Source organism: Hyla sarda, chromosome 9 (genome assembly GCF_029499605.1).
Source record: "Hyla sarda isolate aHylSar1 chromosome 9, aHylSar1.hap1, whole genome shotgun sequence".
In the NCBI taxonomy this organism is placed as follows: domain Eukaryota; kingdom Metazoa; phylum Chordata; class Amphibia; order Anura; family Hylidae; genus Hyla; species Hyla sarda.
Window position 1 is genome coordinate 158,432,296 of NC_079197.1, and position 72,089 is coordinate 158,504,384.

The 72,089-nt window shown below is 45.3% G+C and overlaps 1 long non-coding RNA gene across 1 annotated transcript; it reads right to left on the reverse strand.

Moving 5' to 3' along the window:
• Nucleotides 1–10,968: 10,968 nt before the first annotated feature.
• LOC130291468 (uncharacterized) lies at nt 10,969–36,049 on the reverse strand. Its single transcript, XR_008847943.1, has 3 exons — nt 35,973–36,049; nt 32,075–32,149; nt 10,969–11,444 (listed from the first exon to the last, which is right to left on the reverse strand). It is a non-coding gene; the product is annotated as an uncharacterized LOC130291468 (long non-coding RNA).
• Between the last annotated feature and the right edge of the window lie 36,040 nt (nt 36,050–72,089).

Here is a 72,089-nt window from a genome sequence, read left to right on the forward strand (position 1 = left end):
ACACTTCGAATTTCCGAGAAGAAGGAGTGTACAGAGGCAGTGACGGGGTCATTGCGGTCCCAGAGCGGTGTGGCCCATGACAGAGCTTTCCCAGACAGAAGGCTGACTACGAAAGCCACCTTAGACCTTTCAGTAGGAAACTGGTCCGACATCATCTCCAAGTGCAGGGAACATTGCGAAAGAAAGCCACGGCAAAACTTAGAGTCCCCATCAAATTTGTCCGGCAGGGACAAGCGGAGGCTAGGAGTGGCCACTCGCTGCGGAAGAGGTGCAGGAGCCGGCGGAGGAGATGGTTGTTGCTGCTGTAGCTGTGACTGAAATTGCTGTAGCTGTGACTGAAGCTGCTGTAGCTGCGACTGAAGTTGCTGTGTCATGGTGGTCAAGTACGACAGCTGGTGATCTTGTTGGGCGATCTGTCGGGCTTGCTGGGCGACCAGCGTAGTGAGGTCAGAGACAACTGGCAGGGGGACCTCAGCGGGATCCATGGCCGGATCTACTGTCACGATTCGGCAGGCTGGAGGTGGATCCTCTGTGCCAGAGAGGGATTGGCGTGGACCGTGCTAGTGGACCGGTTCTAAGCTGCTACTGGTTTTCACCAGAGCCCGCCGCAAAGCGGGATGGTCTTGCAGCGGCGGTAGCAACCAGGTCGTATCCACTAGCAACGGCTCAACCTCTCTGACTGCTGAAGATAGGCGCGGTACAAGGGAGTAGACAAGAGCAAGGTCGGACGTAGCAGAAGGTCGGGGCAGGCAGCAAGAATCGTAGTCAATATGGCAATAGCAGGAGGTCAAGTACACAGTATGGACAAACACAGTAAACGCTTTCTCTAGGCACTAAGGCAACAAGATCCGGCCGGGGAGTGCAGGGGCAGAGATCAGATATAGTCTGGGAGCAGGTGGAAGCCAATTAAGCTAATTGGGCCAGGCACCAATCATTGGTGCACTGGCCCTTTAAGTCTCAGAGAGCTGGCGCGCACGTGCCCTAGAGAGCGGAGCCGCGCGCGCCAGCACATGACAGCAGGGGGCCGGGACGGGTAAGTGACTTGGGATGCGATTCGCGAACGGGCGCGTCCCGCTGTGCGAATCGCATCTGACCGGGACTGACCGGGGCGCTGCGGAGAGAGAGACGCCGTGAGTGCTCCGGGGAGGAGCGGGGACCCGGAGCGCTAGGCGTAACAACAGCCACTGTTTTCTGCGCTGCGGGGGTCGGCCAAGCCCCCTTGTGACATCACGGCCACACCCCATCAATGCAAGTCTATGGGAGGGGGCGTGACGCCCCCTCCCATAGACTTGCATTGATGGGACGTGGCCATGACGTCACAAGGGGGCGTGAACGACCCTCGCAGCGTGAAAAACAGCATTCAGAACATTTAGTTCCACGGTGGCCAGTGGAGTACTCCTTTAATATTTTAAGGAGCAACATAACAAAATGTGAAAAAGTAAAAAGGTTCGGAAACTCTCCAAAGGCATTGTGTACTGTACTTCTCAATAAGTTTGTGTTCGTGCAGGCCAGACAGCTAAGACTAAGACACTATGGTATAGAAATCAGATGAGTCAAGGCTGCTGAATCAAACACAAACAGAACACAAAACCCAGACACAAAGAGACAAAGAGACTGAACAACATTCCGTGGCAGATGGATAGCACACTAGGATATAAGTATCTGGTATTATATAACATGGTTACTGATGTTCTCGCTTCATCAATATAAAAATAGCATATAAAAAAAATGTACACAGTAACAAAAGAAAGTGTCCATGTCTTCACAGACACAGAACCGTACACAGTGCATAGGAAATAAAGGGATATTTGAAGAAATTTTTTTACCCACCGTGGCTTTGGTGACTGTAAACATCCAGGATAAGAGGGGCTAATACAGTATGATTGATGACCTATTTTGTGGATAAGCCAACAATTGATAATTGGAGCCAACGCCACAGTAAATAGGGTTGGACAGGGCCAGCTGTCACGATGCCGGCTGGCAGGTAGTGGATCCTCTGTGCCAGAGAGGGATTGGCGTGGACCGTGCTAGTGGATCGGTTCTAAGCCACTACTGGTTTTCACCAGAGCCCGCCGCAAAGCGGGATGGTCTTGCTGCGGCGGTAGTGACCAGGTCGTATCCACTAGCAACGGCTCAACCTCTCTGGCTGCTGAAGATAGGCGCGGTACAAGGGAGTAGACAGAAGCAAGGTCGGACGTAGCAGAAGGTCGGGGCAGGCAGCAAGGATCGTAGTCAGGGGCAACGGCAGGAGGTCTGGAACACAGGCTAGGAACACACAAGGAACGCTTTCACTGGCACAATGGCAACAAGATCCGGCAAGGAAGTGCAGGGGAAGTGAGGTGATATAGGGAAGTGCACAGGTGAAGACACTAATTGGAATCACTGCGCCAATCAGCGGCGCAGTGGCCCTTTAAATCGCAAAGACCCGGCGCGCGCGCGCCCTAGGGAGCGGGGCCGCGCGCGCCGGGACAGGACCGAGGGAGAGCGAGTCAGGTACGGGAGCCGGGGTGCGCATCGCGAGCGGGCGCTACCCGCATCGCGAATCGCATCCCGGCTGGCAGCGGAATCGCAGCGCCCCGGGTCAGTGGATCTGACCGGAGCGCTGCAGCGGGGAGAGTGAAGCGAGCGCTCCGGGGAGGAGCGGGGACCCGGAGCGCTCGGCGTAACAGTACCCCCCCCCTTGGGTCTCCCCCTCTTCTTAGAGCCTGAGAACCTGAGGAGCAGACTTTTGTCTAGGATGTTGTCCTCAGGTTCCCAGGATCTCTCTTCAGGACCACAACCCTCCCAGTCCACTAAAAAAAAAGTTTTCCCTCTGACCTTTTTGGAAGCTAAGATCTCTTTGACAGAGAAGATGTCCGAGGAGCCGGAAACAGGAGTGGGAGGAACAGATTTGGGAGAAAAACGGTTGAGGATGAGTGGTTTGAGAAGAGAGACGTGAAAGGCATTAGGGATACGAAGAGAAGGAGGAAGAAGAAGTTTATAAGAGACAGGATTAATTTGACACAAAATTTTGAAAGGACCAAGATAGCGTGGTCCCAACTTGTAGCTAGGGACACGGAAGCGGACATATTTAGCGGAGAGCCATACCTTGTCTCCAGGGGAAAAAACGGGAGGAGCTCTTCTTTTCTTATCCGCGAACTTCTTCATGCGTGATGAAGCCTGTAAGAGAGAATTTTGGGTCTCTCTCCATATGATGGAAAGGTCACGAGAAATTTCATCCACAGCGGGCAGACCAGAGGGCAAGGGGGTAGGGAGGGGGGGAAGAGGGTGACGGCCGTACACCACGAAAAATGGTGATTTGGAGGAAGATTCAGAGACCCTGAAGTTATACGAGAATTCGGCCCATGGAAGGAGATCTGCCCAGTCATCCTGGCGGGAGGAAACAAAATGTCGCAAATAATCACCCAAGATCTGGTTAATTCTTTCTACTTGTCCATTGGACTGGGGATGATATGCAGAAGAAAAATTTAATTTAATCTTGAGTTGTTTACAGAGAGCCCTCCAGAATTTAGACACGAATTGGACGCCTCTATCCGAGACAATCTGCGTAGGCAACCCGTGAAGACGAAAAATGTGTACAAAAAATTGTTTAGCCAACTGAGGCGCAGAAGGAAGACCAGGAAGAGGGATGAAATGTGCCATTTTGGAGAATCGATCAACGACCACCCAAATAACAGTGTTGCCACGGGAAGGGGGTAAATCAGTAATAAAATCCATACCAATCAGAGACCAAGGCTGTTCGGGGACAGGCAGGGGATGAAGAAAACCAGCGGGCTTCTGGCGAGGAGTCTTATCCCGGGCACAGATAGTGCAGGCTCGCACAAAGTCCACAACATCCGTCTCCAGAGTCGGCCACCAATAGAAGCGGGAGATGAGTTGCACAGATTTCTTGATGCCCGCATGACCTGCGAGATGGGAGGAGTGACCCCATTTGAGGATTCCGAGGCGTCGGCGTGGAGAAACAAAGGTCTTTCCTGGAGGAGTTTGCCTGATGGAGGCAGGAGAAGTGGAGATCAGGCAGTCAGGTGGAATGATGTGTTGCGGAGAGAGTTCAACTTCTGAGGCATCCGAGGAACGAGAGAGAGCATCGGCCCTAATGTTCTTATCGGCAGGACGAAAGTGAATCTCAAAATTAAATCGGGCAAAGAACAGAGACCACCGGGCCTGGCGAGGATTCAGCCGTTGGGCAGACTGGAGGTAGGAGAGGTTCTTGTGGTCGGTGTAGATAATAACAGGAAAACTTGATCCCTCCAGCAGATGCCTCCATTCCTCAAGTGCTAATTTAATGGCTAGAAGCTCTCGATCCCCGATGGAGTAGTTCCTCTCCGCTGGAGAGAAGGTCCTAGAGAAAAAACCACAAGTGACAGCATGCCCGGAAGAATTTTTTTGTAGAAGAACAGCTCCAGCTCCCACTGAGGAGGCATCAACCTCCAATAGGAAGGGTTTGGAAGGGTCAGGTCTGGAGAGCACGGGAGCCGAAGAAAAGGCAGACTTGAGTCGTTTAAAGGCGTCTTCTGCTTGAGGAGGCCAAGACTTGGGATCAGCATTTTTTTTGGTTAAAGCCACGATAGGAGCCACAACGGTAGAAAAATGTGGAATAAATTGCCTGTAATAATTGGCGAACCCCAAAAAGCGTTGGATAGCACGGAGTCCGGAGGGGCGTGGCCAATCTAAGACGGCAGAGAGTTTGTCTGGATCCATCTGTAGTCCCTGGCCAGAGACCAAATATCCTAGAAAAGGAAGAGATTGGCATTCAAACAGACATTTCTCAATTTTGGCATAGAGTTGATTGTCACGAAGTCTCTGAAGAACCATACGGACATGCTGGCGGTGTTCTTCTAGATTGGCAGAAAAAATTAGGATATCGTCCAGATATACAACAACACAGGAGTATAACAGATCACGAAAAATTTCATTAACAAAGTCTTGGAAGACGGCAGGGGCGTTGCACAGGCCAAAGGGCATGACCAGATACTCAAAGTGTCCATCTCTGGTGTTAAATGCCGTTTTCCACTCATCCCCCTCTCTGATGCGGATGAGGTTATAGGCGCCTCTTAAGTCCAATTTAGTAAAGATGTGGGCACCTTGGAGGCGATCAAAGAGTTCAGAGATGAGGGGTAAGGGGTAGCGGTTCTTAACCGTGATTTTATTAAGACCGCGGTAGTCAATGCAAGGACGTAGGGAGCCATCTTTTTTGGACACAAAGAAAAATCCGGCTCCGGCAGGAGAGGAGGATTTACGGATAAAGCCCTTTTTTAGATTCTCCTGGACGTATTCAGACATGGCAAGAGTCTCTGGGGCAGAGAGAGGATAAATTCTGCCCCGGGGTGGAGTAGTGCCCGGGAGGAGGTCGATAGGACAATCATAAGGCCTGTGAGGAGGTAGAGTCTCAGCTTGTTTTTTGCAGAAAACATCCGCGAAGTCCATATAGGCCTTAGGGAGACCGGTTACTGGAGGAACCACAGAGTTACGGCAAGGGTTACTGGGAACCGGTTTTAGACAGTTCTTGGAACAAGAGGACCCCCAACTCTTGATCTCCCCAGTGGACCAATCCAGGGTTGGGGAATGAAGTTGAAGCCAGGGAAGTCCAAGGAGAATTTCCGAGGTGCAATTGGGGAGGACCAAAAGTTCAATCCTCTCGTGATGAGATCCGATGCTCATAAGAAGGGGCTCCGTGCGGAAACGTATGGTACAGTCCAATCTTTCATTGTTTACACAATTGATGTAAAGGGGTCTGGCGAGACTGGTCACTGGGATGTTGAACTTGTTGACGAGAGAGGCCAAAATAAAATTTCCTGCAGATCCAGAGTCCAAGAAGGCCACAGTAGAGAAGGAGAAGGCAGAGGCAGACATCCGCACAGGCACAGTAAGACGTGGAGAAGCAGAGTAGACATCAAGGACTGTTTCACCTTTGTGCGGAGTCAGCGTACGTCTTTCCAGGCGGGGAGGACGGATAGGACAATCCCTCAGGAAGTGTTCGGTACTAGCACAGTACAGGCAGAGGTTCTCCATACGGCGTCGTGTCCTCTCTTGAGGTGTCAGGCGAGACCGGTCGACCTGCATAGCCTCCACGGCGGGAGGCACAGGAACAGATTGCAGGGGACCAGAGGAGAGAGGAGCCGAGGAGAAGAAACGCCTCGTGCGAACAGAGTCCATATCTTGGCGGAGTTCCTGACGCCTTTCGGAAAAACGCATGTCAATGCGAGTGGCTAGGTGAATAAGTTCATGTAGATTAGCAGGAATTTCTCGTGCGGCCAGAACATCTTTAATGTTGCTGGATAGGCCTTTTTTAAAGGTCGCGCAGAGGGCCTCATTATTCCAGAATAATTCTGAAGCAAGAGTACGGAATTGTACGGCATACTCGCCAACGGAAGAATTACCCTGGACCAGGTTCAACAGGGCAGTCTCAGCAGAAGAGGCTCGGGCAGGTTCCTCAAAGACACTTCGGATTTCCGAGAAGAAGGAGTGTACAGAGGCAGTGACGGGGTCATTGCGGTCCCAGAGCGGTGTGGCCCAAGACAGGGCTTTTCCAGACAGAAGGCTGACTACGAAAGCCACCTTAGACCTTTCAGTGGGAAACAGGTCCGACATCATCTCCAGATGCAGGGAACATTGGGAAAGAAAGCCACGGCAAAACTTAGAGTCCCCATCAAATTTATCCGGCAAGGATAGGCGTAGACCAGGAGCGGCCACTCGCTGCGGAGGAGGTGCAGGAGCCGGTGGAGGAGATGACTGCTGAAGCTGTGGTAGTAACTGCTGTAGCATAACGGTCAGTTGAGACAGCTGTTGGCCTTGTTGCGCTATCTGTTGTGACTGCTGGGCGACCACCGTGGTAAGGTCAGCGACAACTGGCAGAGGAACTTCAGCGGGATCCATGGCCGGATCTACTGTCACGATGCCGGCTGGCAGGTAGTGGATCCTCTGTGCCAGAGAGGGATTGGCGTGGACCGTGCTAGTGGATCGGTTCTAAGCCACTACTGGTTTTCACCAGAGCCCGCCGCAAAGCGGGATGGTCTTGCTGCGGCGGTAGTGACCAGGTCGTATCCACTAGCAACGGCTCAACCTCTCTGGCTGCTGAAGATAGGCGCGGTACAAGGGAGTAGACAGAAGCAAGGTCGGACGTAGCAGAAGGTCGGGGCAGGCAGCAAGGATCGTAGTCAGGGGCAACGGCAGGAGGTCTGGAACACAGGCTAGGAACACACAAGGAACGCTTTCACTGGCACAATGGCAACAAGATCCGGCAAGGAAGTGCAGGGGAAGTGAGGTGATATAGGGAAGTGCACAGGTGAAGACACTAATTGGAATCACTGCGCCAATCAGCAGCGCAGTGGCCCTTTAAATCGCAAAGACCCGGCGCGCGCGCGCCCTAGGGAGCGGGGCCGCGCGCGCCGGGACAGGACCGAGGGAGAGCGAGTCAGGTACGGGAGCCGGGGTGCGCATCGCGAGCGGGCGCTACCCGCATCGCGAATCGCATCCCGGCTGGCAGCGGAATCGCAGCGCCCCGGGTCAGTGGATCTGACCGGAGCGCTGCAGCGGGGAGAGTGAAGCGAGCGCTCCGGGGAGGAGCGGGGACCCGGAGCGCTCGGCGTAACACCAGCGTTGGGGGGGGGGGGGGGGGGGAGCAACTCAGGCAATTGCCCAGGGCCTTCATATCTAAGGGGGCCCCCTAGAACAGCTAAAGGACCACTGGCACAATACTGAATTTTACCCCAGTATAGGGAACAGGACACGTTGATCTCCAACTGCTTGATTGATGGGCCCCAAGGGCCACACAGTCTAAAACTATCTCTGGAGCTGGAAGCAGTTGGCTCCAATCATTCGGTAGTGTTGGTGCCATGTAACTAAAGCTCATCTCCAGTTCAAATGAACTGGAGCTGAGCTGCAGTATCCAATGTTGGCCACAGTGCGGTGAATGGAGCCAACTGCTTGCGTCCCCATTCACTTTGTAGTGCAGGAGCGCTGAACAGCTGATCAGACCTAGAAAACCCCTTTAAAGGGGTACTCCAGTGGAAAAAAAAATTTTTTCCAAATCAACTGGTGCCAGAAAGTTAAACAGATTTGTAAATTATGTAAAAAAAAATGGTCAACAAAATGGAGGCTCTTAGCACACTTTTTGATCAAAACGTGTCCCCCCCCATCCACCACCCGGAGGTGGCCTCATATCGGATGGGACCCTAACACTAGTTGATTTTTTTTAAATCAACTGGGGCCAAAAAGTTAAACAGATTTGTAAATTACTTCTATTAAAAAATCTTAATCCTTCCATTGCCATCAGCTGCTGTATGCTCCACCGGAAGTTGTGTAGTTCTTTAGAGTCTGTCTACAGTGCACTCTGCTGACACCTCTGTCCATATCAGGAACTGTCCAGAGCAGGAGAGGTTTGCTATGTGGATTTGCTCCTGCTCTGGACAGTTCCTGACATGGACAGAGGTGTCAGCAGAGAGAGCACTGTGGTCAGACTGGAAAGAACTACACCATTTCCTGTGGAGCTTATAGCAGCTGATAAGTACTGGAAGGATTAAGATTATTTTATAGAAGTAATTTACAAATCTGTTTAACTTTTTGGCACCAGTTGATAAAAAAATAAAAAAATAGTTTTCCACTGAAGTACCCATTTAAGCCAAATGATCCTCTGCTTTGTTAAAAAGGTTGGACCACACATGCCATGTTAATTATATAGCATATCATTGCCCACACAAGTCAGCTGTAATCTGTGTGGGAACCTGGCAGGGAGTGCTATAGTGCCACTACTGGTGAAAGAAGGAATCTATTTTGTGTTGAAATTGATGGATTTTGTATGCAATGCATAGGCATGCTAAATCTACAAAGTCAGAGATGTTCCTTGTACCTACTCTATTGGCTACTGTGAGGGTCCTTAAAATGAACTCCCATGACCTATAAGCAATGTCTCACCAGAGACACCTGTTTCCAAATGGGTCCCGCTCCCAAAATCACCAAGCTGATGTAGTATTACATGGCAGGCAATCAGATAAATGACCAACCAAAACTGCAGCTCAAACCCACCAAAAGTGGATCCTCTATTACAAGTTGGTACTGAATTCTAGCCAAAAGAATGTGGTCCCAAGAAGAGGATCCTTCCCTAGTAAATTACATGGCTACGTAGTGGATCTTCAGCTCCAATTGAAATTTATATATTATTAAATATATTGGCTTAGGATGTTAGACTGATATAACATATACCAACATATTCTGGTGGTACACCCAGACCTTTATGTGGATACTATTTACGTGCATGTCAATAAAAACACTACACTACATGTTTCAATATGATAAAAAAAAACAGATGAGACTGATGTGAGGGACAAAAGGCCTTTGTTGGTTTGGCTAGCGATTGAAGTAAAGTATCTCTGTGATAATGGAATTGTAACACATGGGTGGCATTTCCAGGATCCATCATTATTATGATCCTGATTAAGGACAGAGATGAAAAGGATGGAAAAGTGGAGACTGGAATGAGGAATAGGAGAGAAGAAACCATAATGGAAGGTGAGGGAAGATAACACAACTAAGGCAGACAGAAAGAAAGAGAAGAGGATAGAACAGATAGTAGAGAAGTGGAGAGAAGAGGAACAGATAATATACTGATAGAGAGAAGAGGAACAGATAATATACTGATAGCGAGGAAAGGAACAGATAATATACTGATAGAGAGGAGAGGAACAGATAATATACTGATAGAGAGGAGAGGAACAGATAATATACTGATAGAGAGGAGAGGAACAGATAATATACTGATAGAGAGGAGAGGAACAGATAATATACTGATAGAGAGGAGAGGGACAGATAATATACTGATAGAGAGGAGAGGAACAGATAATATACTGATAGAGAGGAGAGGAACAGATAATATACTGATAGAGAGGAGAGGAACAGATAATATACTGATAGAGAGGAAAGGAAGAGATAATATACTGATAGAGAGGAAAGGAAGAGATAATATACTGATAGAGAGGAAAGGAAGACATAATATACTGATAGAGAGGAGAGGAACAGATAATATACTGATAGAGAGGAGAGGAACAGATAATATACTGATAGAGAGGAGAGGAACAGATAATATAATGATAGAGAGGAGAGGAACAGATAATATACTGATAGAGAGGAGAGGAACAGATAATATACTGATAGAGAGGAGAGGAACAGATAATATAATGATAGAGAGGAGAGGAACAGATTATATACTGATACTGAGGAGAGGAACAGATAATATACTGATACTGAGGAGAGGAACAGATAATATATTGATAGAGAGGAGAGGAACAGATAATATACTGATAGAGAGGAGAGGAACAGATAATATATTGATAGAGAGGAGAGGAACAGATAATATACTGATAGAGAGGAGAGGAACAGATAATATAATGATAGAGAGGAGAGGAACAGATAATATACTGATACTGAGGAGAGGAACAGATAATATACTGATACTGAGGAGAGGAACAGATAATATATTGATAGAGAGGAGAGGAACAGATAATATACTGATAGAGAGGAGAGGGACTGATACTAGAGACATGGAGTGGAGAGCAAAGGAAAGAAAATGATACTGGAGAGGTGGGGAGGAAAATAAAATAAAAGGGAGAGAGAGAAAAGGGAAAATAAAAAAGGGGAAGAGAGAAAATGATAGGAAAGGAGAGGAATGGAGGAGAATACAGAAGAGAAAATGTAGTAGGAGAATGGCAGAGAGGAGAAGGGAGAGAAGTGGAAGAAAGAGAAGAAAAGAACAGGAAAGAATTAAAAGGAAATGAGGACAGAAAAAGAAATAAAAGTAGGACTCTATTCTGGCTCATAAAGTGTGGTCCCAAGTGGGAGACATCCATCTGCTTAACTCTATGACTATGCAGGGGATTTGCAGCTCAGTATCAGAAAAGTGGGGCTCCAGTCACAATACAGATATAAAGAAAGAAATCAGCACAACAAAAATGTAGTGTTGTATATAGGAATTTACATAAATCACCACATTCTGGCGTTACAACTGGATTCTTACACTATTCATGTATCAATGGTCAGTGAACATTCTATACATGTAATTTTGGCCTATAATCTAAATCCGGATCAGTTCAGATGGATTAGTTGGTTTCCTCCTAGGATAACCCATGTTTTCTGTAACCACAGCTCTGCGTCTTTCTCTATCTCCAAAGTAACCAGCTAAGTAGCGACTAGCGGGTAATTGGAACATACAATGTCCGCGGAATAATAACAGCGAGTAGGTGTAGAATACAGAGAGGTGTTATAGGAAGAGGGATGTTAACCACAGATGAAGTGTCAGGCCAGAGGCAAAATGCCAGCTGTGAGTCTTCCCCGGCGTCCCGTACTACTCCTTGGATCCATTATTTATTACCTGAGAAGCTTTTTCAAACACCATCTCTCTCCAGCAGCTTCTTCTTTTCACAAACTTTGCTTTTGAATGTGGATTGTACAGTCTGTGAAGTAAAGGCAAATGTTTTTATCAAGAGATCTAGCCTAAAGAAGATGAAGGGCTCCAGATACATGGCTGACAACATGTCCACAAGTTGTAGATAAACCATAAATATGTATAATGGGCTCTTACAGAGTACAAATAGTCATAACATGAAGGTGCTTGTTACTTAATTCCACTCTTTATGAAGTCATCTTGAAAGTTTGGGTTTTAGATGTGTTCCCTCTTTTATGGGAGTTTCATAAAAACTCTATGGGCCTCAGTTATTAAAAGTGTCTGAAAAGAAAAACTGTCTTTGTTGCCCATTGTAACCAGAGCTCAGCTTTCATTGCTTAAAATATTCCGGTTGAAAATGAAAGCTGAGATGTGACTGGTTGCTATGGGCAACAAAGACAGAAATCTGCCCCGATATCTTCTTATGTCTGTTGATGGCTACCCCATACAAGTATTACAATGATGTATATGTACTTTGTACTTTTATAAGACACAAATGACACAAAGGAAGTAAAATATCTATGTGATGCTGGAAACATAATCCGCATTCCCATGTTTCATCATTATCACATATTTAAAGGGGTACTCCCATGGAAAACTTTTTTTTTTTAAACTCACCCAACTGGTGCCAGAAAGTTCAACAGATTTGTAAATCACCTCTATTAAAAAATCTTAATCTTTTCAGTACTTTTTAGGGGCTGTATACTAAAGAGAAATCCAAAAAAGGAAATGCATTTCCTCTGATGTCATGACCACAGTGCACTCTGCTGACCTCTGCTGTCCATTTTAGGAACTGTCCAGAGCAGCATATGTTTGCTATGGGGATTTTCTCCTGCTCTGGACAGTTCCTAAAATGGACAGCAGAGGTCAGAAGAGAGCACTGTGGTCATGACATCAGAGGAAATGCATTTCTTTTTTGGATTTCTCTTTAGTATACAGCCCCTAGAAAGTACTGGAAGGATTAAGATTTTTTAATAGAAGTGATTTACAAATCTGTTTAACTTTCTGGCACCAGTTGATTTAAAAAAAAAAAGTTTTCCACGGGAGTACCCCTTTAAGAACAAAGATAAAAAGGGTGGAGAATAAGAGACTAGAGAAGAGAAGAGGAGACGAAAAGAGAGAAAATGAGAGAAGCAATGAGTAAAAAGGGGAGAATAGATGAGTATAGGAGATAAGAAAGGAGAAGAGAAGAGGAGTCTATAAGAAAGAAGAGAAAAATGTGTGAACAGGAGAGAAGAGGAGAGACAAGTAGAGTGAAAGAAAGAAGTGGGATGAAAAGAAGAATGGAGACTAATTGACAGACAAGGGGAGAGGTTAAGAGAAGATAGAAGAAAAATGGCAAGAAGAGGAGAGAGATAGGAGAAAATATGAACAATAAGACAAATGGAGACAAGAAAAAAGAGAGGAGAGGAAAAGAAAAGTGCATAGGAGAAGAGAAAAGAGAAGAGGAGAGGAAAGAATAGACAACAGAAGAGTATGAGAGTGAAAAGAAGTGACAAGGAAAGGTATAGTAGAGAAGAGGAACAGAGAGGCAATGAGAGGAAAGAAGAGGAATAAAAAGGAACATAAAGAACATAAAATTAGAAAAAAGGTGAGGTGAAGAGTGGAAAGAAGAAAAGAGAAAAGCAAAGAGGATAGGAAAAAGGAAGAGCATATAAGTAGTGTTGAGCAGCATAGGCCATATTCGAATTCACGATATTCCGTGAATATATGGACGAATATTCGTCATATATTTGCTAAATTCGCATATTCGTAATATTCGCGTTTATTTTCGCATATGCGAAAATCCGTACGCCAGTCTCACACAGTAGTATTAGAGCCTTCTTTACACCACACAAGCTGGAAGCAGAGAGCGATGATCACTGTGATGTGTACTGTGAGAAAAAAAAAACGAATATTCGTAATTGCGAATATATAGTGCTATATTCGCAAATATTCGCAAATTTGCGATATTCGCGAATAAAATTCGCACTGCGAATATCGCGAGCAACACTACATATAAGTGAACAAAGGAAAAGATAGGAGAGGAGTAGGAAGAAAAAAATAGGAGCAGATAAGACTGAAAAAGAGGAGAGAGGTGAAAAGAGAAGTATAGGAGATAAGAAAAGTGTTAAGAAGAGGGGAAGAAGGGAATGGAAAGGAAAATCAACTGAGAGGGAAGAAGAGGAGTGGAAAGGATAGAACCGAAAACAGAGGAAAAGAAGTGTATAGGACAAGAGAAGAGAGGAGAGAAGGAAACGAAAGGAAAGAGGATAGAAAACAGAAGAGCGTATCAGTGAGAAAAGGAAAAGAGAGGAGAGAAGAAAAGAGATGAGAAAATAATAGCAAAGAGGAGAGAAAATGAGAAGAGAACAGTGGAAAAGATAGAAGAGTAGAGAGAAGAGAAATAACAGAAGAAAAATAATGGAAGAAGAGAAAAGAGGAGATAAAAAAAAGAAAAGGAAAAGAGAAGAGGATAGGGAGGTGAAGATTAAAGAGTAACTGTCCTCAAACCATATTTTCTAAACTAACTCAGATTATATTCCCTAACTACTCCTAACACCCCTCCTGCTTTAAATAGTTGTGTATCATACCTTTCTCCTTGCTCACATTGTATGAGCTCCCGGCATGAGAAAGTGGGTGTTCCCTAGCAGACGCGACATCACTGACACCGGGGAGAGGTGTGCCTCACTATGCCCCACATGCATTTCCTGAGTTTAGTCTCCTGCCAGTCCGGAAGAAGACCAAACTAACTGTTTGACATGTGGCAGGAAACAGGACAGAGCCACCTAGTGGCCATTTTTTCAATCTCATAAAAAAACATAAAAAGGTTGAGAATTTTAACAGCAAGTAAATAACAAAGTGTCTTATACTGTAATTACATAAGGAACAATATATTAAAAGTTTAGTTTGGTGACAGGTACTCTTTAAAGAAAATAGAGTAGAAGAGAAGAAACAACTATACATTCTCAGTCTGAATACTATACACAGCCTTGTTATTATAAGACTCGTCAGCTCCAATCTAGTTGATTGCAGATTTTATATCTTACATAATGCAGACATCTTCCCTCTAAGCATAAAGAGTCGGGTAACTTGTTGAGTTTCAAATATCATATCCATCAATTCGTGCATTGAAAACTTCTTTCTCCAGACACATAATTCCCTTAAATGAGACATTCGGCTTGACGCTAATTGTTAGATTCTGTCATTCATTGTGATCTAGTGGACAGCAGCACAAAGGGATTTTCCTATGAGATGAGACTTTATAAATGTGGTGTCATTACAACTTATTTGACTGAAGAAGACTTTCAGTTTTAAAGGGGTACTCCGCTGCTCAGCGTTTGGAACAAATTGTTCCGAAACACTGGAGCCGGGTGCTTGGGATGTCACAGCCTCTCCCCCCTCATGACGTAACGCCCTGCCCCCTCAATGCAAGTCTATGGGAGGGGGCGCGACGGATGTCGCGCCCCCTCCCATAGACTTGCATTGAGGGGGCGGGGTGTGATGTCGTATGGGGGTGGGGCCATGACATCACGAGCTCCCGTCGCTCGGAACAGTTTTTTCCAAACGCTGAGCAGCGGAGTACCCCTTTAAGGGACTTGTTGGCAACAGATTCATAAGGTTTACAGATATGCCATCTTTATTCTAGTAAACTAGAGTCAAGACAGTAATGGTTACATATGCAAATGTGTTTATAAATACTTACAGTTGAATCCAAGAAGCTGTTATTTTAAAACATGATTTCCCTACTAGAATCCCATAGTCAAGTTTAAAGTTAAAGCTAACAATCAGAGTTTAAAAGTTTTTATAGCCTTAGCTGAATGGCAGCAGTTTTTCCAATGGTTTATAGCTTCAGTCTTGAACTATTGACCCTCCATTTCCTTCACTTATACAAGTGTCTCTAGTCCTGCAAAAAACATATTTACTTAATCCCTTATCAGTGAGAGGCTAGGTTACCCATGGGTTCCCTGTAACAGCAGAACACAACACTATGGAAAGTATAAGTATTGCCGCTCCTAATTGTGCATTGCGTGCCATATAGTGAAGCACATGAAAAGCTTCTTCACGGTCACTTAACGTGTTCGTTTTGCGGTTACGTGAGGCACTGAATGCATTGGTCTTTATTCTTACAGTAGAGAAGTCATTAATTATAACTTTTTGTGAATTGGGACATTTAAACTTGCACTGACTCGGAGTCGGAGTCAGTGCATCGTTTGCCGACTCAGACTCCAGGTACCCAAAATATTGTCCGACTCCAACTCCACAACACTGGTCACCGGTGGACACGAGGGACCTTTAAGTTCACCATATTCCGTACTTCTTATTATGGCTATATAGGGTTATAGAAAATATAAATATTAAGACCTTATCCCTTTTGTATTTCCATCCTCATCATTAAAGAACGTCACAGACACATCAGCTCATTAGATTCCAGAAATAATCCAGATTAGCCGTCGTGGGGTTGATCCGAGTCATTACTTATGTTGTTCGGAGCTGATCCTCTTAGGACCATGTTTCCTGGTGACACCCTACTTATACACAGTACTTATGTATGTTATTGAAGGAACATTCCAGATAAAGACACAGGAATTCAGAGTGTTCCTTTCTTTATTCGAATAGCATACTTGCCAACAGTTCCAGTTCCGGCAGTACAACCCTACAAACCAAACTGTGAAAAATAGACAAAATTTGTGTGAACTCAATGCAAGAGGGGACATTTTGGGACTGTTTATGCACTTTGTGTAGTTCCAATAGAGGTTAAAGTGGTACTCCGGTGGAATTTTATTTTTTAATTTTTAAAATCAACTGGTGCTAGAAAATTGAACATATTTGTAAATTCTATTTAAAAATATTAATCCTTCCAGTACAGCGTATTTCACACTGCTAGATGCGCTGACAGCAGTGACAAGAGCGAGCTCCCAGCTGCGGCCAAGTAGCTCTGTGTGTCCACTTATAGCTGTGGTTTTCCTGCTGCGCATCTGCTACGGGGTATTAGAATACAATTTAGAGGGGTACTCTAGGAATTTTTTTTTTATTAAACTGGTGCCAGATAGTTATACAGATTTGTAAATTAATTTTATTTAAAAACCGTTCGTGTACTTATCAGCTGCTGTATGTTCCAGAGGAAGTTGTGTAGTTCTTTACAGTCTGAGCACAGTGCTCTCTGCTGCCACCTCTGTCCATGTTAAGACCATGGAAGTTGTGTAGTTCTTTACAGTCTGAGCACAGTGCTCTCTGCTGCCACCTCTGTCCATGTTAAGAGCAGGAGCAAATACCCATAGCAAACTATGGGTAGTTCCTGACATGGACAGAGGTGTCAGCAGAGAGCACTGTGGTCAGGCTGGAAAGAACTACACAACTTCCTCTAGAACATACAGCAGCTGATAAGTACTGGAAGGATTAAGATTTTTAAATGTAAATGATTTACAAATCAGTTTATCTTTCTGGCACCAGTTGATTTAAAGAATTTTTTTTTCTTCCGGAGTACCCCTATACCCCTATAAGCTGTATTCTAATGCCTCGGAACTTGTCATCTAGGTGGGGAAGCTTATGAGAATTATTCACAGTTTCACAGCTGTAATAACGCTAAGGCTGGGAGCGAAAACCGGGTGATCCCGTATGCCAGCCGTATGCGGCCCGTATGTATTTAATTTCAATGAGCCCACTGGAGTCAGCGTTTCACTCCGGTCGGCTCATAGAAATGAATTACATACGGGTCGCATACGGCTGGGATACGGGAGCGCCCGGTTTTTCGCTCCCCCCAGCCATATACGGTCCCGTATTGCTGAAAACGTAATGTGAACCCAGACGTTACAGACAAGCCATAGGGGCCCAAGTCATCCACAGTGCAAGCTCAAAGCTTTGGGAAAAGGCGGTGGATGATGTAGGACACTAACTGGCTTGTCAATTACAAGTCAGTAGATGCGATTACAGCCGGGCGACCGTCACTAGTTCTCAGAAGCAGCCCGCCCCGATAACAAGCTATGGGGCATCAGGACAGTACTCCGGTGGAAATTTTTTTTTTTTTTTATCAACTGTGCCAGAAAGTTATACAGATTTGTAAATTACTTCTATTTAAAAATCTTAATCCTTCCAGTATTTATCAGCTGCTGTGTGCTCCACAGGAAGTTCTTTTCTTTTTGAAATTCTTTCCAGTCTGACCACAGTGCTCTCTACTGACACCTCTGTCCATGTCAGGAACTGTCCAGAGCAGGAGGAGAGGTTTGCTATGGGGATTTGCTCCTACTCCGGACAGTTCCTGACATGGACAGAAATGCCAGCAGAGAGCACTGTGGTCAGACTGTAAATAAATTGAAAAAGAAAAGAACTTCCTGTGGAGCACACAGCAGCTGATAAATACTGGAAGGATTAAGATTTTTAAATATAAGTAATTTGCAAATCTGTTTATCTTTTTGGCACTAGTTGATTTAAAGGAGCTCTCCAGGCATGTCAGGTGCTGAATTATAAGGCCTTAAAGGGGTTATCCAGGAAAAAACTTTATATATATATATATATATATATATATATATATATATATATATATATTGTCACGATGCCGGCTGGCAGGTAGTGGATCCTCTGTGCCAGAGAGGGATTGGCGTGGACCGTGCTAGTGGATCGGTTCTAAGTCACTACTGGTTTTCACCAGAGCCCGCCGCAAAGCGGGATGGTCTTGCTGCGGCGGTAGTGACCAGGTAGTATCCACTAGCAACGGCTGAACCTCTCTGGCTGCTGAAGATAGGCGCGGTACAAGGGAGTAGACAGAAGCAAGGTCGGACGTAGCAGAAGGTCGGGGGCAGGCGGCAAGGTTCGTAGTCAGGGTGGATAGCAGAAGTACTGGTACACAGGCTTTAGACACACAAAACGCTTTCACTAGGCAGAAGGGCAACAAGATCCGGCAAGGGAGTGCAAGGGAGGAGACCAGATATAGCCAGGGAGCAGGTGGAAGCCAATTAAGCTAATTGGGCCAGGCACCAATCATTGGTGCACTGGCCCTTTAAGTCTCAGGGAGCTGGCGCGCGCGCGCCCTAGAGAGCGGAGCCGCGCGCGCCAGCACATGACAGCAGGGGACGGGAACGGGTAAGTGACCTGGGATGCGATTCGCGAGCGGGCGCGTCCCGCTGTGCGAATCGCATCCCCAACGGCCATGACAGAGCAGCGCTCCCGGTCAGCGGGACTGACCGGGGAGCTGCAGGGAGAAAGACGCCGTGAGCGCTCCGGGGAGGAGCGGGGACCCGGAGCACTAGGCGTAACAGTACCCCCCCCCTTAGGTCTCCCCTTTTTTTTGTCCGGTGACTGCCTCCCCTGGGATGAGGACACCGGGAAGGAATGGATGGTTTCCTCAATGGCAGGCAGTACAGCAGGAGTAGGAATGGGGAGGGAGGGCAGAGGGTGAAGCTTGGCACGGGGCAGGAAGACACAAGGACGGGAGCCATGAGGGGACACAGAGGCTTGCCTGATGGGACTGGGAGGGGGGGAGAGGCATTTCCTGTGGCAGGCAGAGTCCTTAACGACCTTAGGGGGACCGGATACAGGAGGAACCACAGGGTCACGGCAGGGAGTACTGGGAACCGGTTGAAGGCAGTCCTTGGAACAAGAGGGACCCCAACTCTTGATCTCCCCAGTGGACCAATCCAGGGTTGGGGAATGGTGTTGAAGCCAGGGTAGTCCAAGGAGAATTTCGGAAGTGCAATTGGGGAGGACCAAAAATTCAATTTTCTCGTGATGAGGCCCGGTAACGCACGGTGCAATCCAACCTGGCTCCGTTGACCGCGGAAATGTGGAGTGGCTTGAACAGACGGGTCACCGGAATGCGGAATTTATTCACCAAGGACTCCCGAATAAAATTCCCAGAGGCACCAGAGTCCAGGCAGGCCACGGCTGAGAGGGAAGAGCTGGCTGAAGTAGAAACCCGTACAGGCACCGTGAGACGTGGAGAAGCCGACTTAGCATCAAGAGACGCCACACCCACGAGAGCTGGGTGTGAGCGTGCGTTTCCCAGACGTGGAGGACGGACAGGACAATCCACCAAAAAATGTTCGGTACTGGCACAGTACAGACAAAGATTCTCTTCCTTACGGCGATTCCTCTCTTCCAGGGTCAGGCGAGACCGATCTACTTGCATGGCCTCCTCGGCGGGAGGCCTAGGCGCAGATTGCAATGGAGACTGTGGGAGAGGTGTCCAGAGATCTAAGTCTTTTTCCTGGCGGAGCTCTTGATGCCTCTCAGAAAAACGCATGTCAATGCGAGTGGCTAGATGAATGAGTTCATGCAGGTTAGCAGGAGTCTCTCGTGCGGCCAGAACATCTTTAATGTTGCTGGATAGGCCTTTTTTAAAGGTCGCGCAGAGAGCCTCATTATTCCAGGATAGTTCAGAAGCAAGAGTACGGAATTGTATGGCGTACTCGCCAACGGAGGAATTACCCTGGACCAGGTTCAGCAGGGCAGTCTCAGCAGAAGAGGCTCGGGCAGGTTCCTCAAAGACACTTCGAATTTCCGAGAAGAAGGAGTGTACAGAGGCAGTGACGGGGTCATTGCGGTCCCAGAGCGGTGTGGCCCATGACAGGGCTTTTCCAGACAGAAGGCTGACTACGAAAGCCACCTTAGACCTTTCAGTAGGAAACTGGTCCGACATCATCTCCAAGTGCAGGGAACATTGCGAAAGAAAGCCACGGCAAAACTTAGAGTCCCCATTAAATTTGTCCGGCAAGGACAGGCGGAGGCTAGGAGTGGCCACTCGCTGCGGAAGGGGTGCAGGAGCTGGCGGAGGAGATGGTTGTTGCTGCTGTAGCTGTGACTGAACTTGCTGTAGTTGTGACTGGAGTTGCTGTGTCATGGTGGTCAAGTACGACAGCTGGTGATCTTGTTGGGCGATCTGACGGGCTTGCTGGGCGACCAGCGTAGGGAGGTCAGAGACAACTGGCAGGGGAACCTCAGCGGGATCCATGGCCGGATCTACTGTCACGATGCCGGCTGGCAGGTAGTGGATCCTCTGTGCCAGAGAGGGATTGGCGTGGACCGTGCTAGTGGATCGGTTCTAAGTCACTACTGGTTTTCACCAGAGCCCGCCGCAAAGCGGGATGGTCTTGCTGCGGCGGTAGTGACCAGGTCGTATCCACTAGCAACGGCTCAACCTCTCTGGCTGCTGAAGATAGGCGCGGTACAAGGGAGTAGACAGAAGCAAGGTCGGACGTAGCAGAAGGTCGGGGGCAGGCGGCAAGGTTCGTAGTCAGGGTGGATAGCAGAAGTACTGGTACACAGGCTTTAGACACACAAAACGCTTTCACTAGGCACAAGGGCAACAAGATCCGGCAAGGGAGTGCAAGGGAGGAGACCAGATATAGCCAGGGAGCAGGTGGAAGCCAATTAAGCTAATTGGGCCAGGCACCAATCATTGGTGCACTGGCCCTTTAAGTCTCAGGGAGCTGGCGCGCGCGCGCCCTAGAGAGCGGAGCCGCGCGCGCCAGCACATGACAGCAGGGGACGGGAACGGGTAAGTGACCTGGGATGCGATTCGCGAGCGGGCGCGTCCCGCTGTGCGAATCGCATCCCCAACGGCCATGACAGAGCAGCGCTCCCGGTCAGCGGGACTGACCGGGGAGCTGCAGGGAGAAAGACGCCGTGAGCGCTCCGGGGAGGAGCGGGGACCCGGAGCGCTAGGCGTAACATATATATATCAACTGGCTCCATAAAGTTAAACAGATTTGTAAATTACTTCTATTATTTTTTTTTTAATCCTTTCAGTACTTATGAGCTTCTGAAGTTAGGGTTGTTCTTTTCTGTCTAAGTCCTCTCTGATGACACCTGTCTGGGAAACCGCCCAGTTTAGAAGCAAATCCCCATAGCAAACCTCTTCTAAACTGGACGGTTCCCGAGACACTTGTCATCAGAGAGCACTTAGACAGAAAAGAACAACCTTAACTTCAGAAGCTCATAAGTACTGAAAGGATTAAGATTTTTTAATAGAAGTAATTTACTAATCTGTTTAACTTTCTGGAGCCAGTTGATGTATGAAAAAAAGTTTTTTCCTGGATAACCCCTTTAATCACAAGACATAAAATGTGCACAATGTCCACCCCGAAAACACAGGGAGAGATTGCACTCATTTGCATGTTCCGCCGGTGCTAGGCATTTCCAATCGGAAACCGCAGAAACAATGTTCCAGATGCCGAATTGGGAATAACACCTTGTGCATTGTGCAGCAGAATTTAACTGAAGTCAATGGGACTCTTCTGCAGTGGGATATTGCTGGCCTAAGAGGTGTTATCTGTTCTTGTTTGACTAATAAACTGGAAGGTTCCTTTAAAAGCTGACTTTGCAAAAGGGCCTGTCTCCAGCTGTTGCACAACTGCAACTCCCAGCATGCCCGGACAGCCAAAGGCTGTCCGAGCATGGTGGGAGTTGCAGTTGTGCAACAGCTGGATGCACACTGTTTGAAAAACGCTGTAATATTCCCTCCACCACTTACAGAACGCAACGGCAATGCTGCATTTTTGGCCGGCCAGGCGAGAGTTTCGGAGAAAAAAAGTGAATTTACCGAAGAATACAGTGTATTTCTTCTTGTTAGCAGAGCAGAGAATGGATCTGATTTGTATTGTGTACATGGGGACAGATGCTATGGAAATGCTGGCAACTAAAACTGAATTATTTTCCTACAGGGGTGAAACTTATTTTATGCCAAGCTTGAATGTCGGACACTGGCAGCAGGCGGCACTTTGTCAGTATAATACAGAACTTGACTTGAAAAGAGGATATTGTATTTTGGGTCTATTTATTTATTTATTTTTTTTATGCATTGCTCATCTAAAATTCTAAATAATTCATCTTCTTCCAGGACTGTCAGTCAAAACGTCTCAGGTGGAGTCCAGGGCGGTATTGGCGGTAGTATTTGGGACCATATAGCAACACACACGCTCCCTGATTATTCATTAGATGCACTGGAGAAGTGGCGGCCTGGGCCTGGTGCTCCGGCAGGTTTCCCCCCCCCCCCCCTTCCCCTCTACTCTATCGCCTCGCTCACACATATAACCCGCGCCTGTCCCCGAGAATTTAATTACCGAGCAATGCACCGAGTACTCAAGGCACTTCATTACCAAGCTGCAAGATCCCCTGAGCTCAGCACTTTGCAATACATACAGAACACCTTAACCCTTCCCGCTTCGCTCTTCTAGACATCCATCGTTCCAGCCTAGGAGCAAGCCGAAACGTAAAATGGGGAGCGTTGACTTCTTTCATGTCCCAGAATTGCAAAAGGCAAAAAAAAATAGCATATAATTCGGTCATTCTAAACAGCCGATGTCCAGGGTGGTCTGAGCCCATTAAAAGTCTACTTAAATCGCACTCTCTCTTGCAGAAAAGTGAGCAGGGATTTCTCTTTCGGAAACGCGCCGAATAAATGAGTTGCTGTGCAATTCCATTGGAAGCTCTCCCCCCCCACCACCAGCTCAGGCCCGTCTCACCTCACAACAGTGGTCGGATGATGGACAGCTCGCCGAGCCTCTAACGCTGGCATTTTATTCGACGTAAGTACATAATCCGATCTTCCGCGCCGAAATGGAATTGTACAAACCCAGTGACTGCTCGGAGTAGACGGGGAACCTTTACTATATTCCACCTGACAGCTAAACATTGTTTATTTTCGCTCGTAGCTCGACCCATAGATCATTCTGTGTTTGCTGCCTTGTGACATTTTATTTAAACTGGGAAATAGATCATTATATGCTGAATGGATAAATCATTTCCTTCATAATAACGGATTATGATTTCCGGAATATGGATAGACAAGGGTTTAGACTCGGGAAGACGGACAGGAAGGGATCATGTGGAGACCTTTTATGGTCTTGAGAACATTAGTGTCAACATGTCCTATGGATATGCTTCTCAACGTTGCTATGGTCTTGTGAATCAGTATTAGTGATGGGGAATGGGTTAAATGGGCAACTTTTGAAGTCAGGAACACTATGGATATTGATCACCATCCAAAGAATCTAATAAATAAGGATTGTACTGTGGTATCCCGGTACCATATTGCATACCGTACCTAGTGTGGTGGTCCCCAAAGTCAGAGTAATTACGCTCAGGTAGGGTCCCCCAGGTGGGACAGCCCCTAGTCGCCTCTCCTCTCCTCTAATTCTACAATGTTTATACATGTACACATTTAGTAATAATGTATATTTATCATATATAGTACTTACCTTGTTTAGCGTCGCAGGACCTTCGGTCATGTGACTATGTTAATATCCTCTATGGTATGTTAGAGGACCTTTGGAGGTCCTTGGGTCCCATGTCACCCACAATCCTTTGTAATGGTGATTGGCACAAGTATTGGAGCAATGAGCACTAGTCCAGCCCCTGCCCATATAAGGGAGCTGTAGCCAATTATCGCTCTCTTGGGTTGCTGCTCTTGCGGATGCCGGACTAGCAGGACGGATCTGCGCAACTTTCAAAGACACGCTAGGCCTGAAAACCTACCGGCCTCAGCGGAACTAAACCATGAGTTCTAAACTACCCCTGCTAAAGCTAGCGTGACTACTGGACCGCAGGTAAATCCCCTAAATCCAGTGGAACAGCGCATATTATCCTAAAGACTCTAAATTGCTAAAGTCAGAACCTTTGTCAATCTCCAAAGAAAGCTTGCATGTATAGCAACTGTTCCGGTTATGAAGCTTGCATAAAATCTTCAGTAAAAGTTACAACTGTTTCAGCAAACTCTCCGGTTGTGGACCTTCAATTATTACCTACCTCCCTATCGCTCTTGGGAAGGGTAGTGGTAGGACAAGCATTACTGAGGAGCCCTCACCCTGGTGTCACGAATAGCAAGGATTAACAAGCACCCTTTAGTCATAGCACAGCTACCCTCCCCATACCCTACTCCCCCAGGCTATCACAGTACTTATCGTTGGCTCTGTCTGTCTATAGTTACTGATTTTGAGGTCCACCCTCCATTTGCATGGAATATATACACATCTGCTTTTAATTCTATCATAATCTTTGAAGTGTACAGCAACCTCTGAAGTTACAATATTATTTTTTTCCAGGACAACCATTGTATGTTGAAACCATTGTATGTTGAGACCATAACTCTATGGAAACCTGGGAATTGGTCCTGAAGTCCCCAAAATGTCATCCAAAAATAGGAAAAAGTGAGGATTAAACAAAAATAAGTAGATTAATATAGATAAAACAAGTCCTTACGTATAAAAGTAAGAAGGATCTGCTGGGAGCTGTAATCACTGTCTATGTAGAGGACAGGAGCTTCTTCAGGGTCCTGTACAGTACACAGTGTCCTAAAAAGTAACATGGAGCCACCCCCACCTGGTGTCCAAAGGAGCAGCTAACCCTGGTACAGGTAAAGAGTACATCACATGTAATACCTCCCTGTACTGTAGGGGGCGATACCAGACACCAGTCAGTGCATGCACTTCAGTAATACAGGGGTGTTACCAGTGAATGCCCATTCTAATTGGTCGGTTCTTCCAGCCATTGACAAGTTTCACAGATCTGGACTGTTCATAGCATTGTATGTTTGTGGTGACCCAGTGTCCTGTCATGTGAACGTTGTCTCAGGCACTTCTAGTGTCACTGTTCTGGGCCCACTACTTCAGGGTAAATTGAATTTTGTTATGCTGCTATTTTGTGTTTTGCATGTGTTTATCAGTGTCACTGTAACCTTAAAGTGTACCTGTCATCAACAAAAACGTTTTATATAATGTAGATAATACAATCATATGTATATTTGTAATATACATTGGTTAAAAAATGTGTATATTTATGGGTGAAAATGTGCTGTCCCTGCAGCTATTGTGAGGAGTCCAAATACAAGAAGTGAGGACAGGACAAGCAGGGCTTTGTGCAGGCTCCTTGCTTGTCAATCATCCTCATGTGTGAGCCCATAGCAAGTCACAGAGCCTCAAAGGACAGAGCCCTGCTTGTCCTCAGTGTACAGAGCCCTGCTTGTCCTCAGTGTACAGAGCCCCGCTTGTCCTCAGTGTACAGAGCCCTGCTTGTCCTCAGTGTACAGAGCCCTGCTTGTCCTCAGTGTACAGAGCCCCGCTTGTCCTCAGTGTACAGAGCCCCGCTTGTCCTCAGTGTACAGAGCCCTGCTTTTCCTCTGTGTACAGAGCCCTGCTTGTCCTCAGTGTACAGAGCCCCGCTTGTCCTCAGTGTGCAGCTCCCTGCTTGTCCTCAGTGTACAGATCCCTGCATGTCCTCAGTGTACAGATCCCTGCATGTCTTCAGTGTACAGAGCCCTGCTTGTCCTCAGTGTACAGAGCCCTGCATGTCCTCAGTGTACAGAGCCCTGCTTTTCCTCAGTGTACAGAGCCCTGCTTGTCCTCAGTGTACAGAGCCCCGCTTGTCCTCAGTGCGCAGCTCCCTGGTTGTCCTCAGTGTACAGAGCCCTGCTTGTCCTCAGTGTACAGAGCCCTGCTGGTCCTCAGTGTACAGAGCCCTGCATGTCCTCAGTGTACAGAGCCCTGCTTTTCCTCAGTGTACAGAGCCCTGCATGTCCTCAGTGTACAGAGCCCTGCTTGTCCTCAGTGTACAGAGCCCCGCTTGTCCTCAGTGCGCAGCTCCCTGGTTGTCCTCAGTGTACAGAGCCCTGCTTGTCCTCAGTGTACAGATCCCTGCATGTCTTCAGTGTACAGAGCCCTGCTTGTCCTCAGTGTACAGAGCCCTGCTTGTTCTCAGTGTACAGAGCCCTGCATGTCCTCAGTGTACAGAGCCCTGCTTTTCCTCAGTGTACAGAGCCCTGCTTGTCCTCAGTGTACAGAGCCCCGCTTGTCCTCATTGCGCAGCTCCCTGGTTGTCCTCAGTGTACAGAGCCCTGCTTGTCCTCAGTGTACAGAGCCCTGCTGGTCCTCAGTGTACAGAGCCCTGCATGTCCTCAGTGTACAGAGCCCTGCTTTTCCTCAGTGTACAGAGCCCTGCATGTCCTCAGTGTACAGAGCCCTGCTTGTCCTCAGTGTACAGAGCCCCGCTTGTCCTCAGTGCGCAGCTCCCTGGTTATCCTCAGTGTACAGAGCCCTGCTTGTCCTCAGTGTACAGAGCCCTGCTGGTCCTCAGTGTACAGACCCCTGCATGTCCTCAGTGTACAGAGCCCTGCATGTCCTCAGTGTACAGAGCCCTGCATGTCCTCAGTGTACAGAGCCCTGCTTGTCCTCAGTGTACAGAGGCCTGCTTGTCCTCAGTGCACAAAGCCCTGCTTGTCCTCAGTGTACAGAGCCCCGCTTGTCCTCATTGTACAGAGCTCTGCTTGTCCTCAGTGTACAGAGCCCTGCTTGTCCTCAGTGTACAGAGCCCTGCTTGTCCTCAGTGTACAGAGCCCTGCTTGTCCTCAGTGTACAGAGCTCACACAGGCAAAAGCTGCAGGGACAAAAATATACATATTTTTTAACCAATGTGTGGTGTCCCGACACCGTATTTCATACTGTGCCTTGGTTATTAGTCCCCAAAGTCAGAGTCCCTAGGACTATCGGGGTTCGCTAACCTAGCAAGCCCCTAGTCACACTTAGTAACTTGATATTTATAAATATTATCTTTGTAAATATGTATATGGTGTTACTCACTTATTTTAGCGTCGCAGGACCTGTGTCATGTGACATGGTTCAGAACTCTATGGTATGTTGAAGGACCTTAGGTGGTTCTTGAGTCACGTGTTATCCCATAATGCCGTGTAACGGTGAGTGACAGTTGTTTTGGACCAATCCAAAACGGCTCAGCCCCTGCCCATATAAGGGAGCTGCAGCCATTGATCGTGCTCTTGTTCCTGTGCTGCCAAGCAAACAGCATCAGCTCTTAGGTTGCTGACTCTGGATGAGGTAGGACTTCCGCAGCTTACAAGACAAATTACTAGGCCTAAGCCTGCGCTAGAGACGGATAGTTCATACAATTCCCTGCTACCTCAGCAAGATCTCCGGACCTAATCAGACCCCTAAATCCGGCGGATCTATGCATATACAATGCTCTAAAGCTTAAAGCAAATTCTCCGGTCCTAAGCATCTGTCAATCACTGCTGTGCTGTTTCAATAGACTCTGTTATCTGGACTGTTACTGTTATTGCAAATACAGAAAATCTTCAGTAAAGATTCTGCAAGTTTTAAGTTCAGCACTGCTGTGGACAATCTATTTATTTCACACTCACCTATCGCTCTTGGGAAGGGTGGCGATAGGCCCAGCATCACTACAGAGTTTTAACCCTCACCCTGGCGTCACGAGTGACAAGGGTTAACAGCGCCCTTTCAGTATCCAGAACAGCAACACCCCAACTAACCTACACCCCACATGGCTTTCCATACAGTTCCTCACCACAAATGTATATTATATATAATGGTATTATCTATGTTATATAAAATGTTTTTGTTGATGACAGGTACACTTTAAGGGAAGTCATGCAGAGTAAACCAGGTCATCCTGAGTTGGGGAAGGAGTTGTTTAGTAGTTGTGTGAGGAGTTTAGGAGAGACTGTTAGTCTGTGTGAGCTCAGGTATAATGTGGAGATAAGTCTGTTATAGTCTGAGGAGGCCTGAGGAGAAGTCTAAAATCTACTGCCACGCAATTTCCAAGAACCCCATCGCATAGGTACAGTTCCAAGCCTGGTGATAAGCTTGAAGCTTCGGGGGAATATTCTTCAGTCAGTCTTAAGTCAGCGTGGGTTGTTACAAGTCTCAAGTTTCAAGTCTAAAATCCAAAGTATAAAGTCCATAGCAACCATAATACAATCAAGCAAAAGTGACTACAAGTCCCAGCAAGGCAACAAAAGGGATTATAATGGGACTCTGTAACGGCCGTTTAAAGGCCGTTTTTAATGGTTTAGTTAACGGGTCATTATAACAGATCTTTAAAACAGAGAATTCTATAGTGTGAAAGCAGCCGAACCCTTGGAACGTGATGGTTAATGCTATCCTGGTGTCACGAATGGTACATCACCCCAGTGTTAACCACGTATTGAGTATTAACCACGTAAAAGAACATTGTATGTTGAAAATATTAAATGTTGAGACCATTGTAAGTTGAGGGATCACTGTATTATGGTACACACAGGACATATCAATGATAAGGTCAAATAGGTAGAGATCAGCGAATTTCACAAGATTAGTTTCAGGTCCAATGAGTCGATTCTCTCAGATCATTCTGGATTCAGATGCCCATTTGTGTTCAAAAGTGCGATAGCCCACACAAAGTTTGTACAGGAGCAGGGTTTCCTGTCATAGGCAGGAGTCCCTGCATCTGTACAGTACACTTACCGTATTTTTCGCCCTATAGGACGCACCGGCATATAAGATGCACCCTATTTATAGGTGCCAAATCTAAAAAATTAAAGATTTTGAACCCAATAGTGGTCTTCAACCTGCGGACCTCCAGATGTGGCAAAACTACAACTCCCAGCATGCCCGGACAGCCGTTGGCTGTCCGGGCATGCTGGGAGTTGTAGTTTTGCAACATCTGGAGGTCCGCAGATTGAAGACCACTGCATAGGAGGTAATACTCACGTGTCCCCGCCGCTCCGGACCCGTCACCGCTGCCCTGGATATCGCTCCATCGCTGTTGCCGTGTCCCCATCGCTCCGGAACGTCTCTGCTGCCGGCTGGGTATCCTCACTCTCCGTCGCCGTCATCACTTCGTTACGCACGCCGACGCACGTACGCGACGACGTGATGACGAGGAAGGAGAGCGCCGGCCATACAGGGGATCCCTGAACGGAGAAGACACCGAGGAGGCAGGTAAGGTTCCTCCCGGTGTCCTGTAAGCACTAACCCAGGTATTCAGTCGGGCTGTTCGGGGCCGATGCGGTGAAATCGCGGCGGTCCCGAACAGCCCGACTGAACAGCCGGGTTAGTGTCACTTTCCCTTCAGACGCGGCGGTCAGCTTTGATCGCCGCGTCTGAAGGGTTAATACAGGGCATCACCGCGATCGGTGATGTCCTGTATTAGACGCGGGTCCCGGCCGTTGATGGCCGCAGGGACCGCCGCGATAGGGGTGTATTCGCCGTATAAGACGCACCGACTTTTTCCCCCCAGTTTTGGGGAAGAAAAAGTGCGTCTTCTACGGCGGAAAATACGGTAGATGCTAGGCTGAGTGCCCAGCACAGAGAATGTAGTGTGCAAGAAGTCAACATCACTGCTTATCCCTGGGCGGCTAATTGTACAGGAGAAGGGCCAGAAAAAATCAGAAATTAATCACAAAAAGTTTGGACTATAACAAATCAGATTTTTTGTGGAAATTAAACCATATCCATTTTGTGCCAAATAGATCTGGTTATTGGTGGATATGTTCTAACTTAAAGGTATTTTTAGCCCAAACCATGAGCAGCATTAAATCCCGCTAGGCTTTCTTCCAGTGGCCATTCATAGAAGAAAAGAGGCCCCATTGCAAATTGGGCCTCTTATATTGGTGTCTTATTTTGATTTCCCTTTGAGTTCCATCACCAATGGTAAGTTTCCCCCTTCATTAATTTGCTGACTATACGGTTTTCTGGAGAGAGGCGTTCTCCACATATTCTTACCAACAGAAAAAGTAATGGGACCCATCAGGAATGGGCGGCATCTCCACAAGGGCCACACAGCAACATGCTCTGCCACTGTGGGGTACGCACGTCCTTGGCATATCCTAATCACTGGTAACTCAAGTTTAGCAAGTTGTTAAATATGTCCCCCAAGGTCTCCAGTGGCCAAAGCTGGCAGTGCAGTTCCATTAATGATAGCATGAACAGATACCAATCATTCTTTACCGAAGTACTTGGCTGAACTCGGGCTCAGGATACTGAAAGGCGATCAGTCCGATGACTGTGACTAAAATAGGTAGGTTGGACCCTACAGATGTTGAGTCATAAAATAGGGAAGCAGGAAGAAATGTGATTGCTATAGAAATTGTACTACATGTATGTATGCCATCTGAACAGGGTCTTTAATACCTTATTTTAAAGTGTAAATGGAAGGCGGGGGGAAAGCACTTATTTATAAAGTTCTACATTGGCATCATCATAAAGCATGGAATGTACCCACTGAGTGCTTTGAAAGAACCAAGTGAATCACGGGTCATGGTATTAATAACAGGTTTTGACTTGGCTTAGTATTTTCACTAGGGTGGCTTGTTTTTCCACTTTTTTCTCTGATCAAATCCCTAATAGTTGACAAAAGTTGTCCACCCAAAAGGGCAACTCACGTGCAAAATGTGGTTCTGATCGGACAATATGTTCTGTCTCTTCTTATGCAGTTACTTGCGAACTTGAATGTTCTTTGTTCTTACCACCTTTGTTTTCAGGTATTATTATTACTATAATTTTGTTTAATTCATATAGCTCTCTTAGTTTCAGGACACTTTACATTTAAAGGGGTACTCCAGCGATTCGACATCTTATCCCCTATCCAAAGGATAGGGGATAAGATGCCTGATCGCGGGGTCCCGCCGCTGGGGACCCCCGTGATCTTGCAAGCCGCACCCCGTTAAAATCAGTCCCCAGAGGGTGTTCGCTCTGGGTCTGATTACTGCCGATCACGGGGCCGGAGCGTTGTGACATCAAGGCTCCGCCCCATGTGACATCAAGGCTCCGCCCCCTCAATGCAAGCCTATGGGAGGGGGCGTGACAGCTGTCACGCCCCCTCCCATAGGCTTGCATTGAGGGGGCGGAGCCTTGATGTCACATGGGGCGGAGCCTTGATGTCACAACGCTCCGGCCCCGTGATCGGCAGTAATCAGACCCGGATTGAATACGCTCCGGGGACTGATTTTAACTGTTTTTAACGGGGGGGACCCCCGCGATCAGGCATCTTATCCCCTATCCTTTGGATAGGAGATAAAATTCTAATCACCGGAGTACCCCTTTAACTAAAGGGGTATTCTGGCTTTATACATCTTATCCCCTATCCAAAGGACAGCTGGGGACCCCCGCGATAGGGGATAAGATATATAAAGACGGAATACCTCTTCAAGGTTAAAATACATAATACTAACACAGGCAGGGACGTGCACAGACATTTTAGAGGGCAGGGGCTCAAGTAAAAAAAGAGGGCACTTCTCATCATTTAAAAAAATGTCTGCCAGACTTAATGGGCTGCGGCCCAGGGACACAGTGGACCTCCAGCCAGGCCCCCTTGACATTCCCATAAAAGTTGGTGCTTTTGTAAAATAGAGTCAAGAACAGTTTCTATGAAGGTCTGCCATGTGTATATACACTTTGTCTGTGCTGTCAGTCTTATTTACAGAAAACATGTGACAGCTGCCCTATAATATACTGTATTATAGAGGAGATTTATCAAAACCTGTGCAGAGAAAGAGCGGTGCAGTCACCCATAGCAACCAATCAGATCGCTGCTTTCATTTTGCAGAAGGCTTTTCCTCTGCAAAGGTTTTAATAAATCTCCCCCTATATGCCCTGGTCTGAGCTCTATATGACAGAACGTGCACTGTATCTGGCCTCACCCAGCACCAATCACCCAGCACCCATCCCCAATCACCCAGCACCCATCCCCAATCACCCATCCCCAATCACCCAGCACCCATCCCCAATCACCCAGCACCAATCACCCAGCACCCATCCCCAATCACCCAGCACCAATCACCCATCACCCATCCCCAATCACCCAGCACCAATCACACAGCACCCATCCCCAATCACCCATCCCCAATCACCCAGCACCAATCAACCAGCACCCATCACCCACCTTATGCAGGAATCTCCACACAGCTCTGGCTCTTACACTGAAGAGATGGACACCACACTAATATATGCTTACATGCTGCAATATACAAGTTGGCAAAAAAAAGAATTATAAATATACAAAGACGGCCAGGCATAGCACAGCATACAGGATGGAGGCAGGGAAGCTCCGCCTCCATTGCGCACAAGACTGACTTCGCATACTAGCAATGTGGGGCAATACCTAGAAAACGGCTGCTCCACATTTAGTAAGTATAACATTATCTTTGTCCTGTTCTCCTGCACTGTAACCTAGTGTATTGGGTTTAGTGCGAATAAACAGCCTGTCAGTTTCCCTTTAATTATATACCGTACCCTCCTTAATGATCAATATACTGTGCCACCATTCATCTATTAATTCCCTATATACTGTGCCACCATTAATGAACCATATACTGTGCCACTATCATTTAACTATACTGTGCCACCATTAACCCTTTAAGGACCCGGGCTTTTTACGTTTTTTTCATTTTCAATTTTTCCTCCTTAACTTTAAAAAATCATAACTCTTTAAAATTTTAACCTAAAATTCTATATGATGGCTTATTTTTTGCCTCACTAATTCTACTTTATAATGACATTAGTCATTTAACCCAAAAATCTACGGTGAAACGGGGAAAAAAAACAATGTGCGACAAAATTGATGAAAAAAAAACAATTTTATAAGTTTTGGGGGCTTCCGTTTTTACGAAGTACATTTTTCGGCAAAAATGATACCTTATCTTTATTCTGTAGGGCCATACGGTTAAAATGATGCCCTACTTGTATAGGTTTGATTTTGTATCAGTTCAGAAAAAAATCATGAATACATGCAGGAAAATTTATACGTTTAAAATTGTCATTTTCTGACCCCTATAACTTTTATTTTTCTGTGTTCAGGGCGCTATGAGGGCTAATTTTTTTCACCGTGATCTGAAGTTTTTAGCGGTACCATTTTTGTTCTGATCAGATTTTTTGATCACTTTTTATTTACTTTTTTGTGGTATAAAAAGTGATCAAAAATGCGCTATTTTGGACTTTTGAATTTTTTTACGCGTACGCCATTTAATGTGCGGTTTAAAAAGCAGTATATTTTTATAAATCAGACATTTCCGCACGCGGCGATACCACATATGTTTATTTTTATTATTATTTACACTGTGTTTTTTTTATTCTTGGAAATGCCGGGTGATTCAAACTTTTATTAGGGGAAGGTATAATTGAAAGGGTTAATGATTTTTTTACACTTTTCTTATGCAATATTATAGCTCCTATAGGGGGGGCTATAGCATTGCATTAACTGATCTTTTACACTGATTGATCCATTCCTATGGAGATTTTCGGCGATTGATTGCTCAAGCCTGGATCTCAGGCATTTAATCGGCGATCGGACTGCAGGAAGGAAGGTAAGAGACCTCCTCCTGTGCTACAGCTGTTCGGGATGCCGCGATTATACCGCGGCGATCCTCAACAGCTCCCTGAGCTAGCCGGGCACTTTTACTTTAGTTTTTAGCCGCGCGGCTCAGCTTTGACCACGCGGCTAAAGGGTTAATAGCGCGCAGCACCGCGATCAGTGCCGCGCGCTATTAGCGGCAGGTCCCGGCTTCACTATGACGCCGGGCCCGCCGCGATATGATGCGGGGTCACCGTGTGACCCCGCGTTATATCGCAGGACAGGGACTCAGGGCGTAAGTTTATGCCCTGGGTCTTTAACAGGTTAAGGATCTATACACAGTGCCAGAATACATAAAAATATAATGTTCCAATATAAATAAAATATATAATGTGCTTCCATAAATTCCCTAATAATGTGCTTCATACAATACATCCAAGCACATAACATAAAGGCACATACAGTACATAGGTCATATACACACATACAGTACATAGTAATATACACACATACAGTACATAGGTCATATACACACATACAGTACATAGGTTATATACACACATACAGTACATAGGTCATATACACACATACAGTACATAGGTCATATACACACATACAGTACATAGGTCATATACACACATACAGTACATAGGTAATATACACACATACAGTACATAGGTCATATACACACATACAGTACATAGGTAATATACACACATACAGTACATAGGTAATATACACACATACAGTACATAGGTCATATACACACATACAGTACATAGGTAATATACACACATACAGTACATAGGTCATATACACACATACAGTACATAGGTCATATACACACATACAGTACATAGGTCATATACACACATACAGTACATAGGTCATATACACACATACAGTACATAGGTCATATACACACATACAGTACATAGGTCATATACACACATACAGTACATAGGTCATATACACACATACAGTACATAGGTCATATACACACATACAGTACATAGGTCATATACACACATACAGTACCTAGGTCATATACACACATACAGTACATAGGTCATATACACACATACAGTACATAGGTCATATACACACATACAGTACATAGGTAATATACACACATACAGTACATAGGTCATATACACACATACAGTACATAGGTAATATACACACATACAGTACATAGGTAATATACACACATACAGTACATAGGTCATATACACACATACAGTACATAGGTCATATACACACATACAGTACATAGGTCATATACACACATACAGTACATAGGTCATATACACACATACAGTACATAGGTCATATACACACATACAGTACATAGGTAATATACACACATACAGTACATAGGTCATATACACACATACAGTACATAGGTCATATACACACATACAGTACATAGGTAATATACACACATACAGTACATTGGTAATATACACACATACAGTACATAGGTCATATACACACATACAGTACATAGGTAATATACACACATACAGTACATAGGTAATATACACACATACAGTACATAGGTCATATACACACATACAGTACATAGGTCATATACACACATACAGTACATAGGTCATATACACACATACAGTACATAGGTCATATACACACATACAGTACATAGGTCATATACACACATACAGTACATAGGTCATATACACACATACAGTACATAGGTAATATACACACATACAGTACATAGGTCATATACACACATACAGTACATAGGTAATATACACACATACAGTACATAGGTAATATACACACATACAGTACATAGGTAATATACACACATACAGTACATAGGTAATATACACACATACAGTACATAGGTCATATACACACATACAGTACATAGGTAATATACACACATACAGTACATAGGTAATATACACACATACAGTACATAGGTCATATACACACATACAGTACATAGGTAATATACACACATACATAGAGACACTGACACATACAGTACATAGGTAATATACACACATACATAGAGACACATACATACAACATGGAATATATACTAAAAGATATAGCCAACAGGCACATCATACATACAGGTTTACACATACAATCACTCACAGATATACACACACACACACATATATACATACATTCACTTGCTCACATTATATATATGTGTGTGTCAGCAAGTGAATCTATGTGTGTGTGTGTATGTCAGTGTGTCTGTATGATATGTATATATATATATATATATATATACATATACATATATATACACACATCATACAGACACACTGACATACAATCACTCATATATACACAGTCACTTACACTAAGGCCCCAGCCATCCCTCTCTGCACAGGCATATATATATATATATATATATATATATATATATATATATATATATATATATATATATACATATACACACACACTGACATACAATCACTCACATATATTTTCAGTTACTTACAGTAAGTAAGGGCTCCATCCCCCTCTGCACAGGCTGGAGTTTGTGGCCGGGCAGACAGTGGGCGGGGCTTCTCTCTGCCTCCTCCTGTCTCCTCTGTGTGGAGAGAAGCAGAGAAATGGCAGATAATGACAGGGTGAGTGGCGCCCCCTTCCTGCAGGGAGGGCACAGCACCCTCCATTAAACCACATACAAATCTCCCCAGCAATGGATCCTTTTTACTGCACCTGTCACCCTGAGTCTGTAGCTCCTTTTGTGAGGGCACTAGAGAGGCAGGTGAGGGAAAGGGCAGGGGCTCCAGCCCCCTTTTACCCCTATGTGTGCACGTCCCTGAACACAGGTACAATGGAGGTGACAGACTAGATCTCAGAATGATACAAAAGGAGAGCAGTCCCTGCCCCCGAGGGCTTCCAATCTACGAGATAGATGTGAATGGTGTTTTATTGGTACCTGCTTTTTGATGGCAGTATATATCCGGCTGTATATTCTTGTTTTCACATTCTGCAGTCCTTTACTATAATGGAAAATGCAATTTGGTTAGCTGGCAATAAGAGATTATTCAATAAGGAGGGTGTACACCATGGGGATCAACAGGTGAAAGAGACGGAAGCTGAAGATGTAGTTTAGCATACATAAAGGAGAATGGCAATGGTAGAAGTTACTTCACTGTGGAAGGATATGGAAATAATGGGGGGGAGGTCAAGGTTAACGGATGAATTAAATATAACAGAGCCTGTGGAATTCAGTTATTTGCAACTGAAAGAAGCCGTGAAGACTTAGAAGAATTGTAATGTTTTTTAGCACGTTTGAAGGGGTACTCAACTGGAAAACATTTTTTTTTTTTTTTTTAAATCAACTGGTGCCAGAAAGTTAAACAGATTAGTAAATTACTTCTCTTAAAAAAAATCTTAATCCTTCTAGTACTTAGCAGGAAGTTCTTTTCTTTTTGAATTTCTTTTCTGCCTGACCACAGTGCTCTCTGCTGACACCTCTGTCCATGTCAGGAACTTTCCAGAGCAGGATGGGTTTTCTATGGGGATTTGCTCCTACTCTGCACAGTTCCTGACATGAACAGAGGTGTCAGCAGAGAGCACTGTGGTCAGACAGAAAGGAAATAAAAAAATAAAAGAACTTCCTGTGGAACATACAGCAGCTGATAAGTACTGGAAGGATTAAAAAATGTTTAATAGAAGTCATTTACAAATCTGTTTAACTTTCTGGCTCCAGTTGATTTAAAGAAAATAATTTTTTCCAGTGGAGTACCCCTTTATGTCTTTACCCTAATTCATGAACAAATTGCTCTTTGCATCCAATTCTTTTCAATAAACTAAAAGAATTGTGACTATACCCATACCGATAGAAAATGATCCGATTCACTTCAGAGATCAGGACTTTCCATCATTAGTGTTCAAAAAAAGAAGATGACTTAAAGGGGAATTCTGGGATTTTTTTTTTTTTGTTTGACTGTGCTACAGGTAGTGTTGAGCGCAAATATTCGAAATGCAAATTTTTACCGTGAATATCGGCACTTAGCAATTTCGCGAATATGATGAATATTTGTTATTTTTTTTCCGCAAAAGTTTACCATTTTGAGGGTAAAAATAAAGACAAGTATCAGACATTATAATATTACACACTAAATATTCAAACAGGAGGAGTGAGGGCCCTGCTGCTCTGAGACTATGAGGAAAGGCAGAAAGAACTTTATTGATACAATGGTCCACTGAATGATACACTAGAAGAGAGGTAGGAAGAAAACCAGGGGCGTGACCTTAAAGGGGTTCTCTGGAGGAAAACAAAAAAGTTTTTCAAATCAACTTGTACCAGAAAGTTAGACGGATTTGTAAATTACTTCTATTTAAAAATCTCAACCCTTCCAGTTCTTATCAGCTGCTGTATTCTCCAGAGGAAGTTGTGTAGTTCTTTCCAGTCTGACCACAGGGCTCTCTCTGCTGACACCTCTGTCCATATCAGGAACTGTCCAGAGCAGGAGAGGTTTGCTATGGGGATTTACTCCTGCTCTGGACAGTTCCTCACACAGATAGAGGTGTCAGCAGAGAGCACTGTGGTCAGACTGGAAAGAACTACACAACTTCCTCTGCAGCATACAGCAGCTGATAAGTACTGGAAGATTTTACAATAGAAGTAATTTACAAATAAATATATATATATATATATATATATATATATATATATATATATGGGTCGGAAGGGCCTGAAACGCATTGGATTCAGTTGTCTTGTGTATATGTTGATGTTCTTTGCTGGTTCCTCCCTTGAATCTCTCTTGAATTGTGCAAAACTTATAGTATTCACTGATGGTGATAGGAAGCCTCAGTTTTAAACCGTGGAGCAGCCTGACTAAGTATTTCATTTCACTAGAGCACTTCTGGAGGAGAAGTGTTTTTCTGGGCAACATTTATTGGTGACCTTTGCCGAGATACATTACTTGGCTTAATAGGTCAATGATTTCTGCCGTCTCCTCAGGACAGGTCATCAATATCAGATCGTAGAGTGCCGAACCCCCCCCCCCCCCCCCCCAACACATACACACTGATGTTTCCCTGTCTATGTCGATGCTGCAACTATGGCAATCAGCTGACCCGTGGGGGGGGGAGGCATGGCAGGTTTCAGCACTCCTTCGATCTGATCCTGAGGACAGGTCATCAGTTAATGAAATATCAAGCCTGGAAAATCCCTTTAAGCATTACCTAGTTCCTATGGCTCCAGTGATCCATTCAGCCAGTTTTTCGGTATATGGAGCCTGCTTTGTGCCTTATGAATATTCATATCCTTCCTTCTACCTCCTTGGTCCACTTCCAGGGCAATGCTGACACTGCTTACACCGTCATATATGGCCGCCGTTGTGAAGCAGCGGTTGGCTGCACCCTGTAAGCAGCTCATGTGCGGTAAGTAAGTACTTCATAAGGCGGCCCGGACGGAGGAAGATGCAAGTTGAACGTCAGAGTGCACTTAGCGCTTTAGAACGTCCTGTGTGCACCAAGCAGGCTTATTGTCTATATATATATATATATATATATATATATATATATATATATATATATTAAATGAGGATTACAGAACAGCTGAGTCACGAAGCAAAAAAAGGTAAGGACCATTTTATCAGTGTCACCCGCACCATATCGGTGATGCTGATGATAGATTCTCGTTAATATCAATGAGATGTCCTTCTCCATAAGATATAGGGGAATCCACATACAAGGAACGCCAAGCTTTCTTATGCTTTACAATGATCATTGCAAGGCAATATTTCAGTGAATTCCCTGAGCTTCTACTAACAACATGGCACAAAGATTTGTATCTGACCTTTATTTATGGTTGACTTTTATACCTGGCAGCATAAATCTGCTCCCCGCTACAAAGCCTATTGCGAAGGAAACCACATGTTCTTTGTGTTATCATCACATTCGGTAACTTGTCACCAGGCAGATGATTAAACAATTCCATGTAAAAAATAAAAAAAATAAAAAAATGCCTTTCAGCTTCTTGCTGCCAAATGGCAATTAGCACCCAGGCAGCTGGCATCAACACACAGAAAGCTGGCACACAGCTACCTCCCCGAATACCCAGACCTCCTTTGTGAAAACTTTTTTTTTCTTCCACTTGAGGAATTCCGAAACCTTTCCTTTTTCCATCCATCAATCACAGGCCTGCGGTGTCCGCACCGCCCATACCGCCGCAACACCTCGTTCTGTCTAAATTAACTGAATTATGAAAGTAATCTAATTTGGTAACACTCATTAGAAGAAGCTTAGCCGCTCGTAGCATAGCAAAATACAATGCTTCATTGTAAACACATCTGATTGATAGCCAAGACCCCTTCTGGGATTTGTGTTCTATAATTAACTAAGGTCACTTTGCTGTGTAATATTAATGACTCTCATTTTATTATGCAAATGATGCTTTGTGTGACCGATTTCCTCTGTGATAATGACTGAGATGGTGGGGGGAAAAAAATAGATTGATTTGGGATTTTTCTGACTGCAAAAAGAATATATATATATATATTTTTTTTTACTTATGAGGAAAAACAAACTATTTATTCAGAGGAAATTAAAGGGGAACTAGAAATCTTGTCCCCTATCCACAGAATCTGATCGCGGGTGTCTGGCCACTCGGACAGCAAAGCCTAGCATAAATGTTTAGAACGTTAAGATGTCCTAGTGTACTGATTGGGCGGCACTGGTCTACTAATTGGGCGGCACTGGTCTACTGATTGGGCGGCACTGGTCTACTGATCAAGTGGCACTGGTTTACTAATTGGGTGGCACTGGTCTACTGATCGAGCGGCACTGGTTTACAAATTAGGCAGCATGCTACATGAATGGAGAACAGGCTACCCCACAGGCCTACAGGTGAAACACGTAGCCACTTTTCTTAAAAACTTTTTAAGAGTTTTTTTTTATACAGTAATATTTTTTTACAGTCATGTGCCAAAGTTAATGTGCTTGGCACTGTCGAGAATTTGGTGAGAATTTCCTGGTTTTCACCTTTTACCCATGCAAGGAGGTGTGGATTTGGCTGCAAGAAAAGTTCCAGGCTACAGGGCCTAGAATGCCACAGACTTGTGTCAGTAGCGGTGATAAAGCTGTAGGATGTCAGCTATGGTGCCAAGGGTCATTACCGGACCATCAAAAATGCAATAAACCATAGGATGAGACGGGGACCATGGTCAGGAATAAAGCCAAGGATTGGAGGCAGGGGCACAGCACAGGTACCAGAGGAAAAACCCAACAGGCAAGGCAGAAACAAGACTTAGGTCTGGATGAGACAGGTGTCCAACCAGGAACAGTGGCAGAAGGAATGAAAGCCAGGACTGGAATGAACTAAAATCAGCAGATAATCCATGGAAGCATGATATCCCTTTAAAGGAAAAAGGTCATCTAGTTCACCCACATTAAAACCAATACACTGGGTTATAGTGCAGGTGAACAGGAGACCGATGCGGGGTCTCTAAAATACCTACCTTCAGTCCCAGCGCCCGGTCCCTCTGAAGTTCTGCTTCTTTCTTCTGTGAATTGCATCCTGGAGGTGGGCCCGCTGGGTCAATTTCAATATTCATGGGGCACTGGTCATGTGAGCGCTTGCGCCTACTGAGCTCTCACGTGACCAGCGTCCATGAATATTCAAATTCACCCGGCGGGCCCGTCTCCTGTGCACAATTCACCGAAGAAAAAAGCGGACCTCCAGAGGGACACTACTACTCTTAGTCAGAGACCCTGCATCGGTCTCCTGTTCATCCGCACTATAATCCGGTGTATTGGTTTTAGTGTGGGTGAACTGGATAACAGTTTTTTTTTTATAAATAGTCCCCCAGTCTAATGTTATCCTAATGCACTGCAGTGTAAGCAGCCCAAAGCAGCTGTGCTATGGCAGGAGATAACCACTACTGATCACTGGGGTTCAGAAACCTAGCAAAGTGAGTAACAAAGGGGTTTGGATGTCATGAAGGGGGTCCACTGCTTGGAAACCCCATATAGAGCCCAGAGCAAAGGGATGCTAACAAAAAGTGGCTCTCATACTGAGTAATCTGCCTGTCGTTGGAATGCCAAGTCAGCCCTTCATTTGGATTGGAAAATGGGTTGTTTCCATCTGTAGCCCACATAAATCACTAGAACAGCTGTTCTATGTAAAACATATCCACCTTGTCAGTGTTTTGACTACTAGAAATGGTTGAGTCTTCGAAGAAGAGAGTCAACAGCAAGGAAGTGGGACAGTGCTTTCCTGGTTTCCTTGGATAAGTGGAAGTTTACCCAAAGAACACACCCATGGAAGAGTCAATAGTATTTGCCTTGGTGGTCTCGACCTGTATCAATTGTGGCATAGAATAGTGAAAAGTTCAATGACAGCTCTCCTGATGGTCTGGGGGTAATGGAGGATAAACTTTGACCTTTTTCTCATATGCACCGATCATTGAGATCATGCCAGGGAAGAAATATGACTATTTTTCTACAATTGAGCATGGTGCCAGGTGATCACAAGTCCTCTGGTTTGTCTGGCTTTCCCAACCTGCTTCCGCTCAGTACAATGGAAATACAACCCTTGGTGGATGTATGGGATAAGCCATTCCGAGTTATAGAAATTACATGTTGTAATTTAATTTTAATCGGCATTGAGTAATTTATTGCCCTATATTGTATGGTGTATACACCACACCATACTGATATATAACACTGTGACAAATCATTCACACAACACATGAGAACACATCAGAGCATCTAATGATGATGTCCCTCAAGGATTTGTAGAACCTTCTCTTTAGTGTTAAAGGTTTTGCACAAGAGTGAATATAACTTAAATGGGCACTGTCACCAACTTTTTTTTTTTATATGTTGTAGTACTTATGTACTGCAACATATCTCTAATATAGTTTCATAATTTTTTATTATTTTTTATTATTCACGCCTGAATTCGGACCGTTACCGAGCAAACGGTCCTAATTCATTCAGGCTGCGCTCGCTCCCTGCCTGTCAATCAGACAGGTGGGAGCGAGCGCTGAGAACAGAAGATGCGCATTGGCTCCCTGGCCTCACACGCCGGCCCTGCCTCCCGGCATATGCGCGTCGCTGCTGCCGGTGCTTGCACTTTGGTATGTCTACTTTGGGGGGGAGCGGGTTGCGCGGCAGGGTTCAGGGGGGTGGATTTGTACAGGGTGCCTCCAGTTCTTTCACCACTACAACTCCCAGCATGCCCTGACAGCCAATAGCTGGAGGCACCCAGTATAGATGAACTAAGGGCGGAAGCGTCGGCCCCAGCAGGCATTAGTGACGTTGCGCCTGCTGGGGAAGTCTGCCTGGTAGTGCACACTACTAGGCAGACAAAAAGGCCTTTTTAATATAGTAAAAAAAAATGAAATGAAAGGCAGGGAGGGGGTTAGGGATAGAGGGGCAATAGGCAGGGACAGAAAAAATAAAAAAAATAAAAAAGGATGGTGGGAGCTACTCTTTACTACAGTTCAGTAATATATACAGTATGATTCTGGAGCTTTTCCAAATGTAGAGCTAAATAAAAATTGAGGGTTAAGTCAACCCATCAGATTGACCAAAGAGACCCTGAAAATTGAGAGCAGCGACAATAAACAGCTTCTCTGGTTTAGCCTTACACTAACCTCGATAAATGTACCTCTCTGAGTTTTTTTACATTCACTCTGTAAATCTTTTCAGTATATTTTATTGAATACATGGAATATGAATGCTCTTCTTCATTGTAATACCAATAAACCCCATGTTCCATCCATTCACATTTATGGAAGCAATAGCTAAAGCGGCATTCAGTCATTACTATTGTATTTATTATCTTACGGTTCAGTAATAAAACTAGTAGTAATGTAGTTGGGACCAGGAATCAATATGTGATATTTTCTTAGTACTAACAGCACAGAGTCAGAGACATTGTGAACAGTCACATCCGACATCCAATTCACAGAGTAATTGATTGAACGCCTCCAATTTACGAATCAATTTGCAGATCGGTCCGTCATATCAAGATGTATACGGAACTAATTAACGCCAGACATTAGTGACAGATCCATTATTACGTTGCATATGCATCCATTATAGCTCTTATCCCTTAATAATATCTCTGCCGCCATATTGACTTATGACATCCAAGGGAGAAACACCTGTAGGGACTGCTATACAAGTCTTAGACTCCTTAAATCAATACAGACTACTATCTCCAAGCCGCACAGCACTAATGGTTGTCAATGGAGAGCGAGCCCGAAATGTGGAGTAATTTGTGACTGTTATCTGAGATCCGCACAACGGTAATGATCGTCACCCAAGGATGATGCTTGCACATCATTAGCGGTTGTCCAGGTTCCCATAGTCATGTTGTAGTGACCTCTAATAGCTGGTTCCCAAGTACACCACACATAGACTATACGAGAGCTTGAGTCTCATATTGGACTAATCATCACATTAGGTTGGGAAAACCAGCAGAAATGTGTAAGTTGTTAGGAATTCATAAAGATTATTATTATTTTTTTTTTTTTATAGAAAGGAGGATAGTCAGATTTTCTTTTTGGCTGTGGAAGTGTGTGGTTCACTAATAGTGTATAGAGGTAGAAGATCCATGCTAGCACCTTGGGCAATATTGAGCCCACTTGACAAGGCCCAGATCATCTTTACCCATATCCCAATGAGCATGAAAGCCCAGATCTGTTTAGTTCTGACATATATACCCTAATAAAGCACAAAGTAAAATGATCTTTACTGTGGCAACCACAAGGAAGGCCGAACTGCAACTCCCAGCATGCCCAGAGAGCCAAAGGCTCTCTGGGCATGCTGGGAGTTGTAGTTTTGCAACATCTGGAGGGTCACAGTTTGGAGACCACTGTTACAGTGGTGCCCAAACGGTAGCCCTCCAGATGTTGCCAAACTACAACTCTCAGCATGCCTGGACTGCCCAGGCATGCTGGGAGTTGTAGTTCTGTAACATCTGTCCCTTCAGATTTAGCAATTTTCATGATTTTTTTGAAAATTGCTGCTCTACTTTGAAGCCCTCTAATTTTTTCAAAAAGCAAAAATATGTCCATTTTATGATGCCAACATAAAGTGGATATATTGTGTTTGTGAAGAAAAATAAAATGTATTTGGAATATCCATTTTCCTTACAAGTAGAGAGCTTCAAAGTTAGAAAAATGCTAAATTTTCAAAATTTTCATGACATTTTGGGATTTTTCACCAAAAAAGGTAGCGCCGAAAATTTACCACCAAAATAAAGTAGAATATGTCACGAAAAAACAATATCAGAATCAGAATATTCGGTAAAAGCGTTTTCGAGTTATTAATTCATAAAGCGACTGTGGTCAGAATTGCGAAAAAGGGCTCAGTCCTTAAGGTGAAAAAGGGCTGCGTCCTTAAGGGGTTAAAAAAATTGTTTTTCACTGGAGTACCCCTTTAAGGACAGTATGCAGGGAAACTGCTAAATGAAAGTAGCTCTGGCTATAACAGACGCTGCCTCTCCATGTAGTACAGATACGTTCAAGGACTCCAATTTCTCTTGTTATAAATTCAATATGCAATGTGATAGCAAAACGGTTCTCGGTGACCACATATAGCGTACACATCTCCTTACAGAGTATCGCACCATCATGTTGTTTTTTCTAAGCTGGCCATCCTGGGATATCTTGAGTTAAGAGGGAAGGTGGCTGTTCATGTGTATGGTCAACATGTAATACTACACCTCTCTTGTGGTGGCCGCTACAGGTTGTGGTGTCCCAGTACAGTGGTCCCTCAACATACGATGGTAATCCGTTCCAAATGGACCATCGTTTGTTGAAACCGTCGCATGTTGAGGGATCCGTGCAATGTAAAGTATAGGACAGTGGTCTACAACCTGCGGACCTCCAGATGTTGCAAAACTACAACACCCAGCATGCCCGGACAGCCGTTGGCTGTCCGGGCATGCTGGGTGTTGTAGTTTTGCAAAATCTGGAGGTCCGCAGGTTGTAGACCACTGTTAGAGGAAGTTGTACTCACCTGTCCCCGCCGCTCCGGACCGTCACCGCTCGTCACGGCTGCCCAGGATGTTGCCCTCCATCGCTGTAGCCGTGTCCCCGACGCTCCGGCAAGGCCTCTGCTTCCCCGACATCCGCACTCTCCGTCGCCGCCATCACGTCACTACGCACGCCGCTCCTATTGGATGACGGGACGGTGTGTGCAGCAACGTGACGACGACGAAGAGCGCTGACGATGCAGAGGATCCTGAAGAGGACGCTCCAGAGCCCCGAGGACAGGTAAGTGATCATCACCGGACCACACGGGGCACCGTAAATGGCTATCCGGTGGCAGCTGAAGCAGTCTGCGCTGCCGGATAGCCATTTATGCGATGGCCCCGACATACAAAAGCATCGTATGTTGATGCTGCCTTCAACATGTGATGGCTTCTGAGAGTGATCGTATGTCGGGGCCATCGTAGGTCGAGGGGTCACTGTACAGTGTGGTGACACTTTTCTGGGCCCACTATTATAAAGTGTTCTGTTGTAATTTAAAGTGTTTTTTCTGCTTCATTATAATCAGTTGTGTTGCTATCACCTTAAGGAAGCCCTGCAGAGTGACCCAGGTGACCCTAGTGCCCCATAGAAGCCCCCCCCCGACTGTAGTCTTTATATAGCGTAGGGGGAGGAGCTGTTCAGTAAGGAGAGAGAGTGTGGTTCATTTCTTGCTGAAGTACAGTGCAGAGAAGTGTGAGGAGAAGTGTGAGGTGAGCAGAGAAGTGTGAGGAGAAGTGTGAGGTGAGCAGAGAAGTGTGAGGAGAAGTGTGAGGTGAGCAGAGAAGTGTGAGGAGAAGTGTGAGGTGAGCAGAGAAGGCCTTCGTACGGAAAGAAGTTCACAGTATGCAGCCACGCCATTTTCAGGGAAAACCCCATCGCTCAGGTGAAGTTTAAGCCTGGCGGTAAGCACAACGCTCCAGAGGAAAAATAAACTTCAGTCAGTCAGTAAAAACTCTCTAAACCAGTGTGGGCTGTCAGTGATCACAAGTCTGCAGATCCAGCAACTAAAAGTCCCAGCAAGCCGACAGGCTCCCCGGGTTCACTCTGCACTTCCCCCAGCACAAATCTGTACTGTGAAGGATTTAACAACACTCCTGCCTCAGTAAACATAGTTATCCATTACCTTGCATTTTGGTCATTATTCTCCTGGTGCTTGGCTCAGGAGAACTATCTCAACCTCGGAATGTGGAGGTTAACGTTGCCTTGGCGTCACGAACTGTGCATTCCATTCACATTTCACCCATTGACACCACAAGGTAAAAAAAACTTGATTCAAATGAGTCAGAATCTTTATCGCTGGGGGAGGAAAAGGAGTTGTCTCCATTGAGTTGTCTCCATTGTCCTTTACCATATGACAATATCTTCACCTCCCCCATTGACTTTGTAAAGTTATATTCTGTGAGCCCCTGCACCTTGTTTATTATGGAACAGAAGCAATATTCATGTATTTAACAAACCATGACTATGTACCTTCTGCAACTTACTGCAAACTCATCACAGCAAACTTTAATGGATCACGAAGAAATTCTGATGCAACTGTCTGACAGCTTCAATACATATTAATCGAACAGAAAGAATACACAGATTAAATCCAGCAAATCTTGTGATGAACAATAACGGCAGCCAGATATTCAATTATACGAGTGATCAATCTGATGCAAGAATTCAGGATGGTTAATGAAAATAAAGCCGAAATTACCAAAGCATAAAACAAAAATTCTCAGTGAAAGGAAAATACAAATCACATACTAACTAATGCAATGAGTATAAATCCTTACTAACTCTAATCTAATACACTCCACACTGAGAAAGCTTCCTTAAAGGGGTACTCCGGCCCTAATACATCTTATCCCCTATGCAAAGGATAGGGGATAAGATGTCTGATCGTGGGGGTCCTGCCGCTGGGGACCCCCCGCAATCTGTCATTCAGCACCCACCATTGCGAGCTCTCTGCAGCCTTGGAGGCTCTGAGTGTGCAGCATGACGACCTCGGGGCCGGAGTATCAGGACGTCATGACTCTGCCCCCGTGTGACATCACGAACCGCCACCTCAATGCAGGTCTATGGGAGGGGGCGTGATGGCTGTCACGCTGCACACTCGGAGCCTCCAGCGCTGCAGAGAGCTCGCAATGGTGGGTGCTGAATGACAGATTGCGGGGGTCCCAGTGGCAGGACCCCTGTAATCAGACATCTTATCCCCTATCCTTTAGATAGGGGATAAGATGTATTAGGGCCGAAGTACCCCTTTAACCCCTTAAGGACGAAGCCTATTTCGTCCTTAAAGAGTACGTCTCATGATCTTGTTAAATGTTATAATCCTCCCAGTTCACTGCCCCAACCATGATAAACCACCTCCTGCCTTTATTTTAATTTTTTCGTTTTCTACCTTGATATTTCAGTATTTTGCGCTCAGTGAAATTCCCAGACTGGGAAGGGGCGTTCCCAGTGGCGTTGCGACCGGGGTGTAGGGGGGGGCGGCCCGCACCGGGTGACACCATCCTGATGGGGTGACACCAGGTACGCCGCCGGTCCTCAGTTGCGCTGCCTGTCTCCATACTAGCAGCCCCCCACAGCCCCCACTTGCGCTGCCTCTGTAAGAGCATCCCCCCCCCGGTCCCCACTTATTGCGTCTCCGTACTAGCACCCCCCCCCCCCCCGTCACCTGCACAGTGAACCGGCCTGCGCCCCCACGTCTTCTGTTGCGCCGGTCCGACGTCCCTCCGCAGGGCCGGCGCAGGAGGACGTGACGTCACTCGCAGAGCAACCGGAGAGAAGGAGCGCTGCGCTGGATGGGTGAGTGAGTGTCTGTCTCTCTCTGTCTGTGTGTGACTGTGTGTGTGAGTGTGTGTGTCTGTGAGTGTGTGTCTCTCTGTGTGTGTGACTGTGTGTGTCTGTCGCAATCTCTGTCTGTGTGTGGCTCTCTGTCTGTGTGTGACTGTGTGTGTGTGACTCTGTGTGTGTCTCTCTGTGAGTGTGTGTCTCTCTGACTGTGTGTGTGTGTCTCTCTCTCTATCTATCTGTGTGTGTGTGTCTCTGTGTTGTGTGTGTGTGTGTGTGTTTTTTTTTGTGTGGGGGGAGGGGGGGTTTGTTTGAACCAGCGATCTAATGTGGGGAGACTTTGACCTATTGTGGGGAACATGCAAGGGAACCTGCGGCCTAATGGGGGGAAACTACTACCAAATGTGGGGAATCTATGCTACCTAATGTGGGGAAACTGCTACCTAATGTTGGAAAATTGCTACCTAATGTGCGAAGGCTGCTACATAATGTGGGAAAACTGCTACCTAATGTGGGGATTTTGTGCTACCTAATGTGGGGAAACTTCTACCTAATGTGTGGAATCTGTGCTACCTAATGTGTGGACTTTGTGCTACCTAATGTGTGGAATCTGCGCTACTTAATGTGGGGAAATTACTACCTAATGTGGAGTAACTGGTACCAAATGTGGGGAATCTATGCTACCTAATGTGGGGAAACTGCTACCTACCTAATGTGGGGGAACTGCTGCCTACCTAATGCCCCCCCCCCTGGCAGTAGCACCCTCATCATCCACCAGCAACCCCCCCCCCCCCAGCAGCAGCACCTCCATCAGCAGATCCTGATGGTGGATGATGGGGGTGCTCCTGCCAGGAGGATGATCCTGCCGATGGACGATGGGGGTGATACTGCAAGGGGGGATGGCCAGTAGCACCCTCATCATCCTCCAGCAACACCTCCCCAGTACTAGCACCCCATCATCAACTAGCAACACCACCAGATTTATATTCAGAGGGTACAGTATGTGGCAGATTTATATTCAGAGGGTACAGTGTGTGGCGGTATATTCAGAGGGTACAGTATGTGGCAGATTTATATTCAGAGTGTACAGTATGTGATGGTATTATATTCAGAATGTACAGTGTGTGGTAGTATTATATTCAGTGGGTATGGTGTATGGAAGGTTTATAATCAAAGAGTATAGTGTATAGTAGTATTATATTTAGAGGATACAGTGTCTGGCAGGTTTATAATAATACTTGTTTTCATATAGAGGATGAGAATGCGCTGACATAGTGAGGAGACGTCTGGGCATCACATTCTACAGACAGAAGATTTAGCTGGACCAGGCGGTATGTACCATCTGAATTAGATAAGGAAAGACTATAGAGAAGACGTCACTTGTAGTCACTGATATCATTGTGTATTCTCCTCACTATAGAGAAGACGTCACCTGTAATCACAGATATTATTGTGTATTCTCCTCACTATAGAGAAGACGTCACCTGTAGTCACTGATATCATTGTGTATTCTCCTCACTATAGAGAAGACGTCACCTGTAGTCACTGATATCATTGTGTATTCTCCTCACTATAGAGAAGACGTCACCTGTAATCACTGATATCATTGTACATTCTCCTCTCTATGTCCTATCAGAGCTGGAGTCACTTGTCAGTTCTACAGTTATGATGAGTGAAACTACAACTCCCAGCATAACCTCACCACTGCATAAAGGGGTACTCTACTGGAAAAAAAAAGTTTTTAATCAACTGGTGCTACAAAGTTAAACAGATTTATAAATTACTTCTACTTAAAAATCTTAATCCTTCCAGTACTTACTAGCTGCTGTATAAGTGATTCACAGGAAGTTCTTTTCTTTTTTAATTTATTTTCTGTCTGACCACAGTGTTCTCTGCTGGCACCTCTGTCCATGTCAAGAACTGTCCATAGTAGGAGCAAATCCCCATTGCAAACCTCTCCTGCTCTGGACAGTTCCTAACATGGACAGACAGAGCACTGTGGACAGACTGGAAAGAACTACACAACTTCCTGTGGAGAATACAACAGCTTATATTAGTACTGTAAGGATTAAGATTTTAAATAGAAGTAATTTAAAAATCTGTTTAACTTTCTGGCACCAGTTGATATAAAAGTAAATGTTCTCCAGTGGAGTACCCCTTTAAGTAATTCTGGGAGCTGTATATTTAAATGGTGAAAACTTCTTTAACACTTTCCCATTCTGTGGCAACTGGTATATCTGATTATTATACTGGAATTTCTCACAATGCGCTACAACAGTGGTGTCTGTCACAACAGGCTAAAAACTTATTGGGGGGGGGGAAGGTATGGGGGTGACACCATTTTCTACCGCACCGGGTAACACCAACCCTAGCAACGCCACTGGGCGTTCCCCAGCAGTCATGACATCATCTGAACCCATACAGGGGAGAACTTCCTCCCTCACTCTGCTACACACAGCCCAGAGCAGTTCAGTGTGTGAGGGGCCATGATTGGATAAGGCGCCCCCCCTTCTCCTCAGCATTTCCTGATTTTGGACTTCTGCCATGCCAGCAGGAGTCCAAAGTCTGTGCAAAAGATGGGGGAAATGAGCTCTGGACAAATAGGGAGACACCTAGTGGTAGCATTTTTAAACACAAATAAAACATAGAATACTTCTTTTATTTTTTTATTTTTTTTTTTTTTAACAAAGTACATTAGAAAGGTTTTCTATTTACTAGAAGGAGTGTAATAGCAAAAAGTTGTTTTAATGAGAGTGCCCATTTAAGGACCCGGACAATTTTTATTTTTGCACTTTTGTTTTTTCCTCCTCCCCTTCTCAAAATCATAATGCTTCCAATTTTGCACCTAGATACCCATATAAGGGCTTGTTTTTTGTTTCACCAATTGTACTTTGTAATGACTTTGCTTATTTTATAACATAAATTACGGCAAAACGAAAAAAAATACGTATTTGTGGGGGGAAATAAAAAAAACACAATTTTGTAACTTTTGGGGGCTTCTGTTTCTACGTAGTGCACTTTTCGGTAAAAATGACACCTTATCTTTATTCTGTTGATCCACACAGTTACAAGGATACCCAATTTATGTAGGTTTATTTTACTTTATTACTTTACAAAATTAGTATGTTTTTTTTTATTAGCTTTGCTTTTTTATTTTTCCGCATACTGGGCTATTTGAGTACTAATTTTTTTGTGCCATGGTCTTTATTTTTTATCGGTTGCATTTTTGTTTTGATGGGCTACAGTCCTAGGAGACTCTTTCCTAGGACTGTATCCACCTTTTCCAGCCCACCGGAGCACCTGAAAGCTGAACTAATTTATGCAGGAAAAGTCAGCAACTGCCGAGCCGAGAAGTTCGTGACAAATCGAATTTACTGTAAATTCACTCATCTCTAATTATTTTATTTAAAAAAAATGAGAAATGGAGAGGGATTCAAACTTTTATTAGGAGAGGAGCTTATTGACAATTATAATTAATTTTTTTACACTTTTTACTCTTTTTTTTTTTTTAGTCCCCATAGGGGGCTATACCGTGCAATGTTTTGATTGCATACACTATTCAATGCTATGCTCAGATGCCGGGATCGTTTCACTTTCATTTTAGACGCCACAATCAAATTTGATTGCAACATCTAAAGGGTTAATGCTGGGCATCGGCCCAATCGGCGGTGCCCCGCCTTAACCCTGGGTCCTGGCTCGTGAGCATGCTTTAAACCCTGGTATCGGGATCGGGGCATATATGTACGCCCTGTATTCTTAAGGACCGGAATGCAAGGAAGTACTTGTACGCCCTGCGTCCTTAACAGGTTAAGGACACAGCCCATTTTGGCCTTAAGGACCAGGCCAATTTTATTTTTGTGATTTTCATTTCTTCCTCCTCGCCTTCTAAAAATCATAACTCTTTTATTTTTCCATCCACAAACCTATATGAAGGCTTGTTTTTTGCATCACCAATTAAACTTTGTAATGACATCACTTATTTTGCCATAAAATGTACGGCAAACCCCCAAAATATTATTTGTGTGAGGAAATTGAAAAGAAAATAGAAATTTTGTACGTTTTGGAGGGTTTTGCTTTTACGATGTATGCTTTAAGGTAAAATTTACATATATTTTTTATTCTGTGGGTCAACACGAATATAATGATACCCATGATTATATACTTTTCTATTATTCTACTGCTTTAAAAAAAAAAAAAAAAAAACTTTTTTCACAAAATTACCATGCTTAAAATTGCTCTAATTTTGACCACCTACAACTTTCTCATTTTTCCGTATGTGGGGCTGTATGAGGGCTTATTTTTTGCTCTGTGATCTGCAGTTTTTTTTTTTGTACCACATGTGTATATCTGAGTATTTGATTGCATTTTATCATTTTTTTCTGAAATGTGATGTGACCAAAACAGCATTTTTGGACTTTTTTTTTTTTTTTTACGGTAACATAGTTCACCGTACGGAATAATTAACATTATATTTTGATAGTTTGGACATTTACACACACGGCAATACCAAATATCTTTATTAATTCTTTATTTTTACACTTTTTGGGGGTAAAATGGGAAAAAAGTTTTATTGGGAAATGTACAGTTTTATTGGGGGAGAGGATTCTTCCCTTTATGACTTTTTTTTTTTTTTTTTTACACTTTTTATGTCCCCATAGGGGACTCTCTATAGCAGTAGCATATAGCATAGGCATAGCACTGATCAGTATTATTGGCGATGTTCTTCTCTGGTCTGCTCGATTTTAGACCAGAGAAGAAGACGCCGGGAGACAGAGCCAGGTGAGGAGACCTTTGTCCGCCATCTTGGCTGATCTGATCCCCGAGGCCATTTAAAGTACCGCATGGCCCAAATGCCGTGATTTGTATTGATCACGGCATCTGAGGGGTTAATGGCGGATATCAGCACAATCGCTGATGTCCGCCATTACTGGCGGGTCCCTGGCATTCAGGTGCTCGAGTCACGTATGGGACTTAAATGTACGTCCTGGTGCGCTAAGTCCCAGTGCATCAGGAAGTACATTTACGTCCTATGTCCTTAAAGGAGATATCCAGTGGTGAAAAACGTATCCCCTATGCTAAGGACAGGGGATACGTTTCAGATTGCAGGAGGTCCGACCGCTGGGGCCCCCCGCAATCTCCTGTACAGACCGCGGAAAGGGGTATGTTGACCACAGCACGAAGCAGCGGGTGACACGCCCCCTCAATACAACTCTAAGGCAGAGCCGGAATGCTGCCTTCGGCAATCTCCGGCTCTGCCATCTGGCCAGCTAGCCGGGGTCCCGTACAGAGAGATCGCGGGGGACAACTTATCCCCTATCCTTAGGAATGGGGAATACGTTTTTCACCACTGGACTACCCCTTAAGCATGCTTGAAAAAGGCTCCAGGAGGAGCTGAAACATTGTAATGCTGACATGAGATATTAAATCCCTTTTTTGTTGGAGTGCTGCGCCTGTATCTGGTTCATATATATATAATATTTTTTTTTTTTTTTTTTTTTATCAACTGGTGCTAGAAAGTTAAACAGATTTGTAAATTACTTATATTAAAAAATCTTAATCCTTCCAGTACTTATCAGCTGCTGTATAATTCACAGGAAGTTCTGTTCTTTTTGAATTTCTTTTCTGCCTGATCACAATGCTCTCTGCTGACACCTCTGTCCATGTCAGGAACTGTCCAGAGCAGGAGAAGTTTGCTGTGGGGATTTGCTCCGGCTCTGGACAGTTCCTAAAATGGACAGAGGTGTCAGCAGAGAGCATTGTGGTCAGACAGTAAGGACATTAAAAAAAAATAAAAAAATAAAATTAAAAAAAGAACTTCCTATGGATCAAAACAGCAGCTGATAAGTACTGGCAGGATTAAGATTTTTTAATAGAAGTAATTTACAAATCTGTTTAACTTTCTGGCACCAGTTGATTTAAAAAAAATGTCTTCCAGTGGAGTACTCCTTTAACATAAATTCCCATGCTCCCCCGATGCCTCCACCCCAGTATCCCTTCTGTGGTCCCTGGAGTGATCTTCTTCCTGGTGCCAGTGGTTGACGAGCTGCATCACGGTGCATTTCAGTGAACCACAGCTGTTTCCTGTCTTGGGCAGTGATTGCCAGAATAGCAGTGAAATGTATTGAGTGCCAATTTTTTTCCTGATGCTGTGGCCCAATATGTCACATTGCTGCTCAGCCCATTACTGGCCAAGGTGGGACATTGCTGCATCCAGCGGTACACTGATATGCACTGTGACACATCATCCAACAGCACCAACATCAACCACCAGTAATGAGCTGGACTACCCCTTTCAATCTTATTTTAAAAGTAAAAGTTGGGCTACACTGGTCAACCCCTTGAAGTTTCTGGGCTGCCTTGAAAAATCAGTTTTGGCCAGGCTGACCAGAAAGGGTCTGGGGTCCATGTTCTCAAGACTGGTGCAAGTCTCAGAGGTATCTACACTGCTCAAAAAAATGAAGGGAACACTAAGATAACACATCCTAGATCTGAATGAATGAACTAATCGTATGAAATACTTTCGTCTTTACATAGTTGAATGTGCTGACAACAAAATCACACAAAAATTATCAATGGAAATCAAATTTATCAACCCATGGAGGTCTGGATATGGAGTCACACTCAAAATCACAGTGGAAACCCCACTACAGGCTGATCCAACTTTATGTAATGTCCTTAAAACAAGTCACAATGAGTCTCAGTAGTGTGTGTGGCCTCCACGTACCCGTATGACCTCCCTACAATGCCTGGGCATGCTCCTGATGAGGTGGAGGATGGTCTCCTGAGGGATGTCCTCCCAGACCTGGACTAAAGCATCAGCCAACTCCTGGACAGTCTGTGGTGCAACGTGGCGTTAGTCAATGGAGCGAGACATGATGTCCCAGATGTGCTCAATTAGATTTAGGTCTGGGGAACGGGCGGCCAGTCCATAGCATCAATGCCTTCCTCCTGCAGAAACTGCTGACACACTCCAGACACATGAGGTCTAGCATTGTCTTAGGAGGAACCCAGGGCCAACCGCAACAGCATATGGTCTCACAAGGGGTCTGAGGATCTCATCTTGGTACCTAATGGCAGTCAGGCTACCTCTGGCAAGCACATGGAGGGCTGTGCAGCCCCCCAAAGAAATGCCACCCCACACCATTACTGACCCACTGCCAAACCGGTCATGCTGGAGGATGTTGCAGGCAGCAGAAAGTTCTCCACTGCGTTTCCAGGCTCTGTCACGTCTGTCACATGTGCTCAGTGTGAACCTGCTTTCATCTGTGAAGAGCACAGGGCGCCAGTGGCGAATTTGCCAATCTTGGTGTTCTCTGGCAAATGCCAAACGTCCTGCACGGTGTTAGGCTGTAAGCACAACCCCCACTTGTGGATGTCGGGCCCTCATACCACCCTCATGGAGTCTGTTTCTGACTGTTGAAGTGGACACTTGCACATTTGGGGCCTGCTGGAGGTCATTTTGCAGGGCTCTGGCAGTGCTCCTCCTGCTCTTCCTTGCACAAAGGCGGAGTTAGCGGTCCTGCTGCTGGGTTGTTGGCCTCCTCCAAGTCTCCTGATGTACTGGCCTGTCTCCTGGTAGCGCCTCCATGCTCTGGACACTACGCTGACAGACACAGCAAACCTTCTTGCCACAGCTCGCAATGATGTGCCATCCTGGATGAGCTGCACTACCTGAGCCACTTGTGCGGGTTGTAGACTCTGTCTCATGCTACCACTAGAGTGAAAGCACCGCCAGCATTCAAAAGTGACCAAAACATCAGCCAGGAAGCATAGGAACTGATAAGTGGTCTGTGGTCACCACCTGTAGAACCACTCCTTTATTGGGGGTGTCTTGCTAATTGCCTATAATTTCCACCTGTTGTCTGTTCCATTTGCACAACAGCATGTGAAATTGATTGTCAATCAGTGTTGCTTCCTGAGTGGACAGTGTGATTTCACAGAAGTGTCATTGACTTGATTGTGATTGAGCTACATTGTGTTGTTTAAATGGGCACTGTCACCAAACATTTTTTTTGATATGTTGTAGTACTCATGTACTACAACATATCTCTAATATAGTTCTATTATTTTTTTCTTCATTAAATTAGTTTATTATACATTTGAAAACCGGCCACTAGGGGTCTCCCTCCTAGTGGCCAGCTGCAGGCAGGCGTGATGTCACGCATGAATTCGGACCGCTGCCGGCCGGGCATCGGTCCTTATTCATTCAGCCTGCGCTCGCTCCCTGCCTGTCAATCAGACAGGCGGAAGCGAGCGCTGAGAGCGAATTGGCTCCCTGGCCTGGACGCAGCACTTGGGTATATCAGGAGCGGGGAGCGGGATGGGGGGGTGGTTGTTAGCACCGCGGCCATAGAAAGTGTATTGTTTTCGGCGGGGGCGGCCGCGAAGGGGGGTGGTGGGTTTTGTAGGATCAGCGCCGTGGCTATAGCAAATTCATTGTTCGGGGGGGGGGGGCTGCACAGGGTGCCTCCAGCTGTTTCACCACTACAACTCCCAGCATGCCCTGATAGCCAATAGATGTCAGGGCAAGCTGGGAGTTGTAGTGGTGAAACAGCTGGAGGCACCCTGTGTAGATAAACTAAGGGAGGAAGTTGGCCCCTCCCAGCAGGCATCAGTGACGTCTGCCTGCTGGGGAAGTCTGCCTGTTAGTGAGCACACTACCAGGCAGACAAAAAGGCATTTTTTATATAGTAAAAAAAAAAAAATTTAAAGCAGGGAGGGGGTTAGGGAGAGATGGGCAATAGGCAGGGACAGAAGAAAAAAAAAAAGGATGGTGGGAGCTACCCTTTAAGTGTTAAATTTATTTTTTTGAGCAGTGCATATACTGCTGACATTCTGGACATTCCAGATGGTCACCTGCATAGTAGCTGGGACTGGTGCTGTCTTCCATTTCTCGACATATATGTATATAAATATATATATATATATATATATATATATATATATATATGCCACCAATTCAAACTTAATGTCAGTTATACGCGTGGCGTCTTCAATGTGTAAGAGGATACAGTAGAAGGATCACTTGGTCAGAACGGACCTCCAAATATGATCTGGGTGCCCCTTTAACACCTTCAATAAATACAACTGATGTCCTTCTGCTAATCTATGTTAGAGAATGTGGGTAGAAGGTGCTTTTGATGTATTAATGGGTCCATAATAAAAGGTGTGACTCACTTTTGTATATTTATTATCATTAAAGGGGTACTCCACTGGCAAGCGTTCGGAACTAAATGTTCCGAGCACTTTTTTCGCGCTTCCTGGGTCGACCACGCCCCTCATGATGTCACAGCCACTCCCCCTCAATGCAAGTCTATGGGAGGGGGCGTGGCAGGACGTCACGCCCCCTCCCATAGACTTGCATTGAGGAGGTGTGTCCGTGAGGTCACAAGGGGCATGGCCGACCCTAGCAGCGCGAAAAGAGCGTTCAAAACGAAACATTTAGTTCTGAACGCTTGCCAGTGGAGTACCCCTTTAAAGGATATATATGCTACAGATAGAGGGCGATACTTTTTTTAACAATAGGAAGTTGAATTGGATGAAGGCCATGATCATCCAGCTGTGGTGAGAAATGTTTGATCGTCTTTTGCATTGTGGCCCTGGGAAAAAAAAAATGGGGGCCCGCAGATTGCGTGACCAAAGATCACTATGTTGCGCCCCCTGAAATGTGCTGCAAATGAGACTGCGCTGCAAACCACAAATGGCTGTGACTACAACATGAGAAACGTAATAATTCCATCCAGGATGAATTTGTGGCTGTGGTAATTTGGGGTCGCAATGTGGCACCATTTAGTGCAGATCAGCTCAGCTCCCCCCTTTGCAAGAGCGAAGCGCACGGACAACTGTAGAGCCACAGCAACTTGTAAGGACAAGAAATCCAGCGCAAAACGGCATCATAAAATGTATGGTCACAGGAAACCAGGGTCACAGGAAGCCAAACAGTTTATGATGCTGTTTTAAGGGTTTAATAAACCCCCCAAAGAGCAAGAACTGATTTGTGCTGGATTTCTCTATGTGTGACCACATTTACGTACATTAGCTGAGATTCAGCACAATTCAAGGAGAACAACATGGCGCTCTATGACTGTGCGACCCATTTTTGCCATCTAGCCCTAACCTAATATTGTCACCTTGTTCTTTATACAGTAATAGTCACCGCACACAGATAAACAGTGATCTCAATGCTGCCTATCAGTAATAGCGCCCACATATACTATAAGGCTAAGTTCACAGACAGAATGTCCACATGGAGAATCTCCGTGCAGATATTCCGCAAACTGCAGGACACCGACATAATATGCCGCCACTAGGACTGCACAGGAATGCAGCGTTTCATAGGCAGCCATGAATTCTATGCGGACACAGAAAATGGAATTTCCGTGCCAGAAACATTTGTGGATCCGCCGGTGACCCGACCCATTTTGTGCCTCCAGCTGTTGCCACCCCCTTCCCCTGCCTCACCCGCCCCTGGCCTTCTGAAAATGTTCAGAACGCTGGGGCAGTGGACTCCCCTTTAAGTACGCAGCAAAGTTCCCCCCCCATATTAAGTTGGCAGCACAGTTCCCCCCCACACATTAGTTTGGCAGTATAGTTCCCCCACGTTAGTTTGGCAGTATATTCCCCCCACATTAGGTTTGGCAGTATAATTCCCCCCCAACATTAGTTTGGCAGTATAGGGCAATTGCCCCATTGCGCTCCCCCCCCCCCCCCCCCCCCTCTCCTGGATCTGCCACTGATACTTACACTACCAATACTGCCAGGGCCATCTTTAAGTTTGATTGGACCCTGGGCAAGCAATTTTTTTTTGCAAAGCCCATCCCCATGGGGTGACACACTGTAACAAACTTCATACACACATCATACATACATACATACATCATAGATATACATCTAACACACATACACAGATCATACATACACATAAATATATCATGCACACATAATTATATATATATATATATATATATATATATATATATACACACACACATCATACAAAATCTTACACATACAATACACATACATATATACAATAGCCTCTCCTTACCCCCAGGAGATGATTGCTGGAGATCGGGTTGGCTGAGGCTGCGTTGCTTCTGTGCCAAGGTCATGACAGCAGCGGCTCCCAGCAGCCCCTGGCCTCCTCAGCCCTGCAGGGCCGCACGTAGTAGAAGGGGGGGAAAAAAGTGCTGCCAGCGATCGCCCGGGACCCTGAGCAGTGGAGCGCGAGCAGGATGTGAGGGGTCCGAACTCGGTGACGTCTGATAAGTGGAGCGCAAGCAGCGCTCCTCCAGAATGGTCAGGACAGGGGGAGGAGTTAGTGCCTTAGGCCCTGAGTACTGCATTTTACACAAATTTGCAGTAAAATCGCGGCAAAAAACGCCACGATTTTACAGCGATTATGCGCAAAATGGAGTATTGTTAGTAATGCCCTAAAGCTTTTCAGGGGGCCCCTTTTGGATGGGGGCCCTAGGCAATTGCCCAGGATGCCCCGCCCTAACGCCAGCCCTGTTTGCATTAGATTTACCTTTTAGGCCTGCACCGGGACATAAAGCAATGGAATGTCCAAAATGCTCTTTATCTAGACATAATTTGAGATTTTCTTTAATTATTTCTATTATTTTAATTATTATTTTCTCATTCTGGCTTGCTAAGCTGTTGGACCACTTTGTTGTAATGAGATTTATGTGCTGCTTTATTCTTACGCACACCGTGGCGGGGGAGTTCCTAAAGGCTTAGCCTCAATCTCTCTTTATATTTCATGATATTTTGCTGTTATCCACCACATAGATAATTGCATTGTCTCTTGATTTTTCATGCTGAGACTGGATAATGACCATTCGTCTTGTCCGTGCATTCATGGTTACTTATGCAGTATTAATAAAAAGTTTTTTTTATTTTTAAAGAACAGTAGTGTCGGTCAGTAGCCCTCCACCAAATAGTAATAACGCATAAAATCAGTTTTACAGCAGACTGTAAAGTGAGATGCTTTTTTTTTTTGAGTGTGCCATGTTTTAGTGACATCTACTGGGCAATTCTTAAAACAAATTCTTCATATTGTCATATGCTTTAAAGGGTTTTTCCCATTATATACATGTATTAGATAGCCAGTATATATCATCAATGTCTAATACACTGCTCAAAAAAATGAAGGGAACACATAAACAACACAATGTGACTCCAAGTCAATGACACTTCTGTGAAATCCCACTGTCCACTCAGGAAGAACACTGATTGACAATCAATTTCACATGCTGTTGTGCAAATGGAACAGACAACAGGTGGAAATTATAGGCAATTAGCAAGACACCTCCCAATAAAGAAATGGTTCTGAAGGTGGTGACCACAGACCACTTTGCAGTTCCTATGCTTCCTGGCTGATGTTTTGGTCTCTTTTGAATGCTGGATGTGCTTTCACTCTAGTGGTAGCATCAGACGGAGTCTACAACCCACACAAGTGGCTCAGGTAGTGCAGCTCATCCAGGATGGCACATCAAAGCGAGCTGTGGCAAGAAGGTTTACTGTGTCTGTCAGCGTAGTGTCCAGAGCATGGAGGCGCTACCAGGAGACAGGCCAGTACATCAGGAGACGTGGAGGAGTCCGTAGAAGGGCAACAACCCAGCAGCAGGACCACTACCTCCGCCTTTGTGAAAGGAGGAGCAGGAGGAGCACTGCCAGAGCCCTGCAAAATGACCTCCAGCAGGCCTCAAATGTGCATGTGTCCACTCAAAAAGTCAGAAACAGACTCCATGAGGGTGGTATGAGGGCCCGACGTCCACAGGTGGGGGTTGTGCTTATAGGCCAACATTGTGCAGGACATTTGGCATTTGCCAGAGAACACCAAGATTGGCAAATTCACCACTGGCGCCCTGTGCTCTGCACAGATGAAAGCGGGTTCACACTGAGTACATGTGACGTGTCTGGAGACGCCGTGGAGAACGTTCTGCTGCCAGCAATATCCTCCAGCATGACTGGTTTGGTGGTGGGCCAGTAATGGTGTGGGTTGGCATTTCTTTGGGGGGCCGCACAGCCCTTCATGTGCTTGCCAGAGGTAGCCTGACTGCCATTAGGTACCGAGATGCTCAGACCCCTTGTGAGACCATATGCTGGTGCGGTTGGCCCTGGGTTCCTCCTAAGGCAAGACAATGCTAGACCTCATGTGGCTGGAGTGTGTCAGCAGTTCCTGCAGGAGGAAGGCATTGATGCTATGGACTGGCCCGCCCATTCCCCAGACCTGAATCCGATTGAGCACATCTGGGACATCATGTCTCGCTCCATCCACCACAGACTGTCCAGGAGTTGGCGGATGCTTTAGTCCAGGTATGGGAGGACATCCCTCAGGAGACCATCCTCCACCACATCAGGAGCATGCCCAGGCATTGTAGGGAGGTCATACGGGTACGTGGAGGCCACACACACTACTGAGCCTCATTGTGACTTGTTTTAAGGACATTACATAAAGTTGGATCAGCCTTTAGTGGGGTTTCCACTGTGATTTTGAGTGTGACTCCATATCCAGACCTCCATGGGTTGATAAATTTGATTTCCATTGATAATTTTTATGTGATTTTGCTGTCAACACATTCAACTATGTAAAGACGAAAGTATTTCATACGATTAGTTCATTCATTCAGATCTAGGATCTTAGTGTTCCCTTTATTTTTTGAGCAGCGTAGATACCTCTGAGACTTGCACCAGTCTTGAGAACATGGACCCCAGACCCTGTCTGGTCAGCCTGGCCAAAACTGATTTTTCAAGGCAGCCCAGAAACTTCAAGGGGTTGACCAGTGTAGCCCAACTTTCACTTTTAAAATAACATTGAAAGGGGAAGTCCAGCTCCTTACTAGTGATGAGCGACAGGGGCTATATTCAAAATTGCGATATTTTGCGAATATATGGATGGATATTCATCCTACATTCATTAACTTTTTTTTCCCATGCAAAATTCGGAATGAAATGCGCAAAATGCACATGTGCAATTATATCTTTCAACAAAACTAGTTTCCTATCGGTTTCTAGGGATGTTGCTTACCTCTGAACTGTATTTGCATCCTAAACAATGAATAAAGTATTGGGAGCTCAACATAAAACAAAGACCTGAACCGAGGATACTGTGATACATGTTACCCAATGTGTCAAATATTACAAGAAACAGACAAAAAATGTGCATTAAAATTGCAACAGTCCTACTAGGTTAAGGATACTGCAAAAGAGAGGAAGGTGTCCAATAATGTGTTACTGATTATCAATCACACATTATTGGACATCTTCTTCTCTTTTTCAATATACTTAACCTAGTAGGACTGTTGCAATTTCATTGCACATTTTTTTTGTCTGTTTCTTGTATTTGCATCCTTCTCTTTGGCCCACCAGCTAGAAGAAGGGAGGGATCAGTGTCCTCTGGAAGTGCCGATATTTGCGAATTTTCGCATATTCACATATTTGCCTTCTTTGGACCACAAGCTGGAAGCAGGGAGGGATGATCACTTTTTATTTACACAGTACACATCATTGTGATCAAAACGAATATATTTCGCTATACAGTGGTCCCTCAACATACGATGGTAATTCGTTCCAAATGGACCATCTTTAGTTGAAACCATTGTATGTTGAGGGATCCGTGTAATGAAGAGAATAGGAAGTTCCCGCTGCTCCCGACCGTCTCCGCTGCCCTGGATGTCGCCCTCCTTCGCTGTCACCGCATCCCCGGGGTGTCCCCACCGCTCCGGACTGTCTCTGCTGCGTGCGCGGTGTCGTGATGACGACGAAGGAGAGCGACGGCGATGCTGGAGATCCTGAAGAGAACGGTCTGGAGCGCTGGGGACAGGTGAGTGACCATCACCGGAGTACACGGGGCACCTTAAATGGCTATCCGTTGGCAGCTGAAGCAGTCTGTGCTGCCGGATAGCCATTTATGCGATGGCCCCAATATACAAAAGCATCATACGTTGAAATTATTGTATGTCTGGGCCATCGTAGGTCGGGGGGTCACTGTATTAAAAAAAATTGTGAAATCGTGAAGTGCTGATATTCGCGATAAAAATTCTCTATTCGAATATTCGCACTTAACACTACTCATTACATCTTATCCCCTATCCTCAGGGGGTGGGGGGGGGTCTGATCACTAAGACCCCCTAAGATCTCCTACATGGCACCTTGGTTCTCCTTGCGCATGGAGTGGGGGTCGACACGTCCCCTCCATACATCTATAAGAGAGAGCCAGAGAGACACAGGTACAGGACTGTGCACAAGATTGCAGGGGGTCAGACCCCTCATGATCAGTCGCTTGTCGCTGCATAGAGTGGTGGGTGGGCAGGCACTCCATGCATTAACTATTGATGTACTCCAATATAGAATAGCAAAATGCTGTGCACTGCAAAGATGGACTGTGGTCTAGGAATGCGTTGCAATAAAACCCCATACAGACAATGCGATAGAAAAAATATCCAGGTGGTGCTCACCCATGTCAGGTCGAGGTAGAAAATCTCCAATATGCAAGTGTCCAGAAATGGGGGCACTCACCCATATGATGCTGGTGCGAGTCTTCTTTATTCACATCAAGGTACAATAGAAGTGATGTGACGCTATCACACTCGTGAGCCAGATGAAGCGTGAAATGGCACCATTGCCCCCTGTGGAGTGATCCCGTCCGTCCCGTCCATACACTTGTACTGTACCTTGATGTGAATAAAGAAGAATCGCACCAGCATCTTATGGGCGAGTGCCCTCATTTCTGCACAATTGCATTTTGGAGATTAACTATTGATGTGCTTAAAGGGAAAACATTTTTTTCTAATCAACTGGTGCCAGAAAGCTAAACAGTTTTGTAAATTACGTCTATTTAAAAATATTAACCCTTCCAGTACTTATCAGCTGATGTATGGTCCACAGAAAGTTCTTTTCTTTTTGAATTTCTTTCCAGTCTGACACAGTACTCTCTGCTGACACCTCTGTCCATAGAGGTTTACTATGGGGATGGGAATGCTATGGGGATTTGCTCCTACTCTGGACAGTTCCTGACATGGACAGAGGTGTCAGCAGAGAGCCCTGTGGTCAGACTGGAAAGAACTACACAACTTCCTCTGGAGCATACAGCAGCTGATAAGTACTGGAAAAATTGAGATTTTTAAATAGAAGTAATTTAAAAATCTATTTAACTTTCTGGCACCAGTTGATTTAATAATAATAATATTAATAATAAAATTGTTTTCCACTGGAGTACCCCTTTAAGTCTCCACAGACAATGAATTGATAGCATGCTAACCCACCATTTCATGCATTAGTGAGGTTGGACCCGCCATATCAGGCTCTTATTCCCTGTTCTCTGGATAGAGGGCAGGGTTTGGGGGGCTGAAATACCCTTTACTTCTTATTATAAGGCAGGAAATAGAGTAAATTCAGGGAAAGATATAGATTTCCCACCATCCTATAGATTATACAAGATCCAGGTATAGTCAGCCACAGTTATTTCTGAAGGGTCTATACATAGATGTCTGAGCTTTTATTGGATCAATACCTGGAAATCTGATAAGTGATATCTCTAGGGAAACAGGAAAATCCGGCTTTTTATAAGAAATCCATTCGTTTTCTTCTGTGATTATTATACAGCTTGAATTTTATGTACAGATAGATAACTTGTATAGTTGTATATAGCCGACCACATCTCATACAGGGATCACACTAGCTGTGCTGTTTAACTGTAGAAGGGTGGGGGCTAGGGTTGCCCCCTGGCCGGTATTTTACCAGCACAGACGGTATTTTGGCCACCCTGCCGGTATTTTTATATTAAAAATATGGGCAATGCAGTGGTTGGTATTTATCCAACCAATCCTCCAACTCCCGGAATGTTGCACCATATACTATACCAGTGTTTCCCAACCAGAGCTCCTCCAGCTGTTGCAAAACTACAACTCCCAGCATGCCCGGACAGCCGTTGGCTGTCCGGGCATGCTGGGAGTTGTAGTTTTGCAACAGCTGGAGGCACTCCTGGTTGTGAAACATTGACCTATACTATATACTACTATATAGTCCAACATGCTGGGGGTTGTAGTTTTAGTTTGGAGCAGCTGCTGAGCCACCGGCTGTATCAGGGCATGATGGGAGATGTAGTTTTGCAAAATCATAAAGGGGGAAAAGAATCCCAAGGGAAGTGCTCTAAAATATAGCTTTTAATGATACATGACAAAACTACACCAATATCAATATGTGTGACCCATTAAAAATTTATTAAACAATATAGGTACCAAAGAAGTGCAACCCAACGCATTTCCACTGTATATGACAGTTTCCTCAGGGGAATAGCATCGGTACAATGACCACTGCCCATTCAAAGGTATGTTACAGTGGTTAGAGTCGAATATTGTTGGTATACAGAACTAGCCAAATTTAGATGAGCCTCAGTTGGTGGGCCTTAACATCCAAACAGGTAGTAATGTAACTGACAACATAGTGTGATTCATAACATTATGTTGAACTGAGTTTAAAAAGTTCACATATACTTGTTGCTCAAAATAGTATATTCACAATAGAAATAATTTTGCCTATACCGAACGGCTTGGTATCCCACGATGACCTAGGAATAAAGGAGTGCAAAAATAGGTACAATTACTTCTAGTTCAACCAGTATGTGAGGCTGATTTAGTAAATTCCATCATAGTGTCTACCTGCCGTCACCTGGGAAGCCTGTAAAGTAGACAGAGGAAAAAGAGTTCCCCATTAGGGGTACTGTCTAACTCTTGAGTACCTGTAAAAAGAAGAGTGCAGGCAAAGCCTGACTACTCACGTTTAGATGTCCGGGTAAGTGGAGCAATGAGCGCTACCTACAATTATAGGGAGCCACGCTGCTGGCTACTGGCGCTCTGCTTAAACTTGGCGGCGTCCGGCCTAATATCCGGAACAACGCGCTCACGTGACCCGCGTCATAAGACACGAGCCCCGCTCGCCTAGATCGTGATGCCGTGATCTCGCGAGAGGCACATTGATGCTCATCAATGGCATGTGCATAATGTAAACATGACCACGCCGCGGTGCGCTCATGTGATCAATGCTGGTCACATGATTCAGAGCCCGTTCCGTAATGACAGGCGTACATAGGAAATAGCGCTACAGGTATGTGTCAGTTCTAGTGCTGCAGGGCTATAGTGATTAACTACTAGTGGGCATATTACTGTTAAGACTAAAGTAATTTAGGCTGATGGGCACATCCAATTTAGGTACTATGCCCATAACTATGACATGGGACAGAATAAAGGGAGGGGGAGGTACTAAAGCTATAATGCAGTCAATTCACAAAAAAAATGATCACGGATGAGGTAAGGCACGCATAGAGTCACCGCAATCGTAGAAATTGGTGAAAAATGCATGTTGATGATAGTAATAGGCACATAGGTGAATAAGAATTAGAGGTGGCCGACCCCCACCAGTGTGGGATCACTAACCAAGAAAGGGGAGGGAGGGGGATCAGACAGGGGCCTAGTGGGCCTGCCCTAGGTCCCTAAAGCAGCCCTAGTTACGAGCTCTAATGCCTAGGCGGGGTGGCTGCCCTAAGAAGGGACAACCAGCAGGGACCCATACCCCCTGCGCCCAAAAAATCAGTACTGAATGATTCTGTATGTAGTGATGACTTGCAGGTGATTAACCTCTCTGATGTGAGACTTTCTGAACAATAGGTGCGACTCCTAAGTAGGGGCCTTTCTTTTGTACCAACTGTTACTTATGACCCCTTCACGTGGATTAAGGATTTGCACTTGTTCTCCAGAAAGCTGAAATGGCACAAATTTTTTAAACAAAAAGAAAGATGAGAATGTCTAGAACTAGGAATAAATGGGAGGGATCTCTTTACCACCAGAACCTTGGCGGATCTATTAGACGAAAACAATAGACCGAGAGGAGAGGGGCCTTTTACTACTTGTGGCCCAAAAAGTAAATTATTTCCACCCATGAGTGATACATCATGTGTGGATGTTTTCCTAGACCTGGTACAACGTGATCTCAAGAGTATAATAAATTCTACCCCACTTGGTAACAAAAACAACCTCTCAAGACAGGAACAACAAGCACTGAAACAACTTCGGGACAATAGGGACCTTATCATAAAATCATCAGATAAGGGGGGAAACATTGTCGTTTTAAATAGGCAACAGTATATAGAAATGTGTTACAGACTGTTAAATGACAGATCCACATACGAAATTCTTCCCAGAGACTCCACCCGAGAATATCTTTCAGAACTAAGAGATATAGTGTCTCAAGCAAAAAACGAAAAATTGCTAAGTGATAGAGTGCCAATTTTTGTTGCCACCTAAACCTATCATTGCCACTTTTTACTCATTACTGAAGATCCATAAGGGGACATCACCTCTTAAAGGACGCCCGATAGTATCGGGAATACAGAGTATAGGGCAGAACATTGGCGTCTATCTTGATAAAGTACTAAGGGAATTTGTTATCTCCCTACCATCCTACACGAGGGATTCGATGGACCTCCTCAGTAGGATAGAGGGTGTGAGCCTTGATAAAGACACATTACTTACAAGTATTGATGTAGAGGCCCTCTATTCATCCATCCCCCACGAGGTGGGGTTGAGGGCTGTTTCATTTTTTCTTTCGTCTAGAGGTAACCATCTGCAAGCACATAATAATTTAAGATTACGTTTGCTGGAATTCGTCCTTTGAAGCGTAGAATTTTGGAACACTTGGGAGACATTAGAAATAAGAGGGACACATCTCTCTCCACACATATGCATGTTACACATGGAGGCAATCCCGAGGGTTTGAGCTTCACGGCCGTGGAATGGGTGAAACCTCTACCTCGGGGAGGTGATATTGACCGGATACTTTTACAGAAGGAGTGCCGGTGGATCTTTAAACTCAACTCTGTGGCACCAACAGGACTAAACGAACAACAACATTTTTCTTGCTATTTATGATTGAATCGGAGGTGGCTTCCCCCACCCCTGGGTAGTGACTGGTTAGGCAGAGAGAAGACTCATAGTCAGGGTCCGAAGTTTAGTATCACTACCTAGACAGAATAAGGCAGGGACCACTAGGAGGTTCCCGAGCGGGACCGCCCTTCTTAGGGCGGCCACCCAGCCTAGGCATTAGGGCTCGTAACTAGGGCTGCTTTAGGGACCTAGGGAAGGCCCACTAGGCCCCTGTCTGATCCCCCTCCCTCCCCTTTCTTGGTTAGTGAGGTGGTGGGGGTTGGCCACCTCTTATTCTTATTCACCTATGTACCTATTACTATCATCAACACGCATTTTTCATCAATTTCTGCGATTGCGGTGACTCTATGTGTGCCTTACCTCATCCGTGATCATTTTTTTGTGAATTGACCGCCTTATTGCTTTAGTACCTCCCCCTCCCTTTTCATAGTTATGGGCATAGTACCTAAATTGGATGTGCCCATCAGCCTAAATTACTTTAGTCTTAACAGTAATATGCCCGCTAGTAGTTAATCACTATAGCCCTGCAGCACTAGAACTGACACATACCTGTAGCGCTATTTCCTATGTACGCCTGTCATTACGGAACGGGCTCTGAATCATGTGACCAGCATTGATCACATGAGCGCACCGCGGCATGGTCATGTTTACATGATGCTCATGCCAGTGATGCGCATCAATGTGCCTCTCGCGAGATCACGGCATCACGATCTATCATATGAAGCAGCTCACGTGAGCGCGTTGTTCCGGATATTAGGCCAGAGGCCGCCAAGTTTGAGCAGAGCGCCAGTAGCCAGCAGAGTGGCTCCCTATAATTGTAGGTAGCGCTCATTGCTCCACTTACCCGGACATCTAAACGTGAGTAGTCAGGCTTTGCCTGCACTCTTCTTTTTACAGGTACTCAAGAGTTAGACAGTACCCCTAATGGGGAACTTTTTTTCCTCTGTGTACTCTACAGGCTTCCCAGATGACGGCAGGTAGACACTATGATGGAATTTACTAAATCAGCCTCACATACTGGTTGAACTAGAAGTAATTGTACCTATTTTTGCCGTCCTTTATTCCTAGGTCATCCTGGGATACCAAGCAGTCCGGTATAGGCAAAATTATTTCTATTGTGAATATACTATTTTGAGCAACAAGTATATGTGAACTTTTTTAACTCAGTTCAACATAATTGTCACAGCGAGCGCTCCAGTCTTCACCTCCGGACCGGAGCGCCCACTGCCTCTGTCCTCTGCTCCAGGGCCTCGGCGTCTCCCGGTAAGAGGTACTGACTGGGAGCGCGGGTCTCAAAGTGGCAGGAACGCGGCTAGCGTGGCGGCTGGTCCCCGCTCATGCGCCGCGTCCCTATTCGACTTATTTTTTGTGGTCTATGGCCGTCATCCTCTGCCTCCTGTGCCTAGGACCTCCGCCCCCTCCTCTGTACCAGCTGTAGAGGACCTCTTTCTGGACTTCACTTCCATTTGGCGAGAGACCCACTCAGCCCTCCTCAAGGCCTCGACTCGTATGAAGCTCCAGGCCGACAAAAGTCGTAGAGCTCCTCCAGAATTCAGTCCCGGTGACATGGTGTGGCTCTCCTCGAGGTACATCAGATTTAAGGTACCAAGTTACAAGCTAGGCCCTCATTACTTGGGGCCCTTCAGAGTCAAGAGCCGCATTAATCCGGTGTCCTACCAGCTCCATCTTCCTCCCTCCCTCAGAATTCATAACTCTTTTCATGTCTCCCTTCTCAAGCCTGCTATCTTTAATCGCTTCTCTCCTAAACTTCTTTCTCCCACCCCTGTCACTGGTACCTCTGATATTTTTACTGTTAAAGAAATCCTAGCCACCAAGCTTGTTCGGGGGAAAAGATTTTTTTTGGTCGACTGGGAGGGCTGCGGTCCTGAGGAAAGGTCTTGGGAGCCTGAAAATAACATCTTGGACCGCAGTCTCATCCTCAACTTCCTTGGTGCCAAAAAGAGAGGGAGACCTAAGGGGGGGGGGAGGGTGTACTGTCACAGCGAACGCTCCGGTCATAACCTCCGGACCGGAGAGCCCGCTGCCTCTGTCCTCTGCTCCGGGGCCTCGGCGTCTCCCGGTCAGAGGTACTGACCGGGAGCATGGGTCTCACAGTGGCAGGGATGTGGTTAGCGTGGCGGCTGGTCCCCGCTCACGCGCCGCGTCCCTATTCGACTTACCTGCTCCCCGCGTAGCGCTCTGCTCTCCTGGATCCCGGCGCGCGCGGCCCCACTCTCTAGGGCGCGCGCATGTCGGCTTCAGTAAATTTAAAGGGCCAGCACACCGGTAATTGGTGCGCTGGTTCCTCACCTCCCACTGGCCCTTCCCAATAAAAGGCACCTGCCCCTTCCTGCCCTTGCCGGATCTTTGTGCCTAGTGCCTTTGAGAAAGCGTTCTCTACTGTGATATTGCCTTGCCAGTTGCCGAACCCATTGCTAACGTATACTCGCCTGTGAACCCTTGCTGCCTGCCCTGACCTCTGCTACGTCCGACTACGCTCTTGCCCGCTCCCTGTGTACCACGCTACATCAGCTGCCAGAGAGGTCGAGTTGTTACTGGGGGATACGACCTGGTAGTTACCGCCGCAGCAAGTGAAGACCAGTAACTGCTTAGAACCGGTCCTCCAGTACAACCCGTGCCATCGCCTCTCTGGCCCAGAGGATCCACAACCTATCCTGCCGGTACGTGACAATGTTATGAATCACACTATGTTGTCAGTTACATCACTACCTGTTTGGATGTTAAGGCCCACCAACTGAGGCTCATCTAAATTTGGCTAGTTCTGTATACCAACAATATAGACTCTGACCACTGTAACATACCTTTGAGTGGGCAGTGGTCATTGTACCGATGCTATTCCCCTGAGGAAACTGTCATATACAGTGGAAACTTCTTTGGTACCTATATTGTTTAATAACTTTTTAATGGGTCACACATATTGATATTGGTGTAGTTTTATCATGTATCATTAAAAGCTATATTTTAGAGCACTTCCCTTGGGATTCTTTCCCCCTTTATGATTTTGGTCTCTATTGCTGGGAAGAGGATCATTGAGTACACACCTGCTGTGGGGTGAATACAATACCACAGACGATTTTTTTTGATTTTTTAGTTGTAGTTTTGCAACAGCTGGAGGCACCCCTGGTTGGGAAACACTGACCTATACTATATACTACTATTTAGTCCAACATGCTGGGAGTTGTATTTTTGCAACAGCTGGAGGCACACCTGGTTGGGAAACATTGACCTATGCTATATACTACTATATAGTAAAACATGCTGGGAGTTGTAGTGTTGCAACAGCTGGAGGCACCCCTGGTTGGGAAACATTGACCTATACTATATACTACTATACAGTCCAACATGCTGGGAGTTGTAGTTTTGCAACAGCTGGAGGCACGCCTGGTTGGGAAACATTGACCTATGCTATATACTACTATATAGTAAAACATGCTGGGAGTTGTAGTGTTGCAACAGCTGGAGGCACCCCTGGTTGGGAAACACTGACCTATACTATATACTACTATATAGTGCAACATGCTGGGGGTTGTAGTTTTGCAACAGCTGGAGGCACCCCTGGTTGGGAAACACTGACCTACGCTCTATACTACTATATAGTCCAACATGCTGGGAGTTGTAGTTTTCGTTTGGGGCAGCTGCTGAGATACAGGCTGTATCAGGGCATGCTGGGAGTTGTAGTTAGTAACTGCAACTCTCGAATTTAATCAAAAAAAGCGATCAAAAAGTCACATCAAAACAAAAAATGGTCCCGTTAAAAACTACAGATCGGGGCACACAAAAAAAATTAATGAAAAAAAAAAAAAAAAAGTTATAGGGGTCAGAATAGGAAAAAAATACCCCCCACATATGCAGGGCCATTTG